Source organism: Maylandia zebra, linkage group LG3 (assembly GCF_041146795.1).
Source record: "Maylandia zebra isolate NMK-2024a linkage group LG3, Mzebra_GT3a, whole genome shotgun sequence".
NCBI lineage: Eukaryota > Metazoa > Chordata > Actinopteri > Cichliformes > Cichlidae > Maylandia > Maylandia zebra.
In genome coordinates this window covers 9,260,736-9,321,683 of record NC_135169.1, presented here as the reverse complement: position 1 = coordinate 9,321,683, position 60,948 = coordinate 9,260,736, and the positions used below count along the sequence as shown (strand labels likewise).

General features: G+C 44.1%; 1 protein-coding gene across 1 annotated transcript; it reads right to left on the bottom strand.

The window, feature by feature from the left end:
- Window positions 1–10,870: 10,870 nt before the first annotated feature.
- On the bottom strand, window positions 10,871–46,322 carry LOC106675237 (alpha-2-macroglobulin). Its single transcript, XM_076879292.1, has 36 exons — window positions 46,167–46,322; window positions 45,907–46,087; window positions 45,656–45,809; window positions 37,985–38,037; window positions 37,861–37,881; window positions 34,152–34,317; window positions 33,993–34,077; window positions 33,746–33,896; window positions 31,988–32,105; window positions 31,785–31,894; window positions 31,520–31,687; window positions 31,058–31,285; window positions 27,388–27,451; window positions 27,148–27,293; window positions 26,593–26,742; window positions 25,567–25,710; window positions 25,337–25,460; window positions 25,101–25,239; window positions 24,509–24,734; window positions 24,122–24,248; window positions 23,090–23,211; window positions 22,953–23,004; window positions 22,646–22,729; window positions 19,780–19,956; window positions 19,454–19,529; window positions 18,399–18,555; window positions 17,746–17,820; window positions 14,307–14,469; window positions 14,049–14,236; window positions 13,332–13,544; window positions 11,772–11,893; window positions 11,571–11,661; window positions 11,416–11,484; window positions 11,230–11,335; window positions 11,040–11,084; window positions 10,871–10,937 (listed from the first exon to the last, which is right to left on the bottom strand). The coding sequence occupies exons 1-35, from the start codon at window positions 46,244–46,246 to the stop codon at window positions 11,047–11,049; spliced, it is 4,368 nt and encodes a 1,455-aa protein (XP_076735407.1). The 5' UTR covers window positions 46,247–46,322; the 3' UTR covers window positions 10,871–10,937; window positions 11,040–11,046.
- Between the last annotated feature and the right edge of the window lie 14,626 nt (window positions 46,323–60,948).

The following is a 60,948-nucleotide window of genomic DNA, read 5'->3' as shown; positions in this document are numbered from 1 at the left end:
TGAGTCATTGGTTAATGGCAGGTACATTGTACGACATGGATCCTGAAACTGTCATGGTCTGTGGAATGCGTGATGCTCGGGTAGCCACACCCCCGGGCTGGGCCATCACTAGCACACCTGCTCTCCATCCCGGTGATTACACGGAGATCCACTTAATCCGGCGCTGACGGATGCTCCACGCCAGTCCGTAGTCATCCCCACAGTGGTAACCAGACTTCCACGAAAAGTGTGCATTCTCTTCTGCTTGGAACTTTGTTTAACCTGCCTACTTCTGTCCAGATTTCTACTCGGCGTCTGCTACCTGCCTGTCCTCCGGCTCAACTGGATCTCGCGGCGCTCACCTGGCCCACTCGCCATTCCACGGACTTCCTGCCCCCACGGACTGCCACACTTCCCTCCCGAGCTCCCACGGTTCCGTTCTATCGTAAGCCCCTACTCTAACTCAGTCCTGATATGTTCTCCCCGCTTCCTGGCTCCCTAGTAATCATCTCCCCTTTCTATTGCAGCCCCCCGCCGTCCCGATCCCGGCTTCCTCGTGTCATTGTTTCCCCGGATTTTTAGTTTCTGTTTTGCTCTCTACTTTCCCCGGGTCGCCTTTCGTTGTTTTAATAAAGTGTCTTTTTGTTAGCTCGGAGTCTGCGCCTGGATCCTTTCGTGCCCGCGCACCACGGCGCATGACAGAAACAAGATAACATTCACTAGCAGGGATTGGGAAAACGTCTGTTTACCTTTGTTAGCCACTTGGCTATGACAGTAAATAGTAGACACTGATGTGGACTGTTGTCGCATAATATTCATTAGCCATTCGTTGGAAGAGGTGAATTGTTGATTTGTCTGCTATAACTCTCATGAGTTATAATGACTGTTTGTTAGTCCCTGACTGTCCCCACCACTTGCTCTGACTCAAACACGACCCTGTATCCAGTCTTTAAGTAATGACGTACAAACTCTGCTTCCGGTTCCAAGCGACTCAGCGTTTATTAATGCTGTTGTGTTTTTAACATGTTTTATTAATTTTAATTCATTTTATTACTTTGCGTCTTGTTCTATTTAAACTCAACAACCCCCTAAAAACAGTCAGTGATCACTGTCGGCCGCTCTTGGTTTTCTGTCCCAGTAAGAGCTGAGGAGAGTCCCAGATGAGGGCTCACTCAGCAGACACGGAGCAGAAGCCAGGGGGGGTTGCAGTGACGCGCCCGTGAGCTCTAGTCTTTAGTAGTCTATAAATGTTTATGGAATTAACGCTTTGTTTGAAAACATAATTCCCAGCCCCTCTCCTGCTTTGTGACCAATGAGCTGACAGCACATGTTAGGTTTTGTATTGTTGATCGTCATTTATGCTTAGAAATATTTACTTATATATGCTTAGAGTTTTGTAATTAGTTGTAGATTGGTAGAGGTTTTGATCCTTGATAGTCTGCAAACTTTGTGTGTATTAGAGAGCACTCTGGGAGCATGAGAGAGGTCGTACCGTGTCTTATTGTTTTATGGTAGGATTAACGTAGTTACGTCTGTTCTATTCTAAGTGCTCTTTGTTTGTATGTAGACGTTATATGTTAATGAACCTATGCATATTTATGTAGCCTCAATAAAAGGGCAGTGTTACGGGGGAGCGGTCGAGAGCAACTGGGGTCAAGCGAAGGAACGGCGCCTGTCCAGTCTCTCCCGTGCATGAGTAACATGAAGAACTTTGCCTACTTCGTGTCTTGCTTTGCGGTGTAATTATATTGTCTTCAACGTTCCAGCGAATAGGTTCAAGCTACAAACCTATCATTGATTGGTCCTTCGATGCCGGAGCCCTGGAATCGCATTCACCGAGGGGAGAAGAGGCACGCTGAAAGACTGACGTCAGCCAGGAAGTTCCTGTGGATTAACTGTCTGTCTTTTCTCCTCGATGAATGACGATCGGTGGGATTCGAGGCTGATATTACACGCTAAGCAACACCGAGTAAGTTCCTAGAGAGAGACTCTATAACCGCAAAACTCGGTTAGTGTCCCGAAAAAGAGGTTTTGGTAAAATCGCCCAAGGGCCCAAGCGTCCGGTGAGTGTCCGGTTTTGAAATCGCCCTGGGTGTGTGTCCTGAGCGTCCCTTCATTGGGTTTTGTCGCGCGACTGGGTTAGCATCCCACAACTGGGTCAGGGTCCCGAGCAGTCCGGTGTGAGTCCGGAGTAGGCCTATTTTGTGTTGTTGTTGTTGTGTTTGAGTGTGTTTGTGTGAGTGTGTGTGGGGCAGAACACGTGGTCTGTGACGTCAGCAGCTGTTGTTATCATGGGTTTCTAAGCAACCAAGAGTGAGTCGGAGGGAGACAGACGTTTGTGCTGGACTTTACTCCTGGCAGTACAAAGTATTTAAAAAAAAAAAAAAATATGAAAGAGAGCGACGGCTCCTTAGCTGCGCGGGTTCACGCGGACCTGAGCCGTGCGGTTAATCGCAGGCTTATAAATGGAAGAGATTAAAATGTCTGTGAAGGTTCTCAGTCATCCAGGTCATCGTAGTCAAAGGAGCTTGCAAAGAAAAGCGTCTGGACTTCTTTAAGTTGCTTGAAGACGTTTCACCTCTCATCCGAGAAGCTTCTTCAGTTCTAAGGTCAAATGGTGGAGAGTCCCAGATTTAAACCCAGTGGGAGTGACCCCCCACAGAGGGACAAAAGGACCCCCTGATGATCCTCTATCCTCCACCATTTGACCTTAGAACTGAAGAAGCTTCTCGGATGAGAGGTGAAACGTCTTCAAGCAACTTAAAGAAGTCCAGACGCTTTCTTTGCAAGCTCCTTTGACAAGAGATTAAAATGTTAGAAGTTTTCAGAAAACAAACCAGGCTTGAAGAGCGTGTGGAGAAGGCCAGCCCACATCAGCAGCACTTGAGATGTGCTCTGGTGAATGGCTTTCCCCCACCCCCTTGCTGACACAAAATGTTTATTCTTTAGCTTGCCCTGATCGACAACAGGCCTGTGTGCCAGACCATAGATTTAATTGAGGTGGATAGTTGTTAAAAGTAATTTACATTAAGCTTAGGGTTGCTCAAATTCAGTACAATGACATATGAGGTGAAGTGATATAGGCAAATATTTAAACTAATGAAGTGCATAGAGGCACTTGACCTGTGTGAAAGACTGTGGTCTTATTATGAGCCATTGTTGAGATATAGAGCACACCTGTGAAAACAACTACTATGCTGAACCCTGTATGAAACATCTAAAAGTACATGATGGAGAAGCTGAATTGAATATGAAAGTGCAAGACTTTGCCACTGTTCATAGCATCAGCATCATGTTTCTGTTTATTTGTTTTGTTGGGTTGAAAATAATTAAATAAACTTGTGATCATACACATGGATCACCATGGCACATATCACCAGCCATATGATCTATTTATGCAGATGAAAAAGTGAGTGTGAATGTGTCTGACGTCAGTGTTTTTGTGTGCTGTGTAAAAGTAATTGCCTCTGATTGTGGGAGCGGTGATTCTGCAGGTCACCAGCTATTGTAAAGAAAAAAAAAGAGTGAAAAAGAGAAAGAATTTACATTGTAGATGAAAAATAATCATAGGAAAAAGGTTTTGTGTTGATTAGCCAAAAACAACTACAATCTCATTTTCTGCTTTTAAGAAAGGACTGTTCACAAAAACAGAGAGAGAGAGATGTGTGTTGATTAAGCAGTGATAATAATAATGAAAATGTCTTAGTTTGTCACTTTCAGGTGCAAAGCAGACCTGAATCAATTTTCCACATGCAGCGGTCGGAAGAAAGTTATAGTTTAACATCATTGGAAACATGCAGGCCAAGTTTCTGGCTAACTTATTTACAGCACCATGTGTCTCTCAACCTCACAAGCGAGCTCTCACTCCTCCCTGAAGACAAGGAATGCAGCTCCAAAGAGCAATAACATGGCAGATAAAGAGACAGCAGCAAAGTCCTGAGCAAAGAGTCCCAGCAAAGCAGCAGCAGTGTGGACAAACAGCATCAGAGAAGAAGAGCAAACCCATCATCCTGCCTGATCGGATGAATGGCACTGTGTTTACAACACGCTGAAACTTCACTGGGCATGTGAAGAGAACGTTTGAGGAGAACTGAGAGACTGTTGGAGTTTGACATTTGCCACCTTTGGAGTAAAATGGCAAGAAGAAACAGTGGAACACAGGACAAAGCTGAAGGAGAACTGCCGGCTGTTGGACTGTTGAAGTGGGAGAGGACAACAGAGTGAGAGTAAGTGGAAACACAGAGGAGTGCTGGTGTTAAATGTGGGAAATCAAAATTTGGGTTAGCAAACCTGGGAAAAAGAAAACTGACTGCTTAATTTGGAAAATTGAGGAGTCTGAAACACTGCAAAAAGAAACGTATACAAATCACACAAACAAGCAGAACATGCATTAACCCTACTAATACAAACACAAAATAACTCATGAAGATTAGACAACATCTTAAGCGTGAGTCTGTTTATCATCTTGTCCACCATTCCAGGGTGGCCTTTTGTTGTGGGCAGTCTGAGGTACACCTGTGCACTACTCATGATGTCAGATCAGCATCCTGATGTGGCACACCTGTGAGGTGGGATGGATTATCTCAATATAGCAGATGTGCCCACTACCACACATTTGGACTGATTTGTGGCCACTGTTTGGGAGGGATGGTTATATTGTGTATCTGGAATGAATTTTAGGTCTCTACATCCATCCCATGGGGAATGGGAGCAGTAACAAAGGTGCTGCGTTTATATTTTTGTTGAGTGTATAACAGAATCTAATTTAGTTCTGAGCTCAGATAAAATAATTATTGTGGGTGATTTTAACATCCATGTAGATGCTAAAAATGACAGCCTCAACATGGCATTTAATCTGTTATTAGACTCAATTGGTTTCTCTCAAAATCTTGTTTTAACATATGGCATCAAACCTGAACATTTAACAGTGTTTCCCGAAAACCCTCTCCTGTCTGATCATTTCCTGATAACATTTACATTTACAATAATTGATTACACAGCGGTGAAGAGTAGACTTTATCAAAGTAGATGTCTTTCTGAAAGTGCTGTAACTAAGTTTAAGGATATAATCCACCCACTGTTATCATCTCCAATGCCCTGTACCAACACAGAGCAGAGCAGCTATCTGAACGCTACCCCAACAGAGGTCGATTATCTTGTTAATAATTTCACCTCCTCACTACATACGACTCTGGATACTGTATCTCCTGTAAAAACTAAGGTCTCTAATCAGAAGTACCTGACTCCGTGGTATAATTCTGAAACACGTAGCCTAAAGCAGATGACTCGTAATCTGGAGAGGAAAAGGTGTGTCACAAATTTAGAGGATCATCATTTAGCCTGGAGAAATAGTTTGCTGCTTTATAAGAAAGCCCTCCGCAAAGCCAGAACATCTTACTATTCATCACTGATTGAAGAAAATAAGAACAACCCCAGGTTTCTCTTCAGCACTGTAGCCAGGCTGACAAAAAGTCAGAGCTCTTTTGAGCCAACCATCCCTTTAACGTTAACTAGTAATGACTTCATGAACTTCTTCACAAATAAAATTTTTATCATTAGAGAAAAAATTACCAATAATCATCCCACAGATGTAATATTATCTACAGCTACTCTTAGTACCATTGATGTTAAGTTAGACTCTTTTTCTCCAAATGATCTTTCTGAGTTAACTTCAATAATTACTTCCTCCAAACCATCAACGCGTCTTTTAGACCCCATTCCTACAAAACTGTTCAAAGAAGTCCTGCCATTAATTAATTCTTCGATCTTAAATATGATCAACCTATCTCTAATAATTGGCTATGTACCACAGGCCTTCAAGCTGGCTGTAGTTAAACCTTTACTCAAAAAGCCATCTCTAGACCCAGCAGTCTTAGCTAATTATAGGGCAATCTCCAACCTTCCTTTCATATCAAAAATCCTGGAAAGAGTAGTTGTCAAACAGCTAACAGATCATCTGCAGAGGAATGGTTTATTTGAAGAGTTTCAGTCAGGTTTCAGAGTTCATCACAGCGCAGAAACAGCTTTAGTGAAGGTTACAAATGATCTTCTTATGGCCTCTGACAGTGGACTCATCTCTGTGCTTGTCCTGCTAGACCCTGGAGTTCCACAGGGTTCAGTGCTAGGACCAATTCTGTTTACATTATACATGCTTTCCATTAGGCAGTATCATTAGAAGACATAGCATACATTTTCACTGCTATGCTGATGACACCCAGCTCTATCTGTCCATGAAGCCAGATGAAGCCATTGGTGTGGTGAAGCCACACCAATGAGTTAAACTGCAGGAATGTCTTAAAGACTCTGGATGGCATTACCTTGGCCTCCAGTAACGCGGTGAGGAACCTTGGAGTCATGTTTGACCAGGACATGTCCTTCAACGCACACATTAAACAAATATGTAACACTGCTTTCTTCCATTTGCACAACATCTCTAAAATTAGAAATATCCTGTCTCAGAGTGATGCTGAAAAACTAGTTCATGCATTTATTACTTCCAGGCTGGACGACTGTAATTCATTATTATCAGGATGTCCAAAAAACTCCCTGAAAAGCCTTCAGCTAATCCAAAATGCTGCAGCAAGAGTCCTGACAGGGACTAGAAAGAGAGAGCATATTTCTCCTGTTTTGGCTTCCCTTCATTGGCTTCCTGTTAAATCCAGAATTGAATTCAAAATCCTGCTCCTCACATACAAGGTCTTAAATAATCAGGCCCCATCTTATCTTAATGACCTTGTAGTACCATATCACCCTATTAGAGCGCTTCGCTCTCGCTCTGCAGGCCTACTTGTTGTTCCTAGAGTATTTAAAAGTAGAATGGGAGGGAGAGCCTTCAGTTTTCAGGCCCCTCTTCTGTGGAACCAGCTTCCAGTTTGGATTCAGGAGACAGACACTATCTCTACTTTCAAGATTAGGCTTCAAACTTTCCTCTTTGCTAAAGCATATAGTTAGGGCTGGACCAGGTGACCCTGAATCCTCCCTTAGTTTTGCTGCAATAGATGTAGGCTGCCGGGGGATTCCCATGATGCATTGAGTTTTTCCTTTCCAGTCAGGGAAAGGGAGGAGGTGGATCGTCTGGCTGAGTGGTGCAACACCAACAACCTGCTGCTCAACACTGAGAAGACCAAGTAGCTCAACGTGGACTACAGGAGGAATGCTGACCCACATCCATCCATCTACAGGGACGGCTGTTGATTGTGTGTGCAGCTTCAAGTTCCTGGGAGTCCACATCCCCAAGGATCCCATCTGGACAACCAACTGCTCCAAGCTGGTCAAGAAGGCTCACCAGCACCTCTTCTTTCTGAGGACTCTGAGGAAGACCCACCTTTTTTCAGACATCCTGGTGAACTTCTATCTATCTATTGCTACACCATTGAGAGCATCCTGACCAACTGTATAACAGTCTGGTATGGGAACTGTTGAGTCTGCGCTTCCACAGGCTCCGCTAGTTTTAGAAACTTATTCTCGTGAAGGACGAAAACAAGACAGGACATCTTCAACCGGTCTTTTACTTGCTAACGAGGGAAGGCTGGGTCGAAACCAGGCTCGTGGAGCTTAACGCACCACACCTGTCTCCAGCCCAACTCCTTCAAAGAGCAGCCCTCCTTGTAGCCTTTTATTGAAAAACTGTTACAATACACAACACAAGCACCACCCACCGTAAACCCCCCCTATGGTTACAAAAGACAAGGCACTGTGTGTGCATGTGTGTGCACTTGTATACATGTGCAAGTAGATGTGTGTGTGTGTGTGTGTGTTTGTGTGATCTCCTGCTCACAAAAAGGTCATAAAAGCAGGAAGCTTACAACAAAAGAAACAGATCTTTCGGATAGGATGTGCCTAATAACACCCCCAGCACCAGAGTGGCTGGAGAGATGGTCAGAGACAAAGGAATGTCTTTGATCCTACTACTTGAACCAAGACTTTACAAATTTAAGAAACACAATGACAACATTCAACAATTTGACTCCAACAGGAAATTATCCACATATTTCACTTATCTTAACTGCACTATTGTAAATGCTGTATAGACAATCATACTGTTGGTCCGATTGAAAATCCTCCAAAATCAAAACATCTCACCGTTGCAGATCCTTTTCAGTGCCTCTCTTGGTTCTTTTAAAAATTCCTGCATGTGTGAGTCGCTGAAGCACACAAAACAACGGTGGGACTGAGGCCATTTTACGTCGTGGTTCCATTGGATGTGCGGGGACCTGCGTTTCCTGGGCGTGGGTTCGGTGCAGCTTTGCCATAGTTCCTGAATTTGTATTTTTTCTTATGTATTTTGTGTTGGTTACTGTTGTGACATGACTGCTGTTTAAGTTTTCTTCAGTACTTTCTGGTACTGTTTTCACATATTATGCTTACTGTTACTGTTTTTGAGGAAAAAGAAGAAACGCAATGAAAGCAAAAGTTAATTTCATTCTGTAATTGTCCTGGCTATCCTAAATTTATATTATTTCTATAACATTTATTTAAATGGACATTCACCATGTGGGGCACTGTCATGTATGCCAGTTTGTCAATATTGCACTGTACATTTCCCTGTTTTGGTTTTAACTTCTTATCCTGCTGACCATGTGTGAAGGCTGGTTGAGTCTGGACTGTACCAATGCTGTACGGGTGTGTAACAATTCCTCCATAACCTGCTTACTACCTAAAGTAGCTATGTGTAGTGAAAGGGGGTAGCGGGAGGAGGATCACCTGGGTCCGGCTGAGGACAGCCTTTGGCTGTGTCCCAATTCAGGGTCTGCACGCTTGAAGTACGCGCACTACGCACACTACGCGTACTCCAATATCCATATATTGTTGATATAGAGGATAAACAGCTTTGGTCCCAATACTGACCCATGCGGAACTCCACAAACAATGTCCATACACTCTGATTGACGTTCCCCAATTTTCACAAATTGTTTCCTGTCTCTCAAATAACTCTTTACCCACTCTAACACCACTCCTCTAATGCCATAATACTCCAATTTATCGAGTAATATTTCATGATTAATTGTATCAAAAGCTTTTTTTAGGTCGATGAATATACTAGCCATACAAATCAAATCACTTTTATTGTCACATCACATGTGCAGGCACACTGGCACAGCACATGCGAGTGAAATTCTTGTGTGCGAGCCCCACAAGCAACAGAGATGTGCAAAACACAACAACACAAACGAGCAAAATACAAGAATGGCCAACCTGAAACTAATAAATATATGTACAATATATAATAGTGTATGCATTTCTGGATGTGTATACTAAATGTTTTCCTACGTGTGTGTGTGTGTGTGTGTGTGTATACACATTTTTACAAATTAAATAGTAAAAAATAATAAAATAAAATATATAAAAATATAAAAATATACAGAGTTGAGACATGTGCAAAACAGTGGCATTACTGTACAGTGTGTAGTGCATAATGTTGAAGTTCCAGTAGTGAAGCTGAGGTGTCTATGACGTGTTCAGCAGTCTGATGGCCTGATGGAAGAAGCTGTCTCTCAGTCTGCTGGTACGGGACCGGATGCTGCAGAACCTCCTTCCTGATGGAAGCAGTCTGAACAGTTTATGGCTGGGGTGACTGGAGTCCTTGATGATCCTCCCCGCTTTCCTCAGGCAGCGCTTCCTGTAGATGTCTTGGAGGGAGGGAAGCTCACCTCCAATTATCCGTTCAGAGCACCGCACTACCCGCTGGAGAGCTTTGCAGTTGTAGGCGGTGCTGTTGCCATACCAGGTGCCATACATTGTCTTTTATCTATATTGTTAGTGATATTTTCAATCAATTCTATTAATTAAATTAAATTAAATTAAAGTTCTATCTAATCTAATCTAATCTAATCTAATGCCAATGATGTTGATCTATTTGATCTGAAACCATACTGACTCACATACACGCACACACGCACTCACGCACACACACACACACGTACACAAACACACGCACACACACACACACGCGCACGTACACGCACACACGCGTACACGCACGTACACGTACACGCACACACACGTACACACACACACGCACGTACACACACACACGCACGTACACACACACACATACGTACACGCACGTACACACACACACACACGCACGTACACACACACACGCACGTACACACACGCACTCACGCACACACACACACACACACACACGCACGTACACATACGCACTCACGCACACACACACACACACACACACATACGTACACGCACACACACACGTACACACACACACACACACACGTACACACACACACACACACACGTACACACACACACACACACACAGACACACAGACACACAGACACACACGTACACACACGCACTCACGCACACACACGCACACACACAGACACAGACACACACACACACACACACACACACAGACACACACACACACACACACACACACACACGCACGTACACACACGCACTCACGCACACACACACACACACACACACACACACGCACGTACACATACGCACTCACGCACACACACACACACACACGCACGTACACATACGCACTCACGCACACACACACACACACGTTTCTGTCTGTATTTCCGTGGACGTCACTTGCCAGCTGTCACTGAATGTCTCCCACGAGCACGTTTAGCTTTTTTAATGTTTTGCCCACTTGTTGCCCACTTGTTGCCCACTTGTTGCCCACTTGTTGCCCACTTGTTGCCCACTTGTTGCCCACTTGTTGCCCACTTGCACCTTTTTGTTTTTGTCTAAACCTGCACAAAGACAGAAATGTGGCATGAGGCCAGTCTCAGCGGTGCATTCACAGCACTATATTTTCCATTCTGCCGATTATTAATAATGAAGCCTGTTATTAAAGAAGCACTAATAATACTGGAGCTGTTAACACACACGCTTACACACATGTGAGCAGAAAAAGTATCTTTATTCAAATGCAGGTTTAAACCTCAGGACCAGCCACAGCTTCTTCAAACTGTGAGACGAAGAATACAAGTTAGTAAAAGCTCAAAGTTCTTTTCATTGATGCTGTGAACATGAACGTGTGTGAAAGGTGTGTGTTGTTACAGCTTCGTACCTGCAGCTCACGAGACAAACATGTATTGGGTCTCAGCCTGGTCACCTGACAGAAACATGGTAGAAAAACATGAATGTGTCATTTCTCTGAGTCACTGATGGAAACATCAGCTTGTATGAACTGTTCAGTCTGATGGATCCTCTGAAGTGTGTCAGTGTGCTGTTGGAGTAAAGCTTAGTTAGACTTGGACCTGGTTGGTAGTAGTCATAGATCTTGACCACGGCTGGCTTCAGGTTGTCCACTGGGAGCTCCTGGATGATCTCTAAGCTGTGGTTGATGGGTGTGTCCTTTGATAACTGGACGAGACAGAAACAATCGCAGACACAGTTTGTCCCAAAGATCATCATCTGGTGTCCCCACGGTGACTTTCACTTACCTCCTCTATGTACACCAGAACGTGATCCTCCTTTTGCTCAACACGACTCACCAGGAGGCCACGTTTGAGCTGTGAGGAGATGACATCATTTTATTATTATCCTCACAATTATCACATGAGATGCACTCGTTGGTAGAATCTGTCCAATTACTCACACTCTTCAAAGACTCGGGGTCTGGGGAAAATCCAGAGAGCATTTTGATGTCCAGGATCACCATGTTTGTAGTTTCCTCCTTTCCACTGTACCTGTGTTTGAACAGTGTGATTATACTGACCTGTGTGCACACTTGCTTTTCATCTACCAGCAGTTCCTCCACACAGGTAAAGAGCGCTCCTCTCACCTGTCACATACTTACAGTGATTGTATTTGCACAGTGAATTTGGGTCTAGCAGATTCACTGGTGTTGACCTCTAGATGGACTTTCACACTGAGAGTGGTGACATCAGCAGGTGTTGGGATGTTGTAGGTGGCAGAAATCTGGGAAACACACTTGGGTCACGTGTGGAACAGAACTAATCACACCTCAATGCACCCTGCTGTCACTGTTCTACACCATGACACATATTAGCACACATACTTTTATAGTCATACCTATATGTCAATATTCATCTTAATATGAGTATCTCTGTTATATCTACACTCATTTTATACGAGTGCTTGATGTTTGCTGTATATTTGCTGCTATGACAACTCAGTTTCCCTCTGGGATAAATAGTTTCCCTGATTCTTCAGAAGTTTTCTATCTTCAGAAGTTTTCTGATGACTCTGCGGTGGTTGGATGCATCAGCAGGGATGATGAGACAGAGTACCGGGCTGTGGTCGACTCCTTTGTCACGTGGTGTGAGCAGAATCATCTGCAGCTCAACGTGGCAAAGACCAAGGAACTGATCGTGGACTTCAGGAAGACCAGGAAACACTTGACCCCTGTTTCAATCCAGGGGGTCAGTGTTGACATTGTGGAGGACTATAAATACCTTGGAGTACACATTGACAATAAACTGGACTGGGCTAAAAACACCACAGCACTTTACAGGAAGGGCCAGAGTCGTCTCTATTTTTTGAGGCGACTGAGGTCCTTCAACATCTGCCAGAAAATGCTGAGGATTTTCTATGAGTCTGTGGTGGCCAGTGCGATCCTCTATGCTGTTGCATGCTGGGGGAGCAGGCTGAGGGTCGCAGATGCCAACAGACTTAATAAACTGATCCGTAAGGCCAGCAATGTTGTGGGGATGGAGCTGGACTCCCTCAAGGTGGTGTTGGAGAGGCGGATGCTGTCCAAGATAAAGACAATGTTGGATAACACCTCCCACCCACTCCATGACATGCTGGTCAGTCACAGGAGCTCGTTCAGTGAGAGACTGAGATTACCGAAAAGCACCACTGAACGACACAGGAAATCATTCCTGCCTGTGGCCATCTCCCTGTACAACGCATCCACTTAACACACTGTTTGCTGCTACAACTACACATGTTTCTTTTCCAAATATTTATTTATAAGTGACTTATGTATGTATGTATGTATATATATGTATATATTGTACTATTCTTAGTTAGCGTATTGTCTGTCTTGTCTTAATGTTGGTTTAAAATGGAGCACTGTAACAAAAAATAATTTCCCCCAGGGATCAATAAAGTATTCTGATTCTGATTCTGATTCTGATTCTGATTCTGATTCAGACAGAAAGTTAATTTATTTTTGCTCAGTTCTCCAGTTTAGTTTAAAATAGCATTGTACTCTCTACAGTTATTACTGCCAGGTCTAATGTCTTTATTGTGTATGACAATACATGTGCAAGATGAGCTTTATTACATGTGAAAATGCTAATGCTCTCTGAAGTTGTATAAGGAAAAAGAAAAAGAAGAAACCCTTTCTCTGACATCAACCAGGAGCTTCTCACGTGATGCTGTCACTGACCTGCACTGAAGCACATGCAGTGCCCTTCACCTCCAGCCTGTATTTTCCTGACACGTCCTGCAGCGCCTCCTCCTGGTAGAGCAGTTTGTTGCCCTGATTTACATCAAACGTCAGCTGACTGCTGGGAGCCTGAACTGTCACTGTGCTCCAACCTTCAGCGCTGAACACCAGAGTGGAGTAGAGAGCCAGAGCCTGAAGAGCCACCACCGTGTCCTACAGGATGGATTCATTGTGGTTAACACACACAGCATGTGTCTCCATATTTCATGGGCTTAAGTGGAATAGACATTAAGTTAAAACGGCCTGTGTCACTTTGAGACCCTCTCACAAAAGAGATCCTTAATCTCAAGTTTTCCAAAGTTCACTTCCTGGTTAAATAAACGTTAAACAGGTTAAAATATCTTTAACTGAGAATTATCAAAGTATAGAAATTACAGGTATAAACTCGCAGGTGATCTGTTATTTACAGGCTGTTACGTGTAGTTGGTGTACAGAAGTCTGAGGTAACATTGCTATTCTGTAAAAACAATGAATTTTTAGACAAAACTTAAATGTCATATTCTAACTAAAGAATAAAAACCTCTCTGCCTGGCTAAAACAAATCTGTTTTACATATCTGATAGAAAACTGAAAGCTTCAGTATTATTTCTTTTGTCCCTAATTTTGTCTAAGACTGTACTCAAAGATGAGCTTCATGCTGTTCGGGTGGTGTCGTACCTGAGTGGAGGAGAAGCCTCCGTAATAGTTCTGCTGCCCAGTCAGCCACCTGATAATACCAGAGGCATATCCCAGATCCTCAGCAGTCGGGGAGGCGCTGAGTTTGGCCAACAGCACATAAGAACTGATCTCCACTGACAGGGAGGCTGATGTTTCTGCTGCTGTCTGAGACCAGTAGAGGAAACCTCCTACAAACACAATAACAGTCACAGTGATGCTAATGAAGCCTGAATGATGTCCTGCTAAAGGATGACTCACCTTCCCTCACTGCAACTGTGTCTAAGTGCTGCAGAAGGTGAGCTCGGGTCTCCACGTCTCCTGCCAGAGTGAACACATAGGCCAGCAGAGCTGTAGTGTAGGTGTTGCTCAGGTCACTGAGAGACTCCTTGAGACAAGCCAGGCTCTTGTTCATCACAGGATCCTTTAAAAGATCAAAACAAAGAACTTTAATGGACAAACAGAAATCTTAATTCATTAAACCCAGTGTGAGAAGAATAGGAGGCAGAGTTCCTGATTCAGTCACTCAAAACATCAGCGTGATAATAGAAAACACAGCAATTAGAGGAAAGTACAGATCAAGCAAAGACTGGAGCAATCTTCTAGTAGTATTTACAATATAAAGAACATATTGAAAAAACACTGTACAGGTTGGGTGGTGATACCAGTTCTTGCTGGTGAGAGTTCAGGTATGTGGATGACACCTGGGTGAAAATCAATTCTCAGGACGTTCCACAATTCACAGATCACATTAACTCAGTGGAACGACACATCAAATTCACCAGGGAGGATATGAAAAGTGTCAGGTTAGTCTTCTTAGACTGTGAGATTTCCATCAGGAATGGGGGACATTTAAAAGCTGATGTGTACCGTAAACCTAAGCTCCAGCCGATCCAGGAGAGACGGACAACCGCTGCCTAAGTGAAAACCTGTAGTGATCCCGTATGTGTCAGAAGTATCGGAGCAGCTGAGGCACATTTTTTTCTAAACACTGTGTCTCTGTGGCTTTTAAACCCCAAAAGACGCTGCGCCAAAAATTGGTCCACCCCGACACAAACAGAGTACCATAGTGTACGGTGTTAAGTTCCAGGAGGATTGCCAGGATCTATACATCGGGGAAATCGAACCACCTCTTGCTAAGTGGATAGCACAACACAGAAGAGCCACCTCGTCAGGCCAGGACTCTGCAGTCTATTCACACCTACAGGCCAGTGGACACTCTTTCAATGATGAGGATGTAACATCCTGGACAGGGAGGAACGCTGGTTTGAGTGTAGGGTCAAGGAGGCCATTTACGTGAAAAAGGAAAGACCATCTCTGAATCGAGGAGGGGGCATAAGGGTACATCTGTCACCATCTTACAATGCTGTGATTGCAGCCATTCCCCAACTCTCTGTGAATGGTACTGATGGCCATTGATCAGTGGTCTTTGATCAGTGGGTTTTGGTCAGTGGTTGTTGATCAATGGTCATGAGAATTTGCATAATTATGATTAAGGAAGTGACCTCCCAGCCCATTGTTCCTTCAGTGGGCTAGTTTCAGTCATTATGCAAATGTAATGTATGCAAATGTACATGAATAGGATGAGGGACCTATGGAATACCCAGCACCCACACTGACAGCGAAACAACTAATAGCTCAGTGTTCCAACATTCGAAAGAAGGGTATTGCTCTCACAGCTAGAGATTGACGAGGTGCAACACAAATGCTACGGCAAGGGGGAGCCAGGACGACAGGTCAGGGGGGGAGATGTCATCACCTCCACCCGAGATTTGTACCAAGCCCCAAGTGCTATAGTGCAAGAGGAAGTGACCTGAAAGATAGGATCATGGCAAAACTTGAAAACTGGATTCCCCGTAGCTGGTTACCAAGATGTGAAGATCTGCTAGATGATGTAAATGCGATACATACAGCCACGATTATCGAGACTAACAAGCTGATCTACAGTACAGCAGCAGTGATCAGAGAGATGCTTGGCTACAGGTTGAACAGCCACAAGGAGAAGGAGACTAGAGGCTAAGATCAAGGAGGGAGGTTAGCCAACTATCGGAGCTGCAGAAAGGTGTGACAAAGACGGTGCCCAAGAAGAAGTATAGCAAGCTGTCCATGGAAACTGCCAAGCAACGACTAACAGCCTTGGCCAGCACCTTGCCTTACACTAGTATGGCTCACGTCTACTGGTGGAAGAAGCTGACTGCACTCCATGAGCGTCTGGCAGCATAAATTAACCAGCTGTTAGGTGACGAGAGACACCCAGAATGGCTAACTGTAGGCCGGAGAGTCCTGAAGGGATCGGTCCCATCCAACTAGGCCAGACAGTCTTGGAGGGATCGATCCCATCGGTCCCATCCAACTACTGACCAATAACCTGCCTCAGTACCACATGGAAGCTCCTGTCAGGCATCATAGTGGCTAAGATGAACAGACACATGTTCCTGTGCCCCACTCATTGGCAAGAATACTAGAGGTGCAAAACACCAGCTACTGGTAACAATCAGCCGAGACTGCCTGGATTGATTACAAGAGGGTCTATGACTTAATGCCCCACAGCTGGATCCTGGAATGCCTAGACCTGTACAAGATCAACAGGACTTTAAGAGCCTTCATCAAGAACTCAATGGGGATGTGGCATACAACACTAGAGGCCAACTTCAAGCCCATAGCACAATCATCATCTATGAAGGAGATGCTCTGTCCCTACGGATACTGACAGAATAGAGCAGTTGTCAGCCATCTCCTGTACGTGGATGACATCAAGCTGTATGCAAAGAGTGAACGAGACATCGATTCACTGATCCACACCACCAGGATATAAAGCAATGACATTGGAACTTTTTGGACTGGAGAAATGTAGTCGGATGATAACAAAGAGTCAGAACTGAGGGAATCGAACTACCAGAAGGCAAAATTGCAGACATAGAGGACAGCTACAAGTTCTCCAACAAGCAAATAGGAACCCCAAAGAGGCTGCTGGGAAAGCTGCTACAACCAAGTACCTGCAGAGGGTCAGGCAAATCCTGAGGAGTCAGCTGAATGTTAGGACAGGATCCGGCCTATCAAAACTTACGCCCTGCCCATCATCAGGTACCCTGCTGGGATAATAAACTGGCAAAAGGAGGAGATAGAAGCCACTGACATCAATACAAGAAAGTTCCTAACCATGCATGGAGGGTTTCACCCCAAGTCCAGCATGCTAAATGGAGGGAAGGAGGCCAGGGACTGGTGAGTGTCAGCACCACATTCCAAGATGAAACAACGAATATTCACGAGTACGAGGAAGATGGCCCCAACTGACCGCGTGCTCAGTGAATACCTCAGGCAGCAGAAACCCAAGAAAGAGGAGGAAGGCGAGGAAACATCATGGAAGGACAGGCCCTGCACGGTATGTTACCACCGGCAGATAGAGGAAGTAGATGATACCCAGAAATCCTACCAGTGGCTGGAAAAAGCTGGACTGAAAGACAGCACGGAAGCACTAATCATGGCAGCACAGGAACAAGCTCTGAGTACAAGATCCATAGAGGCTGGGGTCTATCACACCAGGCAAGACCCCAGGTGCAGGCTGTGTAAAGATGCTGAGACAATCCAGCACATACCAGCAGGGTGCTAGACTGCTGGTTAAACCTAACTCCATGGCTCAGCAGCTCAAACTCTACTCCTTTTTTTGTTGAATACCTTGATATTCTTTGAGTCTACTCACATGTTGGGATGTATTCATTTCCAAGAAGGCAGCAGTAACGTATGCACTGAGAGTCACTTCATCAGATACACCACCCTGTCAACAGAAGACATCATAGACACTTTATCATCAATGCACCAACATTCAGGGATATGAAGTCATGAAAATGATTTTCAGCTGCATGTGGTTTTAGTATCATCAATGTCTTGATGCATGTTCAAACATCCAGCTAAAGAGATGAACGGGAAGTTGATTTTGTTCATCTGGACATTGTATTTCCAGTGAGATGGATGTTTCTTCACTTCGGGTTTCCCCAACCTTATAAACAGTTAGTGTAGTCATCTAGTAATCAGAAGGTTGGTGGTTTGATTCCCAGCTGCTCCAGCCTGCATGCCAAATATTTGTGGGCAAGATACTAATCCTAAGTTGGTCTCTAGTGCATACTTTGTATTTTGTATAAATATGTGTGAATGCTACAAAGAAAGCAGTGCTGGTGTGAATGGAACAAGATGAATGGAAATTATTTCTTAAATAAAATAATAGAATATACTGATGTGAGCTATTACAGTATTTAGTACAGTGTTTTCCATGTATGCATGACATTATTAATAAAATTTGTTAAATCCAGACTGGAGGCTGTTTCCACAGTCTAACAGCGAAGAACTGCAGGTTACCTTCATTCCGTTGTTGAAGAGTTTCCCAGACTTTTCAAAACAGCCATTTTCTTGTTGTTTATGTTGCAGCCAGGTCTTAGACTCTTCGATCTTTCTGGGATCAATAAAGATGAAAGACTGAGCTTTGGCAAAACTTCTTACCACAAACGCAGTCAGCCTGACAGAAAGAAAACAACACTTACACGTCTTACACGTCTTATGTTTGGCTGTGAGGTCACATTAAGAGAAAGAAATACTGATCATTTTGAAAATAAAGTTGAAATTTCAAGGTTAAATTTGAAAATGTATTTTGAGACAAAAGCAGAAATGTGGATATCACAGTTGTTTCAGGACAAACTGCCACGGTTGCTTTCCCCTCTGAATTAGTGAAATCGTACTTCAGACTCAGTTTTAGTAACAGGGAAGGAACTGATGTCATTGTAGCAATAAAAACAGCGTGGCAGTAAGTACAAGTACACTGAAAAGCAGAAAGTGGTGCAGAAAGCTGCATGTGGTTAGATTTGTATACAAGGAAATGGCTGCTAATGTACAGATGCAAGGATGCCGATGGTTCCACGCTAGTGGAATAAAGAGGATCTATGCTGTATCACAAGACCACTGATTTATTTCACTACATCTACTCAAGGCATTTTATACAGGGTATAGCAGTTGTTTGAAACAACAATCATTTCAACTGTTTTCTTAGATTTGAATTTGACTTTTTTCACAAAACAGTATTAAGACTTTATTATTGAAATAGTATTTAGACTTTTTCTTAAAGTAAAATAACTTTAAGCTTTAAAATTTGACTTTATTCTAATAATGATCAATAACATTGTTATGTGGCTCTAATGCTCCTTCCTACCTACTAAATTACACAGTATTAACCAAAAGGTATTGTTAATGTTGGCTTAGTCAAAGGATTAAATGGAGAATTATTTTAAGTATTAGAGGTAGACATGTTTATGTTATTAATGGGTAGTCAAACTTCAAGAAACGTCTTCTGTTTGGTGGGACATTTAAAAACCAGTGTAACCTCTCTGGTTTGTGACATGTTTGATCAGTGATGTTCTCACCAAGTGTTTCCTGGTCCTGTTCCAAATGTGGTGTAAGCACCGTCAGCACTTTTGTAGTTGAGCTGTCTTTGGTATCCTGTAACAACAGGGACACCATGATCGAGACATTGTTGCTATGGTGATGATTGGACTCCATTTGTTTATGGATCTGCATGTGTACATCGAGATTTGGGAAATTCAATGACTCTTGCTGACAGATGAGGAAAATGACACATTTGACCAGAAACTGCGGCTAATGTTCTGCCTCCTGTCGGCTTGTTTCTTGAACCGTGTGTGTTGAAGTGATTCAAATGATTTCCTTCTTAGAGGAAACAATAAAAACTTGCCACTGGTGAGGAAGTTAGTAGCTTTTTCCATGATGGCTGCGGTGAGCTGCTGTGTGCCTTTCAGGTAGTGGAGGATGTAGATGTTGGGGGCCAGGAGAGCCATGTTCTGCTCCCCACATCCATACGGCATCTGCAGCAATCCATCCAGGTTCTTCAGAGCCCGGCCGAGGATGTCACCTGATCAAAAACACTGATTCACTAAAACTAACAAAACTAGTGTAAAACAACTTTGTATTATTGGGCAGAGATAACCTGAATACTTCAATGTGCAATTTTAAATGATGATTTCATTTAGTGAGCGAAAAAACATCCAAACTGAAAATCGTAGATTGACTGTGATTAACCAAATATTTCTGGGAAGACTGAGTTTCATTTCACCAACCAGACCCAGGCCTGATTAAGGCCAGACCTGCTGGATCAAGAAATCACTCAAGTACAATCTGTTTGATAAAAGGGAAGCAGGCTAAAAGACGTCAAAAACAAACACGTCGTTGCCATGACCAAAAGAAATTCCAAAATAGGCGAGAAGTCTTGAGATCTATCAGTTTGGACAGGGTTAAAAAACAATTTCTACAGCTTTGGAGCGCCAGTGCACCATGTTGGAACCCATTATCCACCAACTGAGAAAACTAGAAAAGATGTGGCCGAAATTACCCCATCGCACATCGACGACTCACCGAAAAAGTCAAGCGAATCCCAACAACACCCAGAACTGAAGGCCTTGCCTTCCTCTGTAAAGGTCAGAGTTTACGATTCAACAATACAAAGGAGACGGGGCAAAAACAGCATTCATGGACAAAACCACTGCTGACCAAGAAGAACACAAAAGCTTATCTCACATTTGTCAAAAAAACATCTCCATGCTCCACAAGATATTTGGGAGAATATTTTGTGGACTGAAGAGAAAAAGTTTTGACTTTTGTTGCATTTGGCTTAAAAGTGACGCATCATTTCATAGAAAGAACATCATACCAACAGCGGTGGTAGCAGTGTGATGCTCTGGGGCTGTGTGGCGTAGCTTTGTCTGCGGCTCAGCTGCAGGGGAGGGGTGGGGCATTGGGTTCAGGCGGTTAGCGACGGAGGAGTCTGGTTAAGGCAGCTGGTGCCCAGTGTTAAATCATGCCTCTGCCGTTTCAGTAGCTCGCCACGACCTGGAGGGAAGAACTCTCTACCAGGAGAATGTCCAGCTATCAGTTTGTGCCTTAAATCTAAAACTTGGGCATTTAACCTTCTGGGGTCAGGGTATAATTGGCCGTTTTTGACTACTTTTGATTTTACCTCTATAGCTCACCTTTAAAAACTGTTTATCTTGCCTTGTTTGGTATCGTTACTTTCAGCACAGCTTTAAATATCTGAAATTTGAGTTATTTTTTCATTTTGGTATACTATATTAGCACAATTGATCTAAATTCAGACAAAAATGTCAAAATCCGAGTAGAAAAAGTTAAATTTTTTACTGTAAAACCCACAAACATGTTTAATGAATCATTTTCATAACTTGAAATGCAAATAGAAAGAATAAAATTATGCACAAATTTTGCAAACAACAAAGTTATATGGTACTATTTACCTAAAAATGCAGCCCAGGCCTCAGGCGTTTTTACATAACCATTTAAATCTATTTACAGAACAATCAGGTGTACTGCATCAAATAAGAAGGCACACAAATGATTTGTGTTCAGTATAAGACAGAGGAGAACAGCACAGGCCTAAACCAGGTCTGACAGCAGGAGGAGCATCAGTCCAGTTTTCCATGTGGGAACAGCGTTTACACTGGAATCTGCCTTTGACGGCGTTTTTGGAGCAAATGTGACATTCAGCAGTATAACTGACACACAATACAACACAATAACTACACAACACACTAACTACAGCCTCCAAACACGCTAAACGTCACTAATGTGTGACATATGAAAACTCGCTCTCTCTCTCTTTTGCTCGCTTTCCGTCACTACTAAAAATGCCGTTCTCCTTAAATAACCAAGCGTCACATGTTGCCATATCATTTTTTGATTGGCTGACATGGTAAACTCTAACACCAATAGGGAAGGAGTGTTTTTTATTTTTATTTTTTCACGCGCAAGCAGAGAGTGTTTGCTAGCGCTGTCTGTAGAAAACGCCGTTTTTACCGTTCTTCCTGCTGTAAACGCCGCTGTTTTGTTCAGAAAAAAACTTTATGTGTATTTTTTATCATAACTCTGGTTTAACGTGGTCCATCGACACAATTCAAGAACTGATATATAGTCTGAAGTCCGTTACTTTCGACCAACAAAACAACCTGAAGAGTCGGTTGGGAGCTGAAAGTCCTGGCTCTTTTTAATGCGCCGAGCCGAAAGAGCCGTTTCTCCAACAAGAGAAAGAAATCCCCTCACTATCTTGTAGCTGTGTTGTCTTAAATTGGTCATGTGATTTTGACGTGTCGGCGCATACGTCGACCCCAGAGGGTTAAGATGGAAAATGATCCAGGACACCAGAAAGTGGTCGAGTCAAAATCTGGACTTAAATCCTACTGACATGATTCTGCATGACCAGAACGATTGCGCTGGAAAACCCTCTGGTGTGACTGGGCCAAAACTCAGCGTTTCAAACAACACTTATGACTAAAGCTAGACTGCAGTTCTTCCTGCACAGAATGGCACAAACAGCCTTTTTGGGGTCCATTTCTTTTTCACACAAGGCCAGGAAGACGTGGGTCTATCTATAAATGAAATCATCTTTTAAAAGCTGAATACGGTTTTTACTTTTACTTGAACATGACGTCTCTTTTATTTTCTGTTGTTTTCGTAATTTGCCTTTTTAACAAAGCTTTAACCTGCCATATTTTTATTTGGCTGAATCAAAATTGAGATGAAATCATGAGGTTTACCCAGGACTGATACAGAAGTGCGGGCAGATCCTTCTATCACATTCTCAGGCAGATGTATCTCTGCTTCCTCCGTCAGCGGGCTTCCTGTGTACAGACACAACAAACGTCCAATCAGGAAGTCACGACTACAACAGTTACTGTCCAAAGTCACCAGGTGGCCTGATCTTCAGCACATATCGTTACATTTTGTGAAAGTAAAAGATGAAAATTTGGCACATTTTATGTACACAGTGCACTCCACTGCTAACTTTGAGCATTTAGGTCATTTCTTTATTTAAACTTTGTAACTGATGGAAATCATACCGACCTTTTGGACAAAGAAGCCAGTTGTATGTCTTTGTCGTCTCAGTTCCCTCGGCCTGAAGAAAAGTATCTTTAAAATGAGTAATAATTTAAATTTTATGAGTAAAAATGTTTTTCTCGTCTCGTATTTATGACACTGACCTTCACTATGAGAGATTTGGTGACCACGTCGATGCGACCTCTGTCTGGTACGCTCACAACCTCATTATCGCATGACACATGAGACGCTACGGCCTCAGCAGACACAGTCACATTCACAGCCCCTAAAAGCAGCAGCACAGGTCACCTTCTTCGTCTCTCCATTAAAATAAAGGTTACCGAGGTTATTTTACAGATTTTGTAGAAACTAGAAGGAAATGTGTTGGGACAAAAGGAGGCGGTTAACTGTGATCACACTAGATCTAAATCTAGATTTAATGTTGGTTCTAAATCGAAGGTAAGATCAATTACAATTGGAAATTTTACTGCATCAGGCATGAAAAACATGAGCTGAAAAAAACAGTCCAAAATGATGTCAGGGTTGCTGCTGAGTCCTGCTGGAGGCCAAAGTACTGCAAATCATAAGATCCATTTAAGATTAAGAAGAAATCATTTGCATGGCAATGCAACTGCAAACAGTCTGTTCTAATGATACTGACCAAGGGAAGCATGCATAATGAATTGAAAGGAAGGTTTCAAAATGACTTGTAATTGGCTAAGACAGCTGCATTAAGTAAAGCATGAGGATGGAGGCAGCTGCTGCCCTCAGACTGGAGGTATAGACGTTCTGCCCCACTCCCTACAACCCCCACGTTTAGCCTTCCAAACACAGGGGTTATATTCTGGATTTGCAGCAGCATTTGACTGTCTACATGTCCTAGCTCTACACTGCACACTCACTGTCGTCTAATGCACACACAGCTTTCTAAATTCCATGAATATAGCTTATTGGGTCTCAGATTCTCTCATTTCATTATGATAACTTATATTTCAGCAGTATTTCTCACATAGTGTTTTTATAATTGCTCTTTATTGTTTTAATCTCATTTATTCTATTTAGCCATCTTATGTGGATTCTTTTTAAGTCACTTCCTGAGAGTTCACTTCCTGCTTCTGGGTGCTGCACTTGGGTCGTACTCAGCCTGCCACACAGCGGTTTCCTGGCAGTGTGGAGGACCAAAGCCTGATCCTCACCTAAGGCTGTTGGGATCATGGTCCACCTGAGGGTCTTGCGCTCGTTGGCACACAAACAGGATGTGTACAGATCACCAGAGAGAGGCGTGAGGGTGTAATCTGAGGACGGCCCAGGAGTGACAGTAACCTGTACGAGGAACACAGACATGGCTACATTTAAACCTGAGTTCAAATGTGAACACACCTACAGGTGAGCTTGCAGGTGTTGGTGAGCAGGGGCCCTTCAAGAACGGCCTGCATCCTGCATGGTTATATTGCCAAAGAAAAGATATTTTCTATTGTATTTTAATAACTATGATATAAATTTTGCTTAGAAAGTCATGTTTTCAGTATGGCTTTCCTTGGCTATGAACAGACATGTATCTAAACACTTTAATCATTCATTACCATGATGCAGCTGGTCAGGTAGTTAAAGACAGTCGCCCTCAGTTCAAAGTGCTCCCCCCGGATGATGGAGTAGGGCATGGTGAGTTCAAGGAAGAAAGGTTGGAAGACTTTCATTTCTTTACGAGGAGCCAAACCAAAACCCTGAGAGGACAAACAGAAAGCCTCCGTCTCCCAGGTGGTGATGGTGTCTGGGACAGTCAGGGACACGCCCCTTTTTCCATCGTCTCTGAAGCAGCAGATACACACAAACATATTCTGTAACATAATCAAACATGTTTTTATGTCTGTAAATTACTTGTATATCATAGTTACATCCTGCAGTGTGAATGACTTGTATATGTTGCATTGACAAAGTAAAAGAGCTCCACGGTGCTGATGACAGTGAAATAATATATCCCACAAAACTTTAAATATGACAAAACATCAGCCTGAAGCATCAAAACATGCTCAAGAAAAAACTCACAATTATTCTATTTTCATGTTTTTCATGTGTGCAAAGACACAGCAGAAAGTTCACATGGGTTTCTAAATGTGATCGTATAAACTTTTTAAAATGGAATATGCACCAGATCTCTTCACAACAGATACTTACCCAACTTCCACCAGATCCCAGATCCATGTCTCAGGGAAGAAAGAGCGAGCTGTCTCTATTAGTGGAGGAAGATGCCCAGCAGATCCCAGACCAGGACTACTTAGTTGAATAGAACCATCTCCAAACCGGGGAGCCATAGCTAAATAAAAAAAGAAAAATTAATTTCCTGTTTTCTTTTTGGTAAATACAAAGCAAAATTTATAGCCAGACACAACACAAACAAGTGAATGATTCACCATAGTAGACATGAGGAGGGCCATCATAGTAGACACCAGGGCCTTGATGGTAGACTTTTCCTTTGAACTTGAGGCATGAAGGCAATCGAAAAAGCAAGTTTGTCGCCATCTTCAGTCCGACTTTCTACATATTTCAGCAGCACACAAAGATCAGCAAAAACTGGTGCAACAACAAAAACTATTGTATTTACGTTATGTTTGACGGACTCACAGGTATACTTGTATTTTACCTGGAAAACTGCATAGGCGTCATTTTGCTCTTGACTGGGGTACGGCAAAACATATCTTTTTGGTCTCACATTAAGGCATTCTGTAGCATCATGAACTTCATACGGGATACCTGAGGATTTCTTGAGTGGGAGCAAGTCAAATATCTGAAAAGAAAAGTGCAGATCAGCAAAACCTCCAAACATTTATTGCCTGCCTGGTCACATTTGATCCACATGTGTTTTTTAACTCTTACCTGTAGTACTGGTGCAAATACAAGTACAGATTAGGCTCAAATCAATTGCTACATTATCTAAGAAGAATTCTGAAAAAATAAATAAATAAAAATGATCAAGTCAGCAGTAAGTGTTCGCAGATGTGAGGTGTTATAGTTGAAGTATCTGTTTACCAAATGTTACAGAAGTTCTACAATTTTACTATAAACACCACATCGTTCTTAGTGACTTATATGGCTACAGTAAGTGTTCTCCATTTGAAGCTGTCTCTGTAGCTCCTTAAACTCACTAAGTCTCACTTTTTCCAGGTTTTGCTGTATGTTTAACATCAACAAATACTCGTGTATTTGAGCAGTTTTGGTGCAAAGTTAAATTCTTCTCAAGTAAAGCAGACAGTGACTGGCAGGTCATACACTTGTTTGCATGGTTGAATTATTTGCTAAAAAAAAAAAGTCATGATCCTGGATTTATCTCCATGCTGAAATATTAATTTGCTCAAAAGGAATTAATTTTATAAGATTAAAATATTGCTGTCTGCAACCACATGAGCAACAAGCATGGTACTTACTTACTCGCTAGAAAGACTGTCATCACAGACACATGCATTTGTAACCTTGTATTTTTTATACCAGTTTGCTTTAAGACAAACTCAGCATTTGACTGTTTAAAACAGTTCAATGTACGACTGCCCAAAGAATACTTATCAGGACACAAGTACCGGAGCGAAGGCATGAGCTGCTGGTAACTCATGACACTACGGGCTCTGGAAATAAGGGATGTGTCCACCTCACTGGTGTTAATATCAGCAGTTACCTTATCTGCATCCAGAGTCTTCCCAGGCTCCTTGATGAGAACGCTCTTGTCGATGGCGCTCACACCACACAGAGAACGTGGCAGGGCCGTCACCTGCATGTTGGTCTCTTCACCTGGGACGGCTGAAGACGGTGAAAACTCCACTGACACCTGACACACACAAAACACCCGTAGAAGTTTAGTGACTGTGATGAGTCCCCACTCACTGCTGGCTAAATGAGCTGCTTCACTGTGGTGAGTGACAAATCATGAGTCCCATGTGATGGCTGTAGCCCACGTTGGACACTGTATGAACACTGTGTCAGTGTTAGATAGGTAGGACTTGCATCATCATTGAAAAAGTGCTTGTATAAATGGGAGTGAGCGGGTCATGAGGTCATATAAAGAAGCAATTTGAATCCTCAGGTAGAGTAGAAACAGCTGTGGAACAACCAGTCCATTTACTGATGCTAGAAATCCTCAGGTGATTTAGCCAACTGAATTTGACTTTGATTTGAACGACATGGCATGACTGCAGACACCAAACACACAGCACACCTCTAGAATTACACTCACCTTGTTGCTGAAGCATTTGTCAGTAGAGAAGTCAGCACTGTGGGCAATTACATCCTCACTTGGCAGGACGGCATAAGCCACAACCTGGAACTCTGGAGCCATCTCAGGAGACACTCTGACTTTAAAGGACACCTGGCCCTCATTCACTGAAACACAGGTCCAAACATGCATCCACAGATCAACAAAACAGACCAACGTCAATGCTTGGCTGTGGCATTTGTGGAAATATGGAAATTTTACCCGATCTATCTTGCACTTGAACCCGTGTTTGTCCTTGCATGGTGACAGCTCCTCTGGACAACACCTGGAAGACAGAAATCATTTAAAAACAAGAATGAACTAGCACTGATATCTGTGCACATCAGAGATGGGCAGTGACGCGTAATCTGATTACTTTTTTCAAGTAAAGTAAGGGATTACTATTGCAAAATCGGTAATTAGATTACCGTTACTTTCCCGTAGGAACGCTGCGTTACTGCGTTACTAAAACCGTGATTTTTTGCGAGAATGTTTCACGACAGTGACGTAAGCGAGTGCGCCGTTCGTGACAACAGCTGTGTGCAGATCAACAATGGATCATATATCGAGTGCGGGAGAGAGTATGAGCGTGCAGCGTTTAAAGCGTGGAAGTACTGACCTTACTTTGAGTTTGATTCCATAAAAAGTGACAAAAACATTAGTGTCCGCTGTGCGTGGGAAGAAAACTTCTTTTTACAGCGAAAAAAAACCCTAAACTTCCAAACAAGCACCGAGTAGCTACGACGTAATGGGAAACTCACAGAGAAACTCGCGGATTCTTTAACTGACCGCCGCGGCACACCTGCACCAGGGTAAACCTCCGCCTACCCCACTCCTGCTTTACAGGTGAAAATAGAGCAAAAGGACCGCTGAGTCTTTGACTTTATTTATTTTCTGCTGTGTTTTACTTGCATCTATTTGAAAGAGTGAGTGTAAACACAAAAAATATTTTATTTTATGTGCTGGAATGTGCAGAAAATAGGTTTAAATGTTAAACTAATTTCTTCCAGTCAGAGAATGTTGCATATAATTAAATTTTTGCTTGATGCATGAAGTTAAAAGATTAAAAATAATAAAACAAGTTTTAAAAAGAGACTTTTCCATTTGATTACATTTTGTATGATGGATTATGCAGAAAAAGTAGAATTGGGCTGAAAGATCTATCGCTTTATCACCTATTCAGGTTGTAAATCGTGTTTTTAAAAAGTAACTAAGTAACTAAGTAATTAATTACTTTTTGGGGGAAGCAATCAGTAATTAGTTACTGATTACTTTTTTCAAGTAACTTGACCAACACTGGTGGATATACACTACCAGTTAAAAGTTTTGACACACCTTCTCATTCAGTGTTTTTTTAATTTTTATTTTAATACTTTCTACAATGTAGATGCATACTGAAGCAAAGAAAAGTATATAAATATCTCTAAATATGTTTTATGTTTTAGAGTCCTCAGAGCTGCCCTTTGCTTTACTGGCAGTGAATGGTAATGGTAAATGGACTGGTTCTTATATAGCGCTTTTCTACTCTTTCTGAGCACTCAAAGCCCTGTACACAACTTTGCTGCACAACAGTGCTGCAAACCCTCGCCTGACATGTTTCACCTCACAGGTGAGCCTTATCAGTGTCAATTGGTGGAATCTCCTGCCTTCTTAATGGGGTTGGGACCATCAGTTGTTTTGTGCAAAAGTCAGGTTGGTACACGGCTGACAGAACAGCTGACACAACTGTTAGAATTCATATTTGAATGTGTCCCCAGGTGCAGTCACAAAAACCATCAAGTGCTACGATGAAACTGGCTCACATGCGGACCGCCCCAGGAAAGGAAGGCCAAGGGTCACCTCTGCTGAGGATAAATTCATCAGAGTCACCAGCCTTAGAAATCACAAGTTAACAGCAGCTCAGATTAGAGTCCAGATAAATGCCACACAGAGTTCCAGTAGCAGGTAGTGATGGTAAATTTGATTCTTTTTTCTGAATCGAGTTTTAGTGAGTCACTCACCAAAGTGAATCGGGTGTTTTGAGTCATTTGAGTCACTGAGTCAGTTGACCAGAGAGTGCAAAAAATTTACATTTTCACTCAAACTTAATTTGTTTCCATTTTTTAGTAAATCCTACAGGTAAGATAAGTGATTGAAAAAGAAAAACAACCATTTTTATAGAGCAAAAAAGAGCAAAAAAAAAGATTTATAAAGGTAACATTTATTTTATTTATTTTTATTTTATTTTATTAGTATTTTCCTCACGTGTTAAATATATATTTTCACATCTAAATGTCCACTGAGCTGTGAGCCAGGGGGCGGTAATGCGCCTTAACATTGGTTGCCAACCAAGCAGAAGAAGAAGCTGTGAGCCAGGAGGGAGGGGGTGAGTGAATGAGTGATTCATTTATGCTACGATTCAGCCAAGAAACACAAGAAACGGACATTAGACCAGTGGAAATCTGTGCTTTGGTCTCATGAGTCCAAATTTAAGATCTTTGGTTCCACCTGACGTGTCTTTGTGCGACAGAGAAAAGGTGAATGGATGGTTTCTACATGCATGGTTCTCACTGTGAAGCATGGAGGAGGAGGTGTGATAGTGTGTGTGTGTGTGTGGGGGGGGGGGGGGGGGGGGGCTTTGCTGGTGACACTGTTGGGGATTTATTCAAAACTGAAGGCACACTGAACCAGCATGGCTACCACAGCATCCTGCAGCCACATGCCATTGCATCATCTATTTTCCAACAGGACAACGACCCCAAACACACCTCCAGGCTGTGTGAGTGCTGTTTGACCAAGAAGGAGAGTGATGGCCTAGCCTCCACAGTCACCTGACTTAAACTCAAAGGAGATGGTTTGGGATGAGATGGACCACAAAATAGGCCAACAAGTGCTCAGCATTGTTCACCAAATGATTAAATATGTATTCATTCATTTTGATGTTTTGATGCCTTCAGTGAGAATCAATCGGAATAATTCAATTCAATTTATTTATACAGTACAAAATCAATAAAACTGTCACATCAAGGTGCTTTCTATTGTAAGGTAGACCCTACAATAAGATTAATAACAGGTAGGATTAAATGCAGAGAGGTCTGTTAACACATAGTGAGTGAGAAAGGTGACTGGAAAGGAAACACTCAATGCATCATGGGAATCCCCGGCAGCCTACATCTATTGCAGCATAACTAAGGGAGGATTCAGGGTCACCTGGTCCAGCCCTAACTATATGACAGGACATTGGCCAATCAGATGAAAGGAAGAAAAATAGGGTCAAAATTTGTACTTGTAACTTGAAACTTGAGTGCAGAGTTTCTCACGTACACAAATTCTTTTTTATGCACACATAAATTCTTTTTACACATACAAATCCTGAGAATCCTAAGATGCACAAAACAAAGGATTAGAAAAATAAAACAGAAAATAACTAAACGTGGAGTCACTAAAAGACGAGACTTGAAAAGTGCAGGGGAAACACAGGGAAAGCATGATTAACTGAGAACAGAAATGACTAAATCTACGAAGGCCAAAGAATATAAATACTTAGCAGAGAGAGAAAACTAAGGATATCATGAACAAAGGACCAAACACTGAGGCTAATTACTAAGCTGACAGAAAATGATGAGGGACAAAGCACAGGGACCAGACCTGAAGTCTGTGGAACCAGCTTCCACTTTGGATTCAGGAGACAGACGCCCTCCGAGTTTTAAGTTTAGGCTTTTTCCTTTTTGCTAAAGCATATAGTTTGGGCTGGATCAGTATTTATGCTGAAATAGATCGAAGCTGCTGGATTCTCATGATGGACTGAAAGTTTCTTCTTCAGTCATGATGGGCATTACAACAGTAGTTTTTTAGCAAACACACAAAAAGTCTGGTCATGTTCAACTTTGTAGTAAACCCAGAGATAACTCACCAGATAAATGACATCCACAGACCCCGGAGACTCTCCCACTATAGTGTAGTTGACTGATACGTCTTCTTCTGCGTCACAGGACACTGCTTTATCCTTCTTCTGTACCTCTAGAGAGCTGATTGTTTTAATATCAGGAGAAGACGGCTGGGACATGGATAATGTGTGAAATCCCCTGTCATAGTATGCAGTTCTATATCCTGGGTTGCCCACTGTTGGTGTCAGGCTTGCCTAGTTGGGGATAGGAAACAAAAATTTAAAAACTTGATCTACAAATAACATTGGACAACGAGACTTTATAAGCAAGGCAAAGGTGGAGGAAGATGAGTCATAAACTGTTTCAGGATTGCAGCTTATTACTGTGGGAGGTATTTGGACATTTGCAGCCTATCAGAAACCAATTGTGGCTTCAGGCTGCTGTCATGGCTGCATTAAATTACACATTGTTTCCGTGTGTCAGCTCACATGGAGTTGGATATCCTGGTCAAAGTTATCAGTGCTGAAAGAAAATGAGGCCACACCGTTGCTGGCAGTTGTCAGATTTTGTAGTGAGCGTGTTTGCCACATTCGTCCCGTGAACAGGTAGACCGGTGCGTCACAAACTGGTGTATTATTGTGGTACACTGCTCTGACCTGTTGAAGAACACAATGCTCTATCAATGGAAAATACAAACAATTTAAATGTGCTTTGCTACGACAAACTGAGCTGAAAACAACATGTTAGGCTTACTTTTCCTTCCACATTAGATCCCCGTTCCCAAACCTTGGGCACGTTAATGAAAGACACTTTTCCAAGGACGTAAGAAATCGTGACTCTCTTCTCTTGAGGGAGTGAAACACCTGAATGTAAAAACTTTCATGTTACAATCCTGTGAATGCCTTTTTGGTTAAACATACATTGATGTGTCATTTTAAAGGAATAACACAACTTGCCTGTTCCCTCTTCTTCCACTTTGGCCCTGATATCCAGAACATCTTGAAGCACCTTTTGGTCCATTTTAGTAAAAATTGACATGTTGAAGGAAAAAGTTGCACAGCCAGTCTTGTCTGCCTGGAAAGAACAATAAAGAAAGAAAATCACTGATACAAGAATAAACCAAAATTAGAATCAAATCTCATTCACAATCGAATCTATAAAATATATTAAATGTTCAAACTAGAGAGGAGTCATTAAAGACTTGAGCTCATTTAGAATTTGATGAAAGCAATATGGTTTAAAAATGCAGGGTGGGGGGACAAAAGTCTGGAGGGGTCAGTTGTACTAAACATAAACAGCTGAAGGAACATTTTGCAACTGATTATGTTACCTGGCAACAGATCATTCAGATAAACATGTATAAAAAGATCATCATAGAGAGACAGAGTTTCTCACAAATACAGACGGGCGGAGGTTTACAAATCTGCAACAGACTGTGTCTACAAATTGTAGAACAATGACAGAATAATTTCATTAATGTAAAATTATCAAGACGGGGAATATCTCATCATCTGCAGCGCACAATGTCATCAAAACATGCAAAGGATAAGGCTGAAATCCACTATCAGATGCAGTCTCCAGGTCCTTGGGCAGCAATGCATGAAAAACTGTCATCATTCTGCCACTCAGATCACTGCATGGCCTCAGGAGCACTTCCACAAATCAATATCTGCGCACAAAGTTCAAAAGTCAAATGTGAATGCGAACTGGAAACGCTGCATTCTTTTCTGGGCAAAAGCTCATTTAAAACGACAAACACTGCTCTGTGCTCAGATGAATCGAAATCTGAAATTCTTTTTGGAAAAAACAGACGCTGTATCCTCCACAACATCCCAAACATCCTGTCGAGCTGGGCCTGTATAGCAGTATGATGGTATCACCTCACAAAACCACTGTATCGTTTAAATTTCCCAGCAGCATCTCATTTACATCCTCAAAATCTCAGTACTACCATATATATGTTATACAGTACTGTGAAAAAAATCTTCACCCAACCACCCTTTTTTTTGTTTGTTGGCTTCCAAAGAGCCAAACTTTTTTAATTTCTTCCTGCTTGAGCAGTTTTTGTTTAGACTTTGGCTGCTTTTACATTCATTTCCAGTTCAGTCCCCATACCTGATCATTTCTAGAGAAAGCTTTTTTTCTTTCATTCCTTTATTTGCATCAGGTACTTTATGTTGACCTATGAACCATCCAAGCACAACAAGGACACCTGCCTCAAGGGATTATTGTTTCTACACATAACAGACAACTTAGCAGACAACCAGTTTGAACTTGTATCACATTGTTGAGCAGCCTGTTGCAAAAGCACATCCTTTATTCCCATGTCCTTCTTTGAATCTAACAATGGGGTTTGAACTCATGGAAGCTTGCCTGAGAGACTTCAGGCTGTATTTCTATTTGTGTTTGCATGTTTCAGTAAACCCTGTAGCTATTCATTCTGCTTGTGTCAGTGTAACAGTCTGAAATTGTATTCTCTTGTGTGTCAGACATAATGAAACACACCACTTGCCTTAGCTCACGGCTCAATGAAGGCACATAACCCAGTATGTGACATATGAGACAATGAAACTGTAGTGAAAAAAAGTAAAGAGGACACACGGCGCCAGCTTAACTGAGTACAGCAGGCAACCCGTGTGCCGTAATGCTAATGCAGTGGCCTGAATGTACCCAAAGTATCAGGGAATAAAAGAGAAATGAAGTCATAACTGTACCTGCTTTGTCTCTGTGTGGCAGGAGCCACCCATCTGCAATAGGGCCAAAAGATCGTAATCGTGCGACGATATACCAAAACCTCTATACAAATTAATAGGTCTGCACACATTGACTGTAACACGTCCTGGTACAGGCTGTCCATACGTGTACCTGTTTTAAGAAAAATAAGTAAACATTATGAGTCATTTGCTCTCCAAACTCCAGATTTTACAACACATAATTTGTCCTGAAAGAACTTTTCCTTACTTTGCACACACTTTAGCTTCAACGTCTTCCTGCCCAATACTCACTTCTTCAGATATATTTACTGTCACATCAAATTTGGGTAAAACTGGGGGAAATATGAATGTCAGCATTTGCACTCCATTACAACAAAGAATTTAAGAATAAATAAGACTGACTTACCATATTTCTCCACTTTGAAGTTGTGAGATATTTTCCTCTCACCCATTGACACAATGATCTGGTACGGTCCCTCAGGGGCCTCAGCGTCCAAGGAGTAAGAAAGCTGCAGTATTCTGCTATTGGATGTTTCATTTAGCCACTGTCCAATCCTGTTACTGTGAGGATCCTGTTAAATCAAGTGACAGTGACAGCTACTACACATAGTAGTAGCTCAGTGTTCCAACATTCGAAAGAAAGGACTGCTCTCACAGCTAGAGATTGACGAGGTATAGCTTGAAACCTGGATCCCCCGTAGCCAGTTACCAAGATTACGTGAAGTACACTCAGAAGGTCTGCTGGATGATGTTAATGCAGCATTACGGACAATACCTACAACCACGATTACCAACACTAACAAGCTGATCTACAATACGGCAGCAGTGATCAGTGAGATGCTTGGCTACAAGTTGAACAGCCACAAGGGGCAGTACCCTCCATGGAGAAGGAGGCTAGAGGGCAAGATCAAAGTAGCACGGAGGGAGGTTAGCCAACTAACGGAGTTGCAGAAAGGTGCGACAAAGAAGGTGCATAAGAAATACAGCAAACTGTCCATACCTGAGGCCTTGGAAACTGCCAAGCAAAGACTCACAGCCTTGGCCACCCGCTTGAGGAGGTACACTAGAGAGATAGAAGGCAGGAGAATAAACCACCTGTTCTCCACAGAACCAGCAAAGGTGTACTCTCAGTGGCAAGGGAACAATAAGAGAACAGCACCACCAAGGCTGGAGACGGAGCAATACTGGAAGAGCATATGGGAGAAGGACGCAACCCATAACGGCAATGCTCAGTGGCTAGTGGATCTGAGGGCAGACCACAGCGACCTCCCTGAACAGGGTCCAGTAACCATCACAGTGGCAGATATCCAAGAAAGGGTCTCCAGTATGAAGAGTTGGACAGCACCAGGGCCCGACATGGTTCACGCCTACTGGCTGAAGAAGCTGACTGCACTCCACGAGCGTCTGGCAGCACAAATGAACCAGCTGCTAGTTAACGAGAGACACCCGGAATGGCTAACCGAAGGTCGGACGGTCCTGATCCCCAAGGACCCCAAGAAGGGACCGGTCCCCTCCAACTACCGACCAATAACCTGCCTCAGTACTACATGGAAGCTCCTGTCAGGCATCATATCGGCTAAGATGAACAGGCACATGGGTCAATACATGAGTGGGACACAGAAAGGAATTGGCAAGAATACCAGAGGCGCAAAACACCAGCTACTGGTAGACAGAACAGTCAGCCGAGACTGCAAGACCAGACTGACCAACCTGTGCACTGCCTGGATTGATTACAAGAAGGCCTATGACTCAATGCCCCAAAGCTGGATACTGGAATGCTTAGAATTGTACAAGATCAATGGGACCCTAAGAGTCTTCATCAGGAACTCAATGGGGATGTGGCGTACAACACTAGAGGCCAACTCCAAGCCCATAGCACAAGTCACCATCAAGTGTGGGATCTACCAAGGAGATGCTCTGTCCCCACTGCTGTTCTGCATACGCCTGAACCCCCTCAGTGAGATCATTAACAAGACTGGCTACAGATACCGACTACGGAATGGAGCAGTTGTCAGCCACCTCCTGTACATGGATGACATCAAGCTGTATGCCAAGAGTGAACGAGACATCGATTCACTGATCCACACTACCAGGCTATACAGCAATGACATTGGAATGTCGTTCGGACTGGAGAAGTGTAGTCGGATGGTAACAAAGAGAGGGAAGGTAGTCAGAACTGAGGGGATTGAACTACCAGAAGGCAACATTGCAGACATAAAGGACAGTTACAAGTACCTGGGGATCCCGCAGGCAAATGGGAACCATGAAGAGGCCGCTAGAAAGGCTGCAACCACCAAGTACCTGCAGAGGGTCAGGCAAGTCCTGAGGAGTCAGCTGAATGGTAAGAACAAGATCCGGGCCATCAACACGTACGCCCTGCCCGTGATCAGGTACCCTGCTGGGGTAATAGGCTGGCCAAAGGAGGAGATAGAAGCCACTGACATAAAGACAAGAAAGCTCCTTACCATGCATGGAGGGTTTCACCCCAAGTCCAGCACCCTGAGGCTGTACGCTAAGCGGAAGGAAGGGGGCCGGGGACTGGTGAGTGTCAGCACCACAGTCCAGGATGAGACAACGAACATCCAAGAATACATTGGGAAGATGGCCCCAACTGACCGAGTGCTCAGTGAATACCTCAGGCAGCAGAAACCCAAGACAGAGGAGGGAGACGAGGAACCATCATGGAAGGACAGGCCCCTGCACGGTATGTACCACCGGCAGATAGAGGAGGTGGCTGATGTCCAGAAATCCTACCAGTGGCTGGACAAAGCTGGACTGAAAGACAGCACAGAGGCACTAATCATGGCAGCACAAGAACAAGCTCTGAGTACAAGATCCATAGAGGCTGGGGTCTATCACACCAGGCAAGACCCCAGGTGCAGGCTGCTAGCAGGCAAGGCATACATGGAACGCCATAACCAAGTGGCCGGCATAGTGTACAGGAACATCTGTGCCGAGTATAACCTGGAAGTCCCGTGGTCAAAATGGGAGATGCCCCCAAGGGTGGTGGAGAATGACCGAGCTAAGATCCTGTGGGACTTCCAGATACAGACGGACAAAATGGTGGTGGCTAACCAACCGGACATAGTGGTGGTAGACAAACAGAAGAAGACGGCCGTAGTGATCGATGTAGCGGTTCCGAATGACAGCAATATCAGGAAGAAGGAACACGAGAAGCTGGAGAAATACCAAGGGCTCAGAGAAGAGCTCGAGAGGATGTGGAGGGTGAAGGTAATGGTGGTCCCCGTGGTAATCGGAGCACTAGGTGCGGTGACTCCCAAGCTAGGCGAGTGGCTCCAGCAGATCCCGGGAATAACATCGGAGATCTCTGTCCAGAAGAGCGCAGTCCTGGGAACAGCTAAGATACTGCGCAGGACCCTCAAGCTCCCAGGCCTCTGGTAGAGGACCCGAGCTTGAAGGATAAACCGCCCGCAGGGGCGTGCTGGGTGTTTTTATATATATATATATATATATATATCGTTTCCCTTGCCTCTAAAATGACAACAATGCCAATGAAAAGGCAGGTGTAAAAACACAATAATTATTTTGAACATTTGTTTATTTGTTCATTTTCTATAATACCAATGAAAGGAATAATAAGCTGGTAAGGCCATTGTCAGCTATGAGTCACAGGGAGCTAGCTTTCTAACTTTACTGGCAGTGCAAAGTTGTGGTGACAGCAGGGCTTGACTGGTAATCTGGCATTCTGGACATTTTCCTGTTGGCTGTAAGACCAGTACAACTCTTTGTTGTCAATATCATTATACAGGCTTAAAGACTGGCTGGAATGGCAGCTGCACCTGACCCTACGAGCGCTGGCAGCAATCTCTCTGGTGTATTTTTTTGAACACTACTTTTCACTTTTACTTAATAATATTTTAAAGTAATGCTACTCTTACTTGAATAACATTTTTGGATACTCGACCCACCTCTGTATATATGCAACCCAATTTGTCCAGTTTTGAAACTGTCAGTGACCTGGAGTAATACTGCAGAAGCAGTGTGTACATAAGCAGTGAGCAGGGAACAATCAAGTCTGACTCCATGTGTTCAGCATTGTGTTGATGCATTTACAGCAGAAGTAAAAAAAACCTTTTCTGGAGATATTCTCTTACCTGAAGTTCAATGACATCATACTGAAAGAAAGAACCAAAGACAGGTGGAGTTAAGAAATTGTTGTGTAAATCACTGCATCTCAATTCTAAACAGCATCATTAATAACACTGTTCAAAAACTCACCAGCTGATTGGCCGGTCGCATCTTATTATCCATCGCAACGACTCTGAAATTCACTGTGAGAAAAATTTTAAAGAGATTGTGTCTCTGTTTCTCTCCTTATACTTTAAAACAAAGGTCCATTAGGGTTGGGGCCATGACTGCTAAAATTAACAAAATAAACACTTAATTACATTACTAATTAAAATGGAAATAATTAATTAAATATCTAAACAATTTTATTATTAATTAAATTATGTATTTTGAGTTTCAATTTTCAATTAAATATTTCATGGTTGCTGTGCTGCAGTGCATCGTGATCTGTCACTGCAGCTTATCAACAAACACAACATCTGATTTTTACCCTACACAGCAAGTCAATACAGATCTCAGATAAGGGACTGATATGAATTGGTGGTTATGTGGACAGACCAACCAAATGCTTGAAGGTTGCACTACATAAAAATAATAAAATCATATTTGGTGACACGGCAAGTATTTTAAAATATTTCTTGTGGTGTAGCTCCATCAGGTCCGAATGGCTGTGTGCATTAAGCAGGGCACACTAAATAAACAGACACCCGGCCAAAGCATTAAATTGTCTGTGTCCCTGAGTTTGATGGGTGACAGATAAAACTGATTAATGAACACAAAATAATTAATTAAATTGAAAACCAATAATTGGACAATGAAATAATTAACTATCCTTGTAAATAATCAAAATGAGAAAAAATGAATTGAATATATAAAAAGATCATTAAATATGTGCTGGAAACTGGAAATCAGAAATAAAAACCTAAATGTGTGTTGGTGTACGCTCAATTATCCAGGTAAGTAAATCTCCAAAAGTTGATTCTGTTCATCTGGACGTTTTCAGTGGAGAAATTGATCCAGGTGACTTCTTCAATCTCAGCTGACTGCAAGTTTCCCCAATCTTAGAAACAGTACATTTGCATAATGACTGAAACCAGCCCACTGAAGGAACAATCTGCCGTTCGCTACATGGAAGAAGTGCAAAGCAGAGCTCTGGTATCGCACCCTGGCTGGAACAAAACAAAGTCACTGGTTCAGGGTTTCCCCACTGAAAACATCCAGATGAAAAGAAACTTTTTGAGATCATTCAAATAACTTATTACATTATTTAAATGAAATCACTGATATTTAATTAATGTATATACATACATACATATATATATATATATATATATATATATATATATATATATATATATATATATATATATATATATGTGTGTGTGTGTGTGTATATATGTGTATATATATATATATATATATATATTTTTTTTTTTTAGACTACACGCCTTTGGAGCAGAGGATCGCAAGTTCGATTCCTGCCTGGGGCGTCTGTATCCAGTAAGGGTCCTAAGGCTAGACCCCCTATCCTAAGCGAGCCTACCGCAGACATGAGCGAGACAGATAAATATGAAGGCATGCCGGCTCGGACGTCGCCCGGATCAACAAGGTCCGCGTCAGGTGTTGAGGAACCAGGGCACCCTGATGACAAGTGGGCTACTGGAACAAGAAGGCATCGGTGGGCAAGAGACGAAAACAGGGCGTTGTTGGAATGCTACTACGCAAGTAACCTTGGCGGAAGGGGCTACACGAATAGAATGAGGTACCTATGGATTCTTCGATACCCAACATCCACAATGACGGCGAAACAACTAGTAGCTCAGTGTTCCAACATTCGAAAGAAGGGACTGCTCTCACAGCTCAACACAAATGCTACGGCAAGGAGGAGTCAGGACGCCAGGTCACCCCCACCCGAGATTGGGTACATAGCCCCAAGTGCGATAGGAGAAGGATCGTTGAGTGCGAGAGGAACTGACCTAAAAAATAGGATCATGGCCAAGCTTGAAACCTTGGTTACCAAGATTACGTGAAGTACCTCCAGAAGGTCTGCTAGATGATGTTAATGCAGCACTACGGACGATACCTACAACCACGATTACCGACACTAACAAGCTGATCTACAATACGATCAGTGAGATGCTTGGCTACAAGTTGAACAGCCACAAGGGGCAGTACCCTCCATGGAGAAGGAGGCTAGAGGGCAAGATCAAAGTAGCACGGAGGGAGGTTAGCCAACTAACGGAGTTGCAGAAAGGTGCGACAAAGAAGGTGCATAAGAAATACAGCAAACTGTCCATACCTGAGGCCTTGGAAACTGCCAAGCAAAGACTCACAGCCTTGGCCAGCCGCTTGAGGAGGTACACCAGAGAGATAGAAGGCAGGAGAATAAACCAGCTGTTCTCCACAGAACCAGCAAAGGTGTACTCTCAGTGGCAAGGGAACAATAAGAGAACAGCACCACCAAGGCTGGAGACAGAACAATACTGGAAGAGCATATGGGAGAAGGATGCAACCCATAACGGCAATGCTCAGTGGCTAGAGGATCTGAGGGCAGACCACAGCGACCTCCCTGAACAGGGTCCAGTAACCATCACAGTGGCAGATATCCAAGAAAGGGTCTCCAGTATGAAGAGTTGGACAGCACCAGGGCCCGACATGGTTCACGCCTACTGGCTGAAGAAGCTGATTGCACTCCACGAGCGTCTGGCAGCACAAATGAACCAGCTGCTAGTTAACGAGAGACACCCGGAATGGCTAACTGAAGGCCGGACGGTCCTGATCCCCAAGGACCCCAATAAGGGACCGGTCCCCTCCAACTACCGACCAATAACCTGCCTCAGTACTACATGGAAGCTCCTATCAGGCATCATATCGGCTAAGATGAACAGGCACATGGGTCAATACATGAGTGGGGCACAGAAAGGGATTGGCAAGAATACCAGAGGCGCAAAACACCAGCTACTGGTAGACAGAACAGTCAGCCGAGACTGCAAGACCAGACTGACCAACCTGTGCACTGCCTGGATTGATTACAAGAAGGCCTATGACTCAATGCCCCACAGCTGGATACTGGAATGCTTAGAATTGTACAAGATCAACAGGACCCTAAGAGCCTTCATCAGGAACTCAATGGGGATGTGGCGTACAACACTTGAGGCCAACTCCAAGCCCAAAGCACAAGTCACCATCAAGTGCGGGATCTACCAAGGAGATGCTCTGTCCCCACTGCTGTTCTGCATAGGCCTGAACCCCCTCAGTGACATCATTAACAAGACTGGCTACGGATACCGACTACGGAACGGAGCAGTTGTCAGCCACCTCCTGTACATGGATGACATCAAGCTGTATGCCAAGATGTCTAAATGACTCGGGTAAAGTTTGTAGCATGCGTGCTTGTTGTTTTTGTCTGCTTCCACTTGTCTTTACACTAGGATGATGTCGGCGTAAATGTGCAGTCATATTCGTTGTGTTCCCACTAGTGCTGTCAGCGTTAATCTGAAATGACGTTAAAGCCACAACACGGCAAATCTCTGTTAACGACCTACCGCGTTCGACTACTCCACCTAGGCTGCACTGTCGAGCGCAGATCCACTGAGCTCTCAACACAGACAGCGTCCTCAGAAGAAAAGTTGATAAAATAAATTGAAATTTTGTATTGTTCGATACATATGCGTACCGAACCGAAAGCACTGTATCGAACGGTTCAATATCGATACAGGTATTGTTGCACCCCTAATATATATATATATATATATATATATATATAACACCCAGCACGCCCCTGCGGGCGGTTTATCCTTCAAGCTCGGGTCCTCTACCAGAGGCCTGGGAGCTTGAGGGTCCTGCGCAGTATCTTAGCTGTTCCCAGGACTGCGCTCTTCTGGACAGAGATCTCCGATGTTATTCCCGGGATCTGCTGGAGCCACTCGCCTAGCTTGGGAGTCACCGCACCTAGTGCTCCGATTACCACGGGGACCACCGTTACCTTCACCCTCCACATCCTCTCGAGCTCTTCTCTGAGCCCTTGGTATTTCTCCAGCTTCTCGTGTTCCTTCTTCCTGATATTGCTGTCATTCGGAACCGCTACATCGATCACTACGGCCGTCTTCTTCTGTTTGTCTACCACCACTATGTCCGGTTGGTTAGCCACCACCATTTTGTCCGTCTGTATCTGGAAGTCCCACAGGATCTTAGCTCGGTCATTCTCCACCACCCTTGGGGGCATCTCCCATTTTGACCTCGGGACTTCTAGGTTATACTCGGCACAGATGTTCCTGTACACTATGCCGGCCACTTGGTTATGGCGTTCCATGTATGCCTTGCCTGCTAGCATCTTGCACCCTGCTGTTATGTGCTGGATTGTCTCTGGGGCATCTTTACACAGCCTGCACCTGGGGTCTTGCCTGGTGTGATAGACCCCAGCCTCTATGGATCTTGTGCTCAGAGCTTGTTCTTGTGCTGCCATGATTAGTGCCTCTGTGCTGTCTTTCAGTCCAGCTTTGTCCAGCCACTGGTAGGATTTCTGGATATCAGCCACCTCCTCTATCTGCCGGTGGTACATACCGTGCAGGGGCCTGTCCTTCCATGATGGTTCCTCGTCTCCCTCCTCTTTCTTGGGTTTCTGCTGCCTGAGGTATTCACTGAGCACTCGGTCAGTTGGGGCCATCTTCCCAATGTATTCTTGGATGTTCCTTGTCTCATCCTGGACTGTGGTGCTGACACTCACCAGTCCCCGGCCCCCTTCCTTCCGCTTAGCGTACAGCCTCAGGGTGCTGGACTTGGGGTGAAACCCTCCATGCATGGTCAGGAGCTTTCTTGTCTTTATGTCAGTGGCTTCTATCTCCTCCTTTGGCCAGCCTATTACCCCAGCAGGGTACCTGATCACGGGCAGGGCGTATGTGTTGATGGCCCGGATCTTGTTCTTACCATTCAGCTGACTCCTCAGGACTTGCCTGACCCTCTGCAGGTACTTGGTGGTTGCAGCCTTTCTAGCGGCCTCTTCATGGTTCCCATTTGCCTGCGGGATCCCCAGGTACTTGTAACTGTCCTCTATGTCTGCAATGTTGCCTTCTGGTAGTTCAATCCCCTCAGTTCTGACTACCTTCCCTCTCTTTGTTACCATCCGACTACACTTCTCCAGTCCGAACGACATTCCAATGTCATTGCTGTATAGCCTGGTAGTGTGGATCAGTGAATCGATGTCTCGTTCACTCTTGGCATACAGCTTGATGTCATCCATGTACAGGAGGTGGCTGACAACTGCTCCGTTCCGTAGTCGGTATCCGTAGCCAGTCTTGTTAATGATCTCACTGAGGGGGTTCAGGCCTATGCAGAACAGCAGTGGGGACAGAGCATCTCCTTGGTAGATCCCGCACTTGATGGTAACTTGTGCTATGGGCTTGGAGTTGGCCTCTAGTGTTGTACGCCACATCCCCATTGAGTTCCTGATGAAGGCTCTTAGGGTCCCATTGATCTTGTACAATTCTAGGCATTCCAGTATCCAGCTGTGGGGCATTGAGTCATAGGCCTTCTTGTAATCAATCCAGGCAGTGCACAGGTTGGTCAGTCTGGTCTTGCAGTCTCGGCTGATTGTTCTGTCTACCAGTAGCTGGTGTTTTGCACCTCTGGTATTCTTGCCAATTCCTTTCTGTGTCCCGCTCATGTATTGACCCATGTGCCTGTTCATCTTAGCCGATATGATGCCTGACAGGAGCTTCCATGTAGTACTGAGGCAGGTTATTGGTCGGTAGTTGGAGGGGACCGGTCCCTTCTTGGGGTCCTTGGGGATCAGGACCGTCCGGCCTTCAGTTAGCCATTCCGGGTGTCTCTCCTTAACTAGCAGCTGGTTCATTTGTGCTGCCAGACGCTCGTGGAGTGCAGTCAGCTTCTTCAGCCAGTAGGCGTGAACCATGTCGGGCCCTGGTGCTGTCCAACTCTTCATACTGGAGACCCTTTCTTGGGTCACTGTGATGGTTACTGGACCCTGTTCAGGGAGGTCGCTGTGGTCTGCCCTCAGATCCACTAGCCACTGAGCATTGCCGTTATGGGTTGCATCCTTCTCCCATATGCTCTTCCAGTATTGCTCCGTCTCCAGCCTTGGTGGTGCTGTTCTCTTATTGTTCCCTTGCCACTGAGAGTACACCTTTGCTGGTTCTGTGGAGAACAGCTGGTTTATTCTCCTGCCTTCTATCTCTCTGGTGTACCTCCTCAAGCGGCTGGCCAAGGCTGTGAGTCTTTGCTTGGCAGTTTCCAAGGCCTCAGGTATGGACAGCTTGCTGTATTTCTTAGGCACCTTATTTGTCGCACCTTTCTGCAACTCTGTTAGTTGGCTAACCTCCCTCCGTGCTACTTTGATCTTGCCCTCTAGCCTCCTTCTCCATGGAGGGTACTGCCCCTTGTGGCTGTTCAACTTGTAGCCAAGCATCTCACTGATCACTGCTGCCGTATTGTAGATCAGCTTGTTAGTGTCGGTAATCGTGGTTGTAGGTATTGCCCGTAGTGCTGCATTAACATCATCTAGCAGACCTTCTGAGGGTACTTCACGTAATCTTGGTAACCGGCTACGGGGGATCCAGGTTTTGGCCATGATCCTATTTTTCAGGTCAGTTCCTCTCGCACTCAACGATCCTTCTCCTATCGCACTTGGGGCTATGTACCCAATCTCGGGTGGGGGTGATGATATCTCCCCCCTGACCTGGCGTCCTGACTCCTCCTTGCCGTAGCATTTGTGTTGTACCTCGTCAATCTCTAGCTGTGAGAGCAGTCCCTTCTTTCGAATGTTGGAACACTGAGCTACTAGTTGTTTCCCCGTCATTGTGGATGTTGGGTATCGAAGAATCCATAGGTCCCTCATCCTATTCATGTAGCCCCTTCCGCCGGGGTTACTTGCGTAGTAGCATTCCAACAACGCCCTGTTTTCGTCCCTTGCCCACCGATGCCTTCTTGTTCCAGTAGCCCACTTTTCGTCAGGGTGCCCTGGTTCCTCAACACCTGACGCGGACCTTGTTGATCCGGGCGACGTCCGAGCCGGTATGCCTTCATATTTATCTGTCTCGCTCATGTCTGCGGTAGGCTTGCTTAGCATAGGGGGTCTAGCCTTAGGACCCTTACTGGATACAGACGCCCCAGGCAGGAATCGAACTTGCGATCCTCTGTTCCAAAGGCGTGTAGTTTAACCACTACGCTATCCAGCTGCATATATATATATATATATATATATTATATATATATATATATAATTTATTTAAATTGAATTGGTATCACTAATTTATATTTTAATTAACAAGACATTTCATTTATTGTCTAATTATGTGTTTCATACATTTTGGCACCCGTGGCCCTCCACTTTGGTGCTTTAAATTCCATGTTTGAACATAATTTAATTGTGAACAATAAAACTATTAAGGATAAAACCATTAAACTTTCACATAAAATGAATTTGACTCTAATCGGGGACAGATGGTACAAACAATAAATCATGTCTGAGTGATATAATATGGACTTTGCCCTTTGGGGGGAGTCATGCACTCTGAGTATTCTGCATGTTTTATTTTGCATTACTGTGAATTTTTAAAATAGTTATATTCAAAGATGGACTCAGATTTCAAAGTGCGAACAAATATTTCGGTCGATGGACCGTATTAAATATCTTGAAAAGCGTTTGCTAAATGAAGCACAACTTTCACATCAATCATTGCATGTGTGTCCAAATTTTGGACCATAAAACTTGTTACACAAATTGGAGATGGTGGAGCAGCTGGCTCATGATGATGGAATTTGAATGAACTACATGTCTTATATAACGTAACATCACATTGTTACCTTTTTGTCCAGGGAGGTAGATGGGTTTGTCTGTTTGGATGAATGTGAAGGTATCAGACGCTCGGATCATCACTTTTCTGACTTGTTTGGAGTAAAATGTGTCTCCTCGTACCTCCACCTGAAAATGTTGCACCTCCTTTTGTACCAAAGGAGCCTGAGACAGTGGGATATTTAGATAGTCATTAAAGCCAATAATGCTTACGATAACAACTAACAAACACACTTTGTGTGTGAAAGTGCTGGTTGCCAACCTCAAACTGAACACAGGTTTGAAAGGCCTCATTTGACGTATGCGTGAATAAGGTTGTGTTCTTCTCTCGGGACATCAAAGTGACAGTCATGACCAGAGTCCCACTGGGCTGTCGGAGAGTTGCACAGAATTTGGCCTCAGCTCCAGCTTCAATAACTGCAGGAATGGCCACCAGGTACTGGCTGCATACAGCATCACACATACAGCAGTTACTGCAGTGAACAACTCACACAGACAAAAACACGCTGAAGACAAACTCACGGTTCAGCCACCGCTTGATCCACACGTATCCAGCTCAGGAGGACACACAGAGTGCAGCTCAGGATCCAGAGACGGTCCATGACTGGTTGTGATCGTTCTCAGTGTCAGCTTCGGCTAAATATTGGCTGATCGTTCCCACCCACGTAACAGCCACGTGTTTGAAACGCACTCATGTACTCTGATCTCCACAAAGTCAATCACTTACACATTTATAAAATCCCATTCCTGCTTTCAGCACTGAACACTAAACTATAGACAACAGTAAAGTTTGTCATTCAGTGTAAAATATTACAGTAACATACAGTGCTCCGAGGTGATGTTTCTAAATCAGCTCAGAGTTTAATTCGGCTGTTACAAAATATTATTTCTATTCTGTATGTGTCCATGTTTGTCTTAACACCAGTGCTGGGATATCCCACTGTAGTGTGTAACTACTGATATTCTCTAAAATCACTGGGCGTTACAGTAAGCGTAGCCACCAACAGTGCCCTTTACCCAGCTTGGGATGTCTGACTGCCATGTTTTTGACTTTATTTCTCGGGAAAGACTAAACAAACGTTTGTGTAGTGATAACAGGCTCAAACACAACGGATGGATTCATCAGTGATGTCACAGACTGCTATATTTGCTTAAAAGACAAAAATCACAATGTTTCTGTCCAAATTAAAAATGAAACATGTTAAACAGCTTTTGTTGCACTTTAGTAAACAACACAGATCAAACTTCAGCCCACTGAAATAACTGCAGTGACAGTCACACTGCTGAGTGTGGAGGGATTTCTGGTCTGGTTTTTAAACTGTAACATTGCTGAGAATGAGTCATTATCTCTGACCCTCTGGACCCAGCAGTATTACCCCATGTTATTCTATTTGTCTTCATTGATTTGCCTTTACGGGAAAAGGGTTTTTGTTTGTTCTGTCTCACTAAGGGGCTGTGGGTGGGTGGGGGGGGGGGGGGGGGGGCATGCTTTACACACATACAGAAATCAGAAATCAGAAATCAGAATGGGTTTATTGCCAGATGTTGAGGTTTACAACATTAGGAAATTGCTGCGGTGCACAGATGTGTTAATCCATAAATGTTAATACAGTTTGTTAATACTTGTTAACAAATGCAAAAAATAAAGTTTGTTTAAAAACAGTTATCAGCATTGAACCCATGAAAGACTGAAGTCTGTACTGATATACTCAATATTTGCTGCTGTTATGATATTAGTAGATATTTATTATGATACATTTATTCATGACATGAGCTCACTCATGGTTACAGCGCTGGAACATGTGGCCATGGACCCTAAACAGCATGCTCAAATCGTGACAAACTTCATAGATCTGGAGTGTGACCCCGTAAAAGACTTGCCTAAATCTGCTGGCCTGGGAGTCCAGCAGTTCATCTAAACAAAAGGCACTTAGACTAGAACAGATATAGATGTGTTTATCCTACCATGAAACAATAAGAGAAGGTACGACCGCTGCCATGCTCCCAGGAGGGTGTGAATGCCAGAACACCCTGGAATGCACACAAAGTCTTTGCAGACTATTAAGGATCAGACCCCTATCAATATGACATCGACTATAAACTCTAAGCATATATGAGTAAATATTTCTAAGCATGAATGACAATCAACAATACAAATCTAACACTAGTGTTGGAGCCAAGTCCAGGCCAATAATTTCACTCAGTTACATCATGCCATATATAAGTATTTGTCATGATCTTTAAGTTTCCATTATAATCTTGATCATTTTATGTTATAATGTAATATGCTGTGCTCCATAAATTAATCCTGCTTTATTAGTCTGTTGTTGTTGTAAAGTGTTGGTAGATGTCGTAAAGGGGTGTGTATTTGACCCGCATGCGGAGGGGTGTGGGTAAAAAAGGTTAGGTAAGCAAGCAGGACGTGGAGCAACAGTTTTCTGACCGTCGCCGTTCTGACCGTCGCCGTTTTAATGTTATTTTTTGGTTGTAACATAAAGGAAATATAAACGGAGCTCCCACCAGAGGCATTTGTTTTGTACCTTTCGATTTGTTTGGAAAATAAATGTTTTGCCCCTTTTCTCCTTCGCCTCGTTTTTTTTGCTACCGGAAGGCATCCAAGCGACTGAACAAGAGCACGAGTCAGAAACTTTACGTTCTGCAGAAGCGGCAAAGAAGGACGGAAGGCTGCCGCTACATTAGTCAGAAAACTGCTCCGAAAGTGAGAGGATTACGCACGCGTCACCGGCGCACAGAGTTAATCGGCCCGCGGCGCGGCAAGGGAAAACGGGACGTGAAAGAGGATGCGCTTAAGTCTACCCGTGTTTTCCGGATCCTTTCGGCAGTAAGAAAACCCCGCATCTGAAAAGTAAGAGGCTGTGCCTGCTTTACGGTTTGTGAAAATTCCTGTATGGTTAAGTGGTACATGGCCTGTGTAAAGGATTAATTGCATTGAAAGGTTTATGCCAGCGCAATTAATATGGAGCAGCAGGAAAAAAGAGTTTCCAAGCCAACTTTTAAAGCACAAGAGGAAAAGCTTCAGCATCTTAAAGTGACAAGGAAAACCAAGTTGGGTTACCTTACTAGAAAGATAAAAGAGATTGAGGAGCTTATGGAAGATGACGGCAATTTTGAGGAAGTGGCTGTTAAATTAGCCACTGACTTCTCAAAAATATATATTGAGTTTTGTGAAAACAACGATGCAGTTAAAAATCACTTGACTGAGTCGGAACTTCTTCATGATCAGACACAGTGGTATGAGCCAAAGGCTAGCTATTTGAGAAGTTTTGTGGAGAAAGTAGAGAGATGGTTAAAACGAGTGGAAATGCAAGCAGATAAAGCAAGAATGGTTGATGCTGAAGTTGAGCCTGCAGACAGTGCTTCAGCAATTTCGTCCAGACGCAGTAAAGCACATCGAAGCAGTCGAACCTCTTCTGTTGTGTCTTCGACCACATATTCTGCCAGGCTAAAGATTGAGGCAGAGAGGGCTGCTCTGGTAGCACGTGCTGAGGCATTAAAGCAAAAGATGGAGATTGACAGACAAGAAGCTGTTCTTAAGGCAAAAAGGGAGGAATGGGAGTTGCAAACAGCTATTGCTGCAGCTAACGCAAAGCTTGAGGTGCTGACTGTGAAGGAGCCAGCCCATAACACTTCTGCTGACTTGGTCAACAAAATGGCTACCTGCCAAAGAGCTCCGGGCCAAAGTATTGGGGCCAGTTTTGGTTTGGTTCAGCCAGAACATGGAGATGTCGGTCGAGAATGTGAGTCGGAGGTAATGCAGGGCTCAGAAAGGAGTAGCAGGCTTCCTCATCCATTGAATAAGAAGGATAATAGCCAGTCTATTACTAGTCAAGGCAGGATGGCTGATGTTAAAGACTTGTTGGATGTCATGAAGCGACAAAATGAGATTACAGAGCTCCTAGTAAAACAACAGAAAGCATCCACTCTCCCTCCTTTGGATGTTCCAGTATTCAGTGGGGATCCACTGGAGTTTGGGTTTTTTATGAAAGCGTTCGAGCATGGGATTGAGGAAAGGACAGACAGCAATAGAGATAGGTTGCGCTTCCTGGAGCAGTTCACCCAAGGGAGACCCAAGGTTCTTGTTCGTAGCTGTTCGCACATGTATCCTGACAGGGGCTACGCTGAAGCTAAGAGGCTTCTGCGCAAGCATTTCGGGGATGAATATACTATTGCCTCAGCCTACATTGAAAGAGCTCTAAAATGGCCTGTAATCAAGCCAGAGGATGGTGATGCACTGACGGAGTTTGCTATGTTCCTCACTAGTTGCTGTAACACAGTAGACAGCATGGAGTACATTGAGGAGATGGATAGCCCTACTAATATGAGAACAGTCATCTCCAAGCTTCCTTTTAAATTAAGGGAAAGGTGGAGGGGTTTCGCCTGTGACATTCAAGAACGTACAGCAATGAGAGCTAGATTCGCTGATCTGGTCAGTTTTGTAGAGAAGCAGGCAAAGATCGCTTCTCACCCATTATTTGGTAACATTCAGGACACCACTTTGTCTAGAGACAAGGGCAAAGCAAAGGTGTGCAGAGAGAATGCTCTGAAATTCAAGGAGAGGGAAAGCATCTTTGCTACTAATACAGCACCTGTATTAAACAGTGCAGAGCAGACAAAGAGGGAAAGGGAAAATATAGGCCCTACAGGTGGAAGACAGTGTCTTTTCTGTCATAAGGGCGGGCATAACCTCAGTACCTGCAGACTCCTCAAGCAAAAGCCTCACAGAGAAAGGCTTGACTTCCTCAAATCAAAGAGCTTGTGTTTTGGTTGCCTGTCACAGGGGCATCTGAGCAAAGGCTGCCAGCAAAGACACACGTGTGAGACTTGTTCTCAGAAACATCCCACCATTCTGCATAAGGAGCAGTACTCTTCTCCTGATAGTGACAGTAAAAGTATCAGAGAACCAGCAGCAAGTTTTTCTCCAGCAGCAGGCAGTGAAACATGCGGTTGTACCGGGGCTGGCAAAGCAGTCTGTGCACTCTCAATTGTGCCTGTGAAGGTCAGATGTTCAAGGAGCAACACAACAGTTGAATCATACGCGTTCTTAGACCCAGGAAGCACTGGAACCTTTTGTACAGATGAGCTGATGAAGGATTTACAGGTCACAGGAAAAAAGTCCAACATTCTGCTCCGCACTATGGGAAACGAAGCGACAATCAGTACTCATGTCGTTAAGGGTCTCGAGGTCAGTGGTTTGGATGAGGACAACTTTTTGAAGATTCCCCAGGTTTTCACACAGGCAGAGATTCCAGTAACAAAGGAGAACATTCCACAACAAAGCGATGTGGACAGATGGCCTTATTTGAAGGAGGTTCAGCTCAAGCAGATTGATGGAAAAATTGGTATGTTAATAGGCACGAATGTACCAAAGGCGCTTGAGCCCTGGAAGGTTATCAACAGTGAGGGCAACGGCCCATATGCTGTAAAAACTGCACTAGGCTGGACGATTAATGGACCTCTGCTAAGAGAAGAGGGTATTGCTCAAGGAGCTGTTGAGTGGCCACCGGTGATGGTGAACAGGATATCGGTGACAAAGCTAGAGGAGCTCTCGCAGCAGCAAATGAAGTACGACTTCCCTGAGCATGAGTTATCTGAGAAAATGGAAATGTCAGCCAGAGACAGACAATTTATGGAGTCTGTGTCACTGTCAGTGAAGCAGGTTCATGGTCACTTCCTTTAAAGAACAAGGGGGCTGCATTTCCAAACAACCGTGTTGTGGCGGTACAAAGAGCAGAAGGCCTGAAACGGAGGCTGTTAAGAGACAGTGAGTTTCATCAAGAGTACACAAAGTTTATGACAGAGACACTGGAAAGGGGCTATGCCGAAGAAGTTCCTGTGGCAGAAACTTGTAAAAGTGGTAGCAGAATATGGTATCTCCCGCATCATGGGGTCTACCACCCAACCAAGCACAAGTTGAGAGTGGTATTTGACTGTGCATCCACGTATCAAGGCATGTCACTGAACTCACAGCTGTTGCAGGGGCCAGACTTAACCAATTCCCTCATAGGTGTTTTGATGAGGTTCAGGCAGGAACCAGTTGCCTTCATGTCTGATATTGAAGGCATGTTTCATCAAGTCAGGGTTCCCGATGAAGATGCTGATCTGTTGAGATTCTTGTGGTGGCCACAGGGAGATCTTGGTAAAGGCCTCAAGGAATACAGAAAGGTAGTTCACTTGTTCGGTGCAACTTCTTCACCAAGCTGTGCATGCTACGCGCTGCAAAGGTGTGCTGAGGACAATCAGGCGAGGTTCAACCATGTTGTAACGAACACTGTTCTAAGGAACTTTTATGTGGATGATTGCCTGAAGTCTGTCAGCACTGAAGAGCAGGCAATCTCACTGATTCGGGACCTCAGGGCTTTGTGCGCTGCAGGAGGTTTCAAGCTCACTAAGTGGATTTCCAACAGCAGAGCGGTGCTTGCGTCTATACCTGAGGATGACAGGGCTAAAGAAGTCAAGGAGCTTGATCTTGAAAGGGACTGCCTCCCTATTGAAAGAGCTTTAGGGGTTCAGTGGTGCGTGGAGTCTGACACGCTGAAATTCAGAGTTCTGGTTGAGAGCAAACCACTCACAAGGAGAGGACTGCTTTCGATGGTAAGCACTATATATGACCCACTTGGGATTTTATCCCCTCTGATCTTGCCAGTGAAGCACATCCTGCAAGAGCTAAGCAGAACAAAGCATGCATGGGATGATTTCATGCCAGAAGCTCTGTCTCTGCAGTGGCAACAGTGGGGCGGCAGTTTACACCACTTAGCTAGGTTTGAGGTAGACAGATGTGTGAGACCAGTCAACCTTGGCAAGATCTCTTCGGCTCGACTTCATCACTTTGCCGATGCTAGTGAAAGGGGGTATGGCATAGCCACATATCTGGTTTCAAAAAACAATCTGAACCAGCCACATAGTGCTTTCATTATTGGTAAAGCCAGGGTTACACCATTGAAGCCAGTTACCATACCACGACTCGAGCTTACTGCTGCAGTGGTGGCAGCAAAGATGGACAGGATGGTAAGAGCCGAACTGGAGTTGGAGTTGGAGGAGTCTGTCTTTTGGACGGACAGCACGTCGGTGATTAAGTACCTCAAGAATGAAACAGCAAGGTTTCGTACGTTTGTTGCCAATCGAGTTGCTGCCATCAAGGATAGATCAGCTGTCTCTCAGTGGAGATATGTGAACACCTCGGCCAATCCTGCAGACTTTGCTTCAAGAGGGCTCAGTGTTGGTGCCTTTCTCAAGGCAAAGACATGGATCATGGGTCCAGATTTCATTTTGAAACCAGAAATGGAGTGGCCAGAAATGCCCGACAGTGTATGCCAGCCAATCTGTAATGACCCAGAAGTCAAAGAAGCATCAGTATATGCTCTTGTGGTTGAAGAAGCTGCAGACGCCACCTCTCAGCTCATTCATCATTACTCAAGCTGGCGTCGGGTTAAAAGAGCCGTTGCATGGGTCCTGAGATTAAAAGGTGTGCTGAAGCTTCTTGCTCGAAAGAGGAAGGGTTTAAAAGCGAATCTCTATGATGGAAGATTGGAGCAGGAGAAGCAAATGACACACTTCAAGGCTAACCTTCCCATCTTGCCACTTTCTGTGAGTGACATGGCCGAGGCGGAAGTGGAGATAGTGCGCTTTAGTCAAAGGCAGCGGTTTGGCAAAGAGATTGCCAAGCTGCAACAAGGAAAGACAGTGTCAAAGGATAGCCCTCTTTGTCAGTTGTCGCCAGTTGTACAGGATGGCATTCTGAGAGTGGGTGGCAGATTGAGCAGATCTAGCATGCAAGAGGAGTTAAAACACCCTGCAATCTTGGCTAAGGATCAGCATATAGCCACTCTCATTCTCAGATCTACTCACGAGGATCTTGGGCATTGTGGCAGGAATCACGTCCTGTCAAAGGTACGGCAGAAGTACTGGATACTAAGATCTCATGCTGCTGTCCGGAAGATTTTGTCCCGGTGCGTCGCCTGCAGACGGCATAATGGGAAAGCGGCAAGTCAGATCATGGCAGATCTTCCTACTGAAAGGCTCACGCCCGATGAGCCACCGTTCACAAGTGTCGGTGTGGACTACTTTGGTCCCTTCGAAATCAAAAGGGGTAGGTCCATGATCAAAAGATATGGCGTTGTTTTTACTTGCTTGACAGTGAGGGCTGTGCATATTGAGCTGGCAAATTCGTTGGACACGGACTCTTGTATTCATGCATTGCGGAGGTTCATTGCTAGGAGGGGACAGGTTCAGTTGATGCGTTCTGACAATGGAACAAACTTTGTAAGTGCAGAGAGGGAGCTGCGGGAAGCAGTGCGTGCTTTGGATAATGCAAAGATTCAAGAAGCCTTGTTGGTTAAAGGCATCACATGGATATTCAACCCCCCTGCTGCCTCGCATTTTGGAGGAGTTTGGGAGCGGCAGATACGGTCCATACGCAAAGTGCTCAGCTCCGTTGTGGAGCAGCAGATCCTTGATGAGGAGGGTCTGCACACACTGCTGTGTGAGGTAGAGGCGATTATCAATAGCCGCCCTATCTCAAGAGTCTCTACCAATCCGAATGACCTGGAGGCCTTGACGCCAAACCATTTGCTTTTGATGAAAGCCAAAACTCCACTACCTCCTGGAGTATTCAGCAGGAGCGACTTGTACTCAAGGCGTAGATGGCGGCATGTCCAGTACTTGGCGGATTTGTTTTGGACACGGTGGATCAAGGAGTATCTGCCAGACTTGCAAAGGCGACAAAAGTGGGCCCAGCCACAAAGAAATATCAGTCAAGGTGATATTGTTCTCGTCGTGGATGATTCCGCTCCAAGAAATTCATGGCTAATGGGTCGAGTGATTCAGACGTTTGAGGATGCCAAGGGTCGGGTTCGTCAAGCCAAGGTGAAAACCAGCAAAAACATTCTCCTACGACCTGTGGCGAAGCTTTGTGTGCTGCTAGAGTGTGATATGTAGCGCCCCTTTTACATATTACTCAAGAGACAGCGGTAAAGGCTGGTCTCCTACGGCGAGTCATGTGCTTGAACCTCTGACTCCATTCCCTAATCTCCCCAACATACACACATACACGCATCCGCGAAGACATGTTCCAGCCTAAGAAGAGTTCCTGCTGTAACAAGACAAAATGAAGTTTCTGTTGGAATAAGGACATTAATGTGCCATATGAGCAGTTAAAGTACTTTGTATATTTGTCTGTTCGTTATCTGAAAGGTTTGATTTGTTGTTCTGAACAATATATAGATGTATGTATAAGAGTAATTGTTTTGTGGCTCACAAGAACAATTAGGGGCCAGGATGTTGGAGCCAAGTCCAGGCCAATAATTTCACTCAGTTACATCATGCCATATTTAAGTATTTGTCATGATCTTTAAGTTTCCATTATAATCTTGATCATTTTATGTTATAATGTAATATGCTGTGCTCCATAAATTAATCCTGCTTTATTAGTCTGTTGTTGTTGTAAAGTGTTGGTAGATGTCGTAAAGGGGTGTGTATTTGGCCCGCATGTGGAGGGGTGTGGGTAAAAAAGGTTAGGTAAGCAAGCAGGACGTGGAGCAACAGTTTTCTGACCGTCGCCGTTTTAATGTTATTTTTTGGTTGTAACATAAAGGAAATATAAACGGAGCGCCCACCAGAGGCATTTGTTTTGTACCTTTCGATTTGTTTGGAAAATAAATGTTTTGCCCCTTTTCTCCTTCGCCTCGTTTTTTTTGCTACCGGAAGGCATCCAAGCGACTGAACAAGAGCACGAGTCAGAAACTTTACGTTCTGCAGAAGCGGCAAAGAAGGACCGAAGGCTGCCGCTATAACTAGGTAGAAGAGCAGCTCCAGCACGCACATTACTGATATCCACCTGTGTTACCTCACTTATATGAGGAGCTGGATCATTTCTTAGGCACAAATGCATAACCTTATATGAGTAACTCTGGATTAAAACAATGACATTCTTAGGTGCAGAGATAGGCAGTAACGTGTTACTGCGGTCTGGAGTGTGGGGCCTCCCTGCTGCTGCGGAGTCGGGGCGGTCTGCCTCTCCCCACCGCAGGGAAAAGGGTAACACCACCTGGGTCTGGGTGCAGTTCCCCCCTCCAGGAGCAAGGGTACCTAGACCCGGTTGGTAGAGTACGCTTGGGGAGTGTGATTGTGTGTACAGTGTCTCTTTATGTCTGTCTCCACGTTGGTTGAGTGTGGAGTAAGTGCATATGAGAGCATGAGGGTGGGAATGGATGTTTGTGTCTGTGTGTGCCTGTATGTCTGTGTCTATATGTCAGGTTGGGTATCAGACGCCACCTCTCTGGGGACATCTCAGGCCTCCAAACCTTGGAGGGCCTATCTCCACCCACCATCACTTCCCCTGCCGGTGGCGGACTCCCTCAGGTGTCGGTGCGTTGGTGGTTCTTTGTGTCTGGGGGTGGGCGTCCGGGTACACACCGGCTCACTCCTTGGCGGCCGCTTATTGGGGCTCGCTCGGGCCATTTCGGAGGTGGGGTGCCCCCGGCCTCTCGGCCTGGGGCTCGGTCACTCAGGCACAGCTGGCTGCCGGCGGAGCTCACGGGCGCGTCACTGCAACTCCCCCTGGCTTCTGCTCCGCGGCTGCTGAATGAGCCCTCATCTGGGACTCTCCTCAGCTCTTACTGGGACAGTGGCGCGGCTGCCCCCTCTGTGGGTCTTCCTTGGTCTCTTGTGTTCTGGGGGCCTCTGGATGTCTGGAGTTTTGATCTCCTCCATACCTGCTTGATACCATAGAGGACAGGGCTGTGGCTCCCCACACTCCCTAGCAGATCATTACATGGAGAAACCTTAGGAATGCAAGCATGCTGATCCACACAGGTATGCACACAGGTGTACACATGGGTATTCACAGACGCGGACTACAGCTTTCTTGGCTGCTGCCTCAAAGCACATGGTGCGCTTGGAAAAAATTTTTTAGTAAAAAAAAAAGACGAAAAAAAAATAATGAAGAACTGTTTGGGAGATTCGTAGAAATCCCCTGTCACAGACTTAAATTACACCTTTCTTGGCTGCTACTTCGAAGCACATTGTGCGCTGTCTGTCCTGCGTGCTGCACAACAACATTGAATATTTAGTATTTACTGCTGTTTACACTTAGCTAGATTAATGCGATGGTGTTGTGTTTAGTATGTTGCTTTGTTTTTTTTGTTTTTTTGCTTGTTTTCTATTCTTCTCTCAACAGGTGATCCAGGAGATTTTTATTTTTTTTTCTCCCCCCCTTTCTGTTTTTCCTTTCCTTCCTCTTTCTTTCTCCCTTTCCTATCCCTCACTCATGTCTGTCCCGTCTGTAACATCTGAAAATAAAATATAATAAATAATAAAAACAAAGCTCGATCAAATGGACCAATATGGCAATGCCACGATGATCCATTTGGCAAAGTAAATCCATTGGGTATCCTTGTTGGTCTTCAGACAACAATTCTGATGGCTAAAGAACCAAATGGGACAGGCAAAAAAGAAAGAAAAAAAAAGGCAGTAACGTGTTACAAGTAATCCAGTTACCTTTTTCAAGTAACGGGTAATGTAAGGGATCGAGCACGCTGCGTTACTGCATTACTAAACCGTGTTTGTTGGTGAGAGTGTCTCATGACAATGATGTACAAGTGTGACGTCCATGGTAACGGACATGTGCAGATCAACAATGGAAAATGTATCGAGTGTGGGAGAGAGATTGGAAGTACTTACATTACTTTGAGTTTGATTCCATAAAAAGTGACAAAAACATTGGAGTCCACTGTACACTCTGTGTGGGAAGAAAACTTTACAATCAACAGAAAAAGTTTACAATGCCTTTGAACATGGACACTGCAGGCCTACTTGTTGTTCCTAGAGTATTTAAAAGTAGAATGGGAGGCAGAGCCTTCAGTTTTCAGGCCCCTCTTCTGTGGAACCAGCTTCCAGTTTGGATTCAGGAGACAGACACTATCTCTACTTTTAAGATTAGGCTTCAAACTTTCCTTTTTGCTAAAGCATATAGTTAGGGCTGGACCAGGTGACCCTGAATCCTCCCTATAATTGTTAAAAGGCCGAAAACCTCTCTTGAGGTCAATTACTGATGTGTCCTGAAATCTGTATGTAAAACGCAGTGTAAATAACAGGTAATAAGCTGGCTCGTGCTGCTGTCTCAGAGTCCACTGGGGGTGGTGGAGTCAGCCATAACCTTTACTAACATTTTCTTAGGATTCAATGACGAAACATGAGTTTCGGTCAGTTTCCCTAACCACTCTGCTTTTTCACTGCCTAATCCTAACCAAAGACTCTTTCCAGTCATCTTGCCTGGCTGTGCGGAACTCTTTCATGGATGGACACAGTATGCCCCTGGACCCGCCCCAAGTGAGATCCCATCCAGGTGGAGCACAATATCCATAGAGGCTGGGGTCTATCACACCAAGTAAGGCCCCAAGTGAAGGCTGTGTAAAGATGCACCAGCACATAACAGCAGGGTGTAAGATGCTAGCAGGCAGGGCATACATGGAACGCCATAACCAAGTGGCCGGGGTAGTGTACAGAAACATCTGTGCTGAATACGGCCTTGAAGTCCCGAGGTCAAAATGGGAGATGCCCCCAAGGGTGGTGGAGAATGACCGAGCTAAGATCCTGTGGGACTTCCAGATACAGACGGACAAAATGGTGGTGGCTAACCAACCGGACATAGTGGTGGTAGACAAACAGAAGAAGACGGCCGTAGTGATCGATGTAGCGGTTCCGAATGACAGCAATATCAGGAAGAAGGAACACGAGAAGCTGGAGAAATACCAAGGGCTCAGAGAAGAGCTCGAGAGGATGTGGAGGGTGAAGGTAACGGTGGTCCCCGTGGTAATCGGAGCACTAGGTGCGGTGACTCCCAAGCTAGGCGAGTGGCTCCAGCAGATCCCGGGAATAACATCGGAGATCTCTGTCCAGAAGAGCGCAGTCCTGGGAACAGCTAAGATACTGCGCAGGACCCTCAAGCTCCCAGACCTCTGGTAGAGGACCCGAGCTTGAAGGATAAACCGCCCGCAGGGGCGTGCTGGGTGTTTTTTTTTTTATATATATATGTTTGCAGATATAATAAAAACTCACATACGTTGGAGTGAAGTAAGAATCTTTTTTGTAACCTGTGACAACAAACACAACAACACAAATCTGAAAGAGAAGAACTGTATATGTGACAGAGAGACACAGAGACATCATGTTAATATGTAAAAACATTTAATGTTGTTCATACAGCACCAACATCACAACATCATAGCGTCAGGGTGATTATATGGATATATATGATACTGATGGAGGCGGCTATCAATCAGAGGGACTGACAGGAAGTGTGGGTGTGGTCGCAGTGCCTCCGTCATGGGACCTTCCTGCTCTGATTGGAGCGCTGAGGTCAGAGGGGGTGTTTTATGATGTTCGTCTGATGCTTCCTGACAGTCAGCAGCTTTGAACTTTGAACCACATGAAACGTTTTGACCCCACATGTGACACAGAGTCAGGAAACTCTGTGGAGATTGTTACCTCTAAACAGTTTCGCCCGGTTCGTAGATTCCTCAGGCCTCCAGAAAGAACACCGGGGACTAAGTAGTCAAATCACAACACTTTTATTAATCCACACTCATTGATCACACTTATTGATTACACCTATTGATTACACCTTCTAGAAGGGAGATGTACAGGACCCTGGAACTCCTCTGCAGATCTCAACTCCTTTGTCTGTTACATGCAGTTTTGTATCAGTGACCCCCCTTCTAAACCCTCTACAAGGTGCCATAAAACTAAGTGCTATGTTTACATACTTTCACTTGAGTGTGTGCATGTGAATGCCTACATGTGCACGTTCCTGCGTGTCTATGTGTATGTGTGACTGCACGTGAATGAGTGTGCATAACAGTTAAAGCACTGTGGGTGTAGGTGACTCCCTAGAGGTCAAAAAAACTCATCTCCCTTCCAGACCACAGTTATCCAGGTCAAATGTTGAGACCCCCACCCAAACATTCTCTGGGGAATTTCCACTCAGTATTAACTCCTCTCTGTTTTACTTTCGCAGCTCAACTGGGGAGGGTCTCCTATACTCTACTCCTAAGTTCATGACACAATCAGGCCTTTATTACATTGAGGGCAGTGTCAGTGTCTCTACAATAATTCTACATTCTATGTTAACACATTTCTCAACTTTAAATCAGCTAAACATTTCTTCAAGTCCCCCTTTTTATCTGCCCTAAGGCAGATAAAACTAAATTAAATCCCTCACCATAATGTTTTCATACTGTGACTCCCCATTTCTCAAAAGTGGCATCATGGTTCGGCCTTTGTATCAGATTCTCCCATAGCACGATTGATGAGTCTCACAAGCAAAGCTCTGATACAAGGCACACAAAAAACCCCACATGTCACTACTACTGCAATAAAAACAGACAAAGAAACCATAATTGACATAATGAAACCTTTCCATTGCCCAAAGACAGAGGTCATCCATGCTTCCAATGGGTTATCCACAATAATAATACAAACCAGCACGTGCCCACAGGCCTATTTCGGTGCCAGTGTCTCTTGATACCTTTCCTCTGGCCAGGTACGTCACAGTGCACCAATCGGCGTTAATCTCCCCGGCCTCATGCTCATGTCTGTCAGGGAAAGACGCAGTAAAGTTAAAACACGTGTAGTTGGCTTTTCTTGGTGTGAAAGGACCAAGTACAGTGTCATTACCTATTGGTGGAAACAAACTAGCTAAAGTAGTGCAATTACCTTCAGAAACCGCTTCTCTCGTGAGTCTGAGCATGCACTCAAATCCCCACTGGTCTTCAGGATATAGGGGAGCTGGTTGAAAAGATGTGGGCGGGCAGCTGCGCATGCCACACAATCTGAAACATTTTGTTCTCTAGCATTTTGGATGAGCCAGTCTAGCCACAGATTGCTGTCCCGATAGCCAGTGGCCATTGAAATGAGCTGTTTAAGTTTGAGTCTTGTATAATCTACTTCAAGTATTTGTGGGCCCGATTCAGAAAGTGACAATGGTGGGGGAGGTGTATTTCAGCCACATCAGGTGCAGAATCTTTAAAATTAATTTTAACCAAACCGTATGGATCCTTCCCTGAGACATCTGCTCCTATAAATAAATAAATACACCACAGATCGGGCAGGCCACACAGTGTCATACCAGCAAGTCAGTGAGAGAGTCAACGGGTTCTGCCCAGTTGAGAAGTCCCGCTGAAACCCAAGCTTCTGCCACGTGGTGTCCTTGTAGGGGCGCCACGTGCCAGAATACTCCACTATGGTAGACCAGTAATCACACGGGCCCTTCCAATAAGTGTGATAGGGG

Excerpts from the sequence above, each read along its gene's own strand:
- LOC106675237 (XM_076879292.1), bottom strand. The coding sequence starts at position 46,246 with ATGGACCGTCTCTGGATCCTGAGCTGCACTCTGTGTGTCCTCCTGAGC. Across the intron at positions 25,711-26,592 it reads AGACTCTGGATGCAGATAAG|ATATTTGACTTGCTCCCACT; the intron begins GTAACTGCTGAT and ends TTTTCTTTTCAG. Across the intron at positions 13,545-14,048 it reads GAGGCTTCTCCTCCACTCAG|GACACGGTGGTGGCTCTTCA; the intron begins GTACGACACCAC and ends TCCATCCTGTAG.